The sequence below is a fragment of the Parasteatoda tepidariorum genome, chromosome 3 (assembly GCF_043381705.1).
Source record: "Parasteatoda tepidariorum isolate YZ-2023 chromosome 3, CAS_Ptep_4.0, whole genome shotgun sequence".
Taxonomy (NCBI): domain Eukaryota; kingdom Metazoa; phylum Arthropoda; class Arachnida; order Araneae; family Theridiidae; genus Parasteatoda; species Parasteatoda tepidariorum.
The window spans coordinates 94572650-94644738 of NC_092206.1; the positions used below are offsets into that span (position 1 = coordinate 94572650).

General features: G+C 30.2%; 1 long non-coding RNA gene across 1 annotated transcript; it reads right to left on the reverse strand.

Annotated features, from left to right (window-relative positions):
• Window positions 1-13298: 13298 nt before the first annotated feature.
• On the reverse strand, window positions 13299-53449 carry LOC139425186 (uncharacterized). The gene is made up of 2 exons (XR_011636467.1): window positions 53011-53449; window positions 13299-15011 (listed from the first exon to the last, which is right to left on the reverse strand). It is a non-coding gene; the product is annotated as an uncharacterized lncRNA (long non-coding RNA).
• Window positions 53450-72089: the final 18640 nt, after the last annotated feature.

Below are 72089 nucleotides of genomic sequence, written 5' to 3' on the forward strand. Positions count from 1 at the left end.
TATTGTTTTCAGTTCATGTGCTGAAAATAGTTTTTGAAAAAAAAATTAGAACCTAATATTTATATCCACATTTCAGTTTAGTAATAATTATTTAGAAAACATTTGAATCATAAATGTACTTAAATAATTTAGAGTTTTAATTTTACACTAACTGAAAGAATAGTTTTTTTAACGTGTTTAATTTTTCATTCAGTACATTTTCTTTCATTGGTTTACTATAAGCCGGGGATACAACTTACCTTTAAGAAAAAACTCCACGATAGGTTAAAAGGGAAACTAAATTAATATTATTTTTAACATTATAGGTTAAATGCAAGCTGAAATCAAAAGAAATTATGAAGATACAGTGCGTATTATGATTTTCCACTACAAATATTTACTATTTTTGGCCCTGTTAACGTTAAAACCAACATGCAAGCAACAGTGAAAGAAAAGATAATCAAAGAATATAAAGGATAAAATGGATATGCATAAAAAGAAAATTGGTTTATAAACATTTCAAAAATAGCTTTATTAATTAAAATATTTTATTTCATTGATAAAAATTCTTTCAAAACAATGATTAAGTAAATAACAGTGGGATTAAGAACACAAAATTTATAATAATAAAACAATAATATATATTTATTTAAAGAAAAAACAGAATTTAAAAAAAAAAATATATTATACGCTTCTCTTGAGTTGTTTATCGGATATTCTTAAATAGAAAAGTGTAATATAAGTTCAAAAATTTCACTTTATTTTTTTAAAGGAAAGTAAAAGAATCTTACATGAAGAAAAACGAAGTAAAAGTAATATCCTATTGACCATGTAAAGACAATAATATTGGATATCTTTAGAAAAAACTCATATATTTTACCTGTTAAAAATGTCACTAACAATTCATTCATTAAAATAAACTATTTAATTTATAAAAAAAAAATATTAAGAAATAACATTAGGAAACGATAAACGACATATGAAGAGCATAATCTGGTCCGTCACTCAAGAACCTAAAACCAGTCAGTCTGAGTTTTCACAATTTGTAGACCGTCCCTTAATGGTACATCTACGCCAGAGAAAGGAGAAGGGATGCGGGAGGAAGATATTGTTGGAGTGAAGTGTCCTCGCGTGCTACAAACTGGAATCGACCCTTCCTCTCCCTCAACCTCCTCCTGCCAGAGAGAGAACTCCGCTCGGCGAAAGAGTTTAGAAGAACTGGTCTAGACGATGACGAGACGCAACTGAGCACGCCCGAAAGATTGGGGGAGAGATTTCTGAATGTTCATGCTTGACACTTTTAATTTTTTTTTCTTTTTCCTTTCTATTGCATGTTTTTTTTCTTCTTTTTTTCCCCCCTTCACCCGTTTTAAGTGTTCTCTTTTCTGAGGAATATATGGAACGAATGAAAACTCATTAAGAATGTTTGAGATTATTCGGTTTTTATTGATGAATGACCTGAAATGAAATCGTTTTGACGAAATGTGTTTACGTTCCAGGTGTGGTGTGTGTTTGTCTAGTTAGTTAATTTACCGCTTAAAGTGGATTTCGCTACAGTTGCACAAACGCGTTTTTGTTTTACGTCAACTTGGTAAATGATATTTTGTTTACTTAATATTTCAAAACATGTTAAGTGTTGTGGTTAAACTAAGCCATTTCGCAAAATATTTTCATCTTTGATGGATGCTTAAAAAAAATGTAATTACAAAAATTTACATAAATATGATTGGGTGTTTTGTGTTTCAGATCAGCGATTTTTAAATTTAATTGAAATTCACTTTGGCGATTTTTAAACTAATCGAAGAACTGAGATCAGGAAATTTTGAGCTTAGGGAGAAATTTGAATCCAGCAATTTTTTATTATAAAACGAATTTTAATCAGCGATGTTTCGCTTTTTTGGAGGAATTAATATTAGTTATTTTTCACTTTTGGAAGAAATTTAAACCACCCAGCAGTTGTTTAAAAAAACACTTTTAGAGGAATTTAGATCAGCAATCATTTGTTTTAAGGTGAATTCTAATCAGAAAAAAAGGGATGTATGTGGTTGAAATAATAAATTAGCTCATAAATGTACTCCATATTTTTAGGATACAGTTTAAACTTTTTGCCGAAAAAGTCAGTTTTACGATAATTCTCAATAAACGGATACACAAATTTGTATTTACAAAAACAATATCAACAGATTAAAATTCTCGTAATATGCCATGCTCGTTACATCGAGTTTTTACTGCATTTTGAGTTTTGTCGTTTAGAAGCCAATAATATTATTAAATCTTGAGGTGATGAGATTCAGGCTAACAAAAAATGCACGCAAGGAGAACCATGATTTTACACCTAGAATTATAATTAGACATAAAATTCTTTTTTTTAGCTATGACGGAAAAATGGAAGTAAATTTATATTAATTTTTGAGGGGTGGGGTGGAGGGAAGTAATCAAATAGTTGAGTGCACCAGTCATATTATGAAGTTTAGATAAGTCGTCTGCCTTCTTGAAAATGTCAGAGCTCATAAGTATTGAGTTTTGAAGAGAACGGTTTTTTTTCTAATAACTTATAAAAAAAAATAAGAAGATTTTTTTTAATTATTGAATTGTTGGCATTTTCGAGGGGAAGGATAGGTTAATACCCGCAATATAGTAATAATCTGTTTTGGTCTATTTCACATGCTTATAAATTTCTGTTGTAGTTTTTGACGCCATTTGCCAACATCAGCTAGCCTGCTTGGGAAAACCAAGCGAATTTAAGGCAGAGAGAGTGTTTCGTGTTTTTCAATGGCGCCACCTATAGCCAAGAATACGACTACAACCACACACACGTCACAGCCCGTTTATAGGGTGGATTCATTCATACATCCATCCATATATCGTAAATTTGACGAACCAGAGAACGATCAATCTTCAATTCAGTACCCCCAAGAGGAATTGATTTATTATGGTAACGCGGAGGACTTTGTGACTCCACAGATTAAGCGTTCATTAATCACCATTTATTACACGGAGAGTTTTCGGCTGGCGGTGATCGAACCCAAGGATATGGACCCAACGCCTTACCAATTTACAAATTTCTATGAATTAACTACAAACACCATTGAATATAAGCAGCAAAAACAAAATTACATATATATATATACATTAAAAAATTCGCAACTACTACAATAACTTCAATATCTAATAATTTTTTCACTAAAAGTATTTAAATTATTATTTCTAGAAATAATCGCTTTGAGACAACGATTTTATAAACTTTTAACTTTAAAAGAGAACGACGGAATAAAACGATTTTACAAATTTTTATCTCAAAAGGTAATCGCAGAAATAAAACGATTTCAGTGAATTCAAAAAGTAAAGGAACTTAAGATGTCTTAAATATATCTGCTTCTAAATATATACATATAAATATTGCAAATATTTCTGCATATTTTTTCACGCCACATTCCAGCAAGGCGACGAATATGAAGAAAAAAGACTCCGCCGAAAAGAGAAATAACTATTCCTTGCCTACAAAGCGCAAACGATGAACAAAATGCGAAGGGTTAATGGACATTCTTTTCCCGCGTTCCAAATATGGAAGGTATTTTACGTTCTTCCTCACCCACATACCATCAAATTTCTTGCCCGCTAGTTCCAGCGAAACAAAAGAATTATTCCAGGCCGTGAGAATATTCGGTGACAATTTAACGTTTGCTAATTCGGTAAAGAATATTGATTGACTTACTTCTTAGAATTCAATAATAACAATTGATGAACATTTGAAGCAACCGAAAGCGATAATCGAAAACATAAAATTAAATTAAATTAAGTTTTTTTTTGTGGGTGATTTTCAGTAAAATAATAATCAAAAGAACTTGGAATTTAAAATACGAGGTGACCGAATACAACTTTAATGCCTGAGTTTCGAGTATTTTATTTTATAACTGGGGTTGAACAGCCAACCCAATTTTGAGTTAACGGCTACCAATATCAACCCCGTAGCCTTGTAATTTTGAGCCCAATCCAGAAATCAAGGAAATTCCTGTATTAAGTAATGGGAGAAAAGTCCATTTCTGGAGAACTTTTTGATGAAACTCACCCGCATTTGCAAGGTATTTATCTTAGAAATTGCTGACTTATGTCTTAATTTAGTTCTTCTGCTCTCTCTCAAAATACTTACGAACCAGGATCTAAAATTTGACATTGTAAGCTCTCATTTACAACAGTTACACTCGACAACCTTGTTACGTCAAAAAAATATTTTTCCTCTTGGCATTATATATTTACCTAATGTTAGTTTGAAATCCTATGAATTCTTCGCAAAACCTTGTTATGTCGAATTTGTTTGAAATAGAAAATGAATTTTTTCGGAAAAATCACAATGTAAGTTTGTTTTAAACCAATTCCTTTCTAGTTAAAGCATTATTATTCTATTCTTCTTATTTTTAAAAATAAAATTATCATTGTTATATTTAGACTTAATTATCAACTATCATTACATACACATTTATTAGTAGTTATGCTTACGTTTCATGACTAATTTTTAGAGTAATATTTTGTAATATATTTTTTACTTTTTAGTTCTAACTTTTTATCTCGAAGACACGAAATTTTTTTAGCGTCCCTTCAACTTTGAGCTATCGAGAATATACTATAAAACGGATAATTATGTAGCCAAATTAAATTTACATTCACTACAAAAAAATAATAGATATTAAACAAGAGAAAATGCAAGTGCAACGCCCAAAAGTGAAAAGTTCTGGGGCACATTCAGAGGATAAAGCTGCAACAGTATCGTAGAGGAAAAGAAAAAAAAAAGAACGATGGAAGCTATTGTTTCAATAAACGTTCGATTGTGCATAACACAGCCTTATGATATTATCGGACTCGAAACACTTGGCATTATTCAATCATCTTAGACTCATAACTTAGACGAGGAACCGAAGAACAAAATGAATAGTTCGGAATCAGAACGCATCAAAACTGCGCAGAATATTGTCATTAAAACTTTCGAACAAAAAAAAAAAAAAGCAAACTATTTCCGAGAACAATCCACGGATATCTGTTTTATAACGGAGAGAAAAAAAAATTAATAAATACATCACTGTAATTCAAACGCCATTTTTGTTGAATTGCCTTGGATTAGGAAGGAATTTTAATAGAAAATTTTCACTGTTTGATTAGCGTCTTAAAAAAAACAACTTTTAACTCCTACACGTCTAAGTCAGCTCTCGGATTTTTTTCCCTTATGGAGATTATTTTATGACGATTTATTTTTAAATGAATTTACAAAAATTTAAAATATCAATTTTAATAAATAAAATTATTAATAAATAATAATTTTTATAAAAAAGCTAAGCCTAATATTCATTTTTCTTTGATGATGAGGGGACGGGCGAAATTGATGATTCTCTGCAATCCAGGAGAATTATAAAATTTTTGAACGACTATCGTTTGGTTAATTTGGAGCATATCAAGAACTTTGATGGCAGCGTGAGGTTTTTTGTTCGCCAAAGATGCGCATACACACTGACTAACTTTGTGAATCAATTTCCTCTACACGCGAACAGTGAAGCTCACAATGTGTGAGAAAATGGGATGTGAAAGTGGACTTCAGGTCGAACAATGATGGCATTTCCCACGCTCAATAATTCTACATTTTATCTCGTTTACAACGGATACTCATCACTGTTACAGGAATTAGAGGTGGGGGTTGTGGCCTAATTCTTTTTTTTAATTAGTCAACAGAAAACGACATTAATAAGTTAGGTAAAAATTTTCTTCTAAGATGAAAAATAATAAAAAATTAACGTAAATCCAAACATTGAAAAAAAACTTCTAAATTATGCCATAAATTAAAAAAATTACATGCATTCTTTAAATCAATATACTATTAAGATCTATAAACATCTTAAAATATGCCCATTTAGCTATCTTAACAATAAAGTTGCCAATAAATAAAATTTAAAAAAAATTACAAAAAAAAAGGAAAAAAACGATTCTGTTTACTTAAGTATTTTAAAGAATAACATCAGTGATGTTTGCCAACTTATAGCTCTCAATAATAAAAAGAAAGGAGTATTTTTGCACGTTCTTTAATATTTAATTATTTTTTTTATTCGTTTTGTCTGATAAACTCAATGATCCATGTGAACAAGGTGCTTGACTACGTCAGAAAATTAGTAATATTGAAGTTATTTCAAAACATGAGTTCATATTGTTTATAGTTATGGCTCTAAATCGCATTTACATAAGATTAAATAATTTAAAAACAACGGTTATTGAAATAAAAAAAAGTTATGTACTAAAAGAAAATCGATGAAGAAATAGTACTAAATAGAAATGTAAAAAATTGCCATACTATTATTGACATCAATGATGCTTATTTAATTTTGGTAGTACGTACTATTTGAAAGAAGAAAAAAAATAAGCTATGTACTATGTAAAAATCAAATTTAATGGAGAAAAAGTACTTATTCTTTTAGGGTATTCGAAAAAAATCACCTAACTGTTATTGATGCTTATGATACTTAATTAATTTTGATTATTATTAATTTTACTTACTAAAAAAAAGAACTAAATAGCAAAATGAATGGAGAGATAATACAGAGTTATTTAGAAGAAAGATGAAAAATCGCTAAGCTATTATTGACGCCAATGAATCCTAATTAATTTTGGAAATGGGCACTACTGGTATAATGGTAATTAGTTCAGTTTTAATAGGTATCAAATAAACCAATATAGGTAAAATTAGTATGTTTGGTACCTATCAAAATTTCGCCAATACTGTAAAGTTTTTACATAGATGCTGTGAAAAGATTTTTTCCACGGGTTCTTGAAAAGGGATAAGTTTAAGAGAAAATTGTCATATAATGAATTGGCCTCGAGCAATAGCATCATGCTAAATGATACTGAATAGAATTTATATTGATGGGATGAACTACTAAAGATGGTTTTTTGATTAATCTAACAACGCAAGTCACGGTGGCTCAGCGGATAGAGAGTTTACCTCCCAAAGAGGTGAAATAGGTTCGAATCTCAGCGGTGACTGGTTGATACGAATTCTGCTCCCGGATCGCACCGACCACAGTGCTGACATAAAATATCCTCAGTGGCAAACGGATCAGTGGTTAGAATCCCCTTGCCGGCGAGCTAACAGTTGGAGGTTTTCTTCTCCGCGTAACGCAAATGAGGGTTATTTCATCAAAAAGTTCTCCATGAAGGCTAGTTGGTCCTGATGCTTGATCCAAGAGTTTTCCTGTCTTCTGGGTAGGATTCAAAATTACAAGGTTAAGGAGATGAACATTGATAGTCGTGAACTCAGAATTGGGTCAGCTGTTCAACGCCGGTTATAAAATAAAATAATCTAATAATATAAAGTCACCGAGAAAGGCAAAAAATATTAATAAAAAAGGGGAATATTTTTAGCTAGATTGATTGTGTTGGTTTTTATCTTTCAGTTTTGTGCATGATTTCGGAGCGTGTATTGTTTTATTCATTGCTCTCCCCCCCCCTTTACGAATAACAATTAATCAGCTAGTGATGAATAAATTAATTGATTAAAAAATAATATTTAAATAAAAATTTAAAATAACTTAATAAATTAAGGTGAGTAACTTCCAAGTTTTACATCTTAAGTTTGATATAAAGGAGAAGAAATCTTGCATTGTCATTAATTTAAATAAACGATTCTTCACTCTAAATATGCACTGTCTGGTTATCATGTTCAGCAAGCTGATTACACGTGCATATTGTATTTTAACAAAAAAGGAAGATATGACTTACAAGCCGAAACAGCATTTATTACATTCAAAAACAAGACTTATTGTTAGTTAACATGATCAGGTAAAAGAGGATGGGAAAAAAATGATAATATGGTTAAAGAGCTCTCTGAACCGAGACAGTTTCTGGACGGCATTGTTCCGAAATTGGCGTCGGAGGAGGAAAATGAAGCAGCCGCTGCAAGAGAGTTACTTAAAATCCGGGAAGGGTTGGCTAATCTAATTGAAGACGTCACGCGATCAGCAACATCCGACTCGGACCATCAAGAATAAGCGGAAGAATATGCAAATTTGGCGAGGGCACTCGTTATTTGGCGTAGAATTTTCCAAATGTACAATAAGACGTCAAGCCCCGAATATTTTTTTTTCTTCCTCCGTTACGCTACCCTCTAAAAGTGTATCACGCGATGAAGCCGGATGCCGATCACTTAATGAACTAAACATTTGACGAAAAGGCACTCGCGTCCAGGTAAGGACGTCAGGATTAATAGTGTTTCTACACGTGATGAACGAAATTGCAGAAATAAACCAACGTTGAATGTGATGCCCAGTTTGATCGTTAATTACTACACGGTTCATTCATAAAACTCAAAAAGAGTTTATGAACTCAGGTTGAATGAACTGCATCATTTGAGTTTACTCAGATGTTAAATAATAACTCTGTAATATTATACTTCGTTATTTTATTTCATGGGGCTCATTTATTATTAAAGATAACAATGATAATAGGGTTGTGGTGTTCATCCAATAAAAAGTAAGCGAATTAAAAATATATTACAATATTGTCGTAAAACGAAATGGCATCCGCTAGTCGTAAATATATTGCCATTATCTAGCTAATTACAATTATGTATCTTCAGTAACTAATGACCTAAATGACAATATGACCATGAATGAACAGTACCGAATTTGTGTATTGCTTTTGTGAAAAACCTACTCATAATTTTCTATTAGCCAAGATTCTAAACTGGTGAAAACAATTGAATTGTTATTTTTTGAAGTATAAAAAAACTAACAAAGCAGACACAGTGAAACCTCCAGGTAGCGACCACCTCGATTTACGACCACTTTGGCATGCAATTTTTTCCACAGACTTTTGAGTTGAAGAAAACCTTTAAGAAAAACCATTAAAACATTTTTTAAACAGATGAAAGAAACGAATGAAAATGTGAAGCTACAAAAATTCACCTTACAAGGTTTGTAAGCGTACATAAGCGTATGGTTCTTGAATTCATCACCTTAAAATAAGATAATGTTTGATAGAATTTCTTAGTGAAATTAGTTAAATTATGTTTAGTTCATTATTGTTGAAGTGTAACGAAACTTCGTATTTCCAAAAGGCTTTTAATTCATACCTTATTGTCATAATTAATTAGAATATTTCGCTAGTATTCAGCTTTAATATTAATAATTATACGAACGTATTTACATAGTTTTTGAAAAATGAATTGATACACGGAGTTTAATTTTAAGTTAACGAAAGGAACTTTTAATATTTCATTTATATTTTTAATGAAAAATAAAATATAATAAAAGTATTATAAATAAATGTACCAATTAATAGTCACTCAGTGGCTTAATCTTTTGACTAGTTGAAAAATATTAACAAAAACTTATTGCTTGGATTTAAAACAATTTTTAAGTAAATCATTAGTTGAAAAAGTATTATTTGTAAATTACAATTAAATTACTTAAATTACAATTATTGATATTAAAAAGTGCTTATGAGTCTTTAATCTATTTGGTTAACAGTATGAAGTAGGAAAAGTTCATTTTCGGAAACTTTAAATTAATTCTAAAGCATTAATATTTTTTTGTAAATATCTAATTACATTCGAACAAACATTTAACTACAGTAAATTTTGGCTCTACAGCCCGAATAGGGTTAATCATACATTAATTATAATTAATCATATTTTAAACCATATAATTAATAAAGGGGAATTTTTTCCGGTAGTTTTATTCAGGGGCTTTTTTTTCGTCCACCATAATATCAACTAAAAATATTGCATAAATATTAATTTATCTCCATTAACTTAACCAACGGCTTCTTCGTAGATTTGATTTGTACGGGGTCGCATTCCATGTAGGTTTGACCAAGACAACCTTTCTAATTTTTATTTATTTATTTTTGTAATCGGTTCTGACTATTTTAGATTTGTGACAAACAAATTTCAAATCTTTCGCTTTGTAATTTCGGATTCAGTTCAATAGGCAAGGCAATTCCTGAAGAAAGCATTTGGAGTAAATTATTTTTGTGGGAAACTGCTTTGAGTGAAGCTAACCTGCATCTGCATTACATAGCGAGGAAGATCTCGAAAACCTTCCACGTTTAGCCCGACGGCAAATGGAATGCGACTCTTTTAACTCAGGATCCATCTACCTATACAGATATGTTTGCGTCATTAGGCTGTGTACAAATCATCCAGCTATCGCCTGTTTTAGAACCTGTATCACCTAATTGGGCAGTAAGCGCTCTAGCCTCTTGATTCATTATGGCTTTCAAAATACCCTTTGTCAAAAAACAGAAATTAACAATGACTTGCTTTTATATGGATAGCGATTTATTGGAAGTATTCCAGCTTTCAAATCAGTCAAAAAAGTAAAGCATTCGAACAACAGCCCATTGTGGGCCAGGGGGTGTCATGGAGGCCGAGAAATTTCGAGATTAACAGCATGATGATAGCAATGCACAAACCACCTTTATTTACCACGTAAGCTGGTACCCATTGATCCGAAACCGGGTGGTCTTCCATGTATAGCCGGGAACCGAACCCTTGTCCTTACAATGACAGCTCAGAGACATTAACTACTGAGCCATCACGGCTCAATCCAGTAATCACGACAAATTAGTTCACTGTATTATTATATTGTATTAAAACATATTTTGCATTTTTTATAGTGGAGAAATTAAATCTTTTTTCCCTTTCTAACGCAAGAAAGACGCTCAAAAGAAATTACGTCTTCTCCAAGTTAACGTTTCTTTGAGATCAAACCGCAATAATTTACCAAACAATGTAATCCGCAAAATATTTTTTGTTAAAAAAATTAAAATAGTATTAATGAATTCTCTCATACGTTTCGCAATTTCCTTCAGAGGGAGGGAAAAAAAAAATTGACGAAGAAGAAAAAATTCGATCCATTACAAGAGCGTTCCATTCAAGAGGCATCAGTGCCGAAGAATGCGTGACGTCACTGGTTGAAAAGAAGAAGAAAAAAAAAAGGCATCTCATCCAAATCCATTCACAGCACAAAGTAACTCAAGATGAGGCAGAGGGGGTGGTGTGAGGCCTAGGGCTAATTTTCTTCTTCTTCTTCAGCCACTCATCAGAGTGCAATTACCTCACTAACAATTTTAGCTCCCGCAATATGTCAACGTTCCCCATCTCCTGGGACTTATCTCAAAACCGATTGAGGAGGAGGTGTGGGGGGAGGAAGGAAACAATGCAGATTTCCCTTTCGCTGCCGCATCCTTTTGATCCGGTGCCGACAACACCGGAAATGCGAAACACAAAGGGGATGGCAGCATTTTCGGGATGCCCTGGAGGCAATTTTTTCCCCCTGAATTTCACAAGAGGGTTTTATCTTATGTAAAGTTAATAGCATCACATTATGTTACAATAATTCTTCCTCATCAATAAGTAACAGGTTAAAATAGCTCATTTTAAAAATAAGGCACTTAATAAACGTTCCTTTATAGCTTTAATATTACACTGAAGTCTCTGTGTATTACGAAATCGATGGTTCAAGTTGAATAATTCGTTATACAAAAAAAAAAAAAAAAAAAAAAAAAAACTTTGTTACAGATTGCGTAGCCAAATCATTCAACAAAAAATATGCACCTTTCAAGCACTCAAAAAATATTTTTAAGCACTTTAAGAAAATATCATAATTAGGCAGGGTAGGAAAGTTTTTGACAATTGACGGTTTTAACCGTCATGTCAAAAAACAACTTTTGACATTGTTTTTGACAATTGTAAAAAATCATGAAATTTTGAATCATGTAAAACGAATGGCGTTTTCATACGCTACGGACTGACTATACGACGAAATAGATTGGGGTTAAATGAATTGTGAAACCGTTGAAGAGAACAATGTGAACTGTGTCTTTTTGCATAATTTGTAGCGAAAATCAACATGGTAAAGGAAAAACCTCATATTGAAAAGGGGAAAATTAAGCACTTTTTAAAAACACCTAATGACCTTTAAGCAAGCATTTTCTAAAAACGCTACGCACCCTGATAAACATCAAAAATATTTCAAAATGGTTGGAAATCGAAGAAACAAACATCTGAAAAATTCGGAGGAAGACGACGGATTTGTTAAATGAAGTATGTTTTCATTGTTTTTTAACGATCCGATAAAAAGTTTTGTTGCAGGGGGACTCAATTGTATTTATTGACTGTACATGATAACTAAATGCTATTTGTAGAGACTTCCCAGAGATTTGGAGAATGTAATAAGTATATTTATTACATTGTTTTGTCATGTTAATATACAAATAAGTTCATTGGTAAATAAAATAAATTAAGGTTTGCCTATATGGATTATCAAAGTAAATGTAACAGAAAATGTGCGCCATAAATAGAAACATTTTATTTTTCTGTAGATTTTTAAGATTCTCCGAGGGTTATTTGATGTGAGATTTAGGATATGTGAACGAACTCTTCACAAAACATCTAAAATGAACCAAGACCATACCTCATAAACACACCCTTCACAACGTATTTTTACCCACAAAAACAGGGCTCATCGCTAAGTATTTTACCACAAGAACGAGCTTTTCACAAAGTATTTTACCACAAGAACCGGCCCTTCACAAAGTATTTTACCACAAGAAAGGGGCCCTTTACTACAAAGTATTTTATCATGGAAATGGGCTCTTCACAAAGTATTTTACCACAAGAACAGGCCCTTCACAAAATATTTTTATCACGAATATGGGCTCACCACGAAGTATTTTATCACGAAAATGGGCACATCACAAAGCATTTTACCACAAGAACGGGCTCTTCACTAAGTATTTTATCACAAAAATGGACCATTCACAGTATGTTTTCTTTTAAATTTGTCTCTTAAGTTAACAAAATTCTCTTGAATGAGAGTCGACGATGTCCTTAATTTACAATTTTATAACTAAAACTTTTCACAAGAAAAGTCTCACCCACGAAAAATTTCGTGTTTTCTTGTATTTATTTATTAATTTATTATATATATATATATATATATATTACTCTAATCCATGATCCNAATATTATATATATATATATATAAAAGCTAAAAATATAGAAAATAATATAATAAAGATTAATGAAAAGAAAAATTTTTAAAATAGAATATTTTTTAAAAATAATTTTTAAAAAATTCTTTAAAAAAATTAAAAATACGGAAAACAAAATAAGGAAAATATATAATCTCGTGATCAGCTGACACGAATATATCTGCAAATATATATGCTTTCTAATATTGCATTAATATAGCCAAAGCAAAATATAATATCAATACAATAGTGTGAGGAGCACCCGAAAAAATCTACAGCTTATGAACAGTACATAAAACTTATTATTATTTTTCTTAATTTTCTTTGTTTTTCTCTGTTTTCTTTTCATCCTTTTAGTCTTTATATATATATGCACCTAATAAAAAAAATACAGTTCCAAGTATGTTTACTTTATAATTTTAGTACTAAAAATCAATATCATGTAAACACTTTAACTTAATAAAAATTATTGTTAGAACTTTCCTGCATTTTTTGTAGTACCATTTCATGACATCTTTTTATTTATTCAGAAATTTTTCACGATTTATTTCATAAACAACTGATGACATAAAATCGGTCAACAAAATACATGATGAGATCATATTTCCAATAAAGACGAAGCTAGCAATAATGTAAAACTAATGCCAAAAAAACGAACACAATACTGAAATAAAAAAATAAATATTAAATGCCGCTTCAAAAATAATCATTACGTTAACAAAATCTATTAATTTAATATGCTAAAATCTTTTCGAACGCGTTAAAAATTGTTACATTAACAAATGATGACGACTAAAGTAAAATAACAAATCGATAAAACAACAGAGGAAGCGAAGGATAAAAAAAAATATATTTCTATGTGCAAAATGAATAAAATATTAAATTTTTAACCGAAAACCTGTTGACAGAAATAAAAACAAAAAAGGGTGCACCAGCGAAATCGAACTAATGGAGGGGAATAAAATATGCGAGGGGGGAGGGCGTTGTAAAAATTTTATGCTTTCTAGGTTGCTAGGGCGCCGCACTTCCCTGTGACGGAATGTTACAGACAACAATAAAAGCAGTAGGTTTCATCTTGCAACATTGTATTATCTTCTGTGCACGTGATCGTGTTACGTCAGTGAAACGTCACGGCGGGAGACGTTATGACGTCTTGTTACCATGGCAGCCATGCTCCGCCTCCATTACGAAGTAAACGAAAAGGTCACGCCGTAAGAATCGTATAGTAATCGTAGATGTCGTGTCAGCTCCCATGTTGTTGTTCAAAGAAAGGGGAAAGAAATTATATTCTAAGTAGTAAATTTTTCTTCCGAAGAAGATTTTATTTATTTTACGTTAACTACTTCATTAAGGCTAAGAAACAGCAGTAAAAAAGTAATTGTTATTTTTATGCAATTATAGATATTTCTTTCTGTCATTCGCATTTTTTTAACAGTCAATTAAACTTTAAATCTTAAGAATTTGTTTTGATTGAAACACAATAAAAGGTTATATAAGTTTAAAGTCAGAAGATTATTATTATTATCGTTATTTGTAAGATATAGAAAATTTAATATTTTACTATTTTAATTTAAGAACCAAATAATTTAGTAATATTTAAATTCAAATCCGCCTGCATATAATCGCTTTGAAATTTTTTTGGGAATATTCCCTACCAACTTCCCTTCAGTTAATAACAATATTGAACCTTGCTCAACAAATTAATTGCAATGAACCTTAATTTTAAAAGATAAGAAGACTACTATGACCAAAGGAATTCCTTTACGCAGAGCTGCTAGCCCCCATTTTTTTTTTTTTTTTTTTTTTTTTTTTTAAGGACCAGCAGGCTTGTAATTGCAAAGTTGCAAACATTAAGAGCGCAATTACCTGTTCGATTTTTTCCAGACCGCTGGGAAAAAAATATTTCGATAATGACCAAAAATATAATACCTGTATATAATGTTATCCATTAAACAACTTTGTTATATTGATTTGGCTACAAGTTTAATCCGGCAGTTCAATTCCAATAACTCATTCTTTCACTAAGAAGAAGAAAAAAAAATTATTAGGATTACAATTTCACTGTAAAAAAAATAAATAATAATAAATAACTTTCACGATTTCTAAAAAGAAACACGCACTATGTTTAAATGTAAACACACAACAATATATCTTGATACAATTTTTTAATAAAGTATAAGTATCAAAAGGTTCAATTTATATTACAATAACAGGAAAAATAAGAAGAAAAATAACGTTATATCGATTTATTCATTATTTAAACCTGTATAATAAATGAAAACATACAAAGTCGGTTACTGAAGCTGGTTGATTCGTTAACTGATTCAAGCTCACACCGACCGAAATAAGTAAGCATAATCCCCTTGGTAAGGATACTATACCACAGGAAAAACTTTTCATGGCTAATTCTCTTTCAACTTAGGATTACGCGAGGGGGAAGTTCTCTTCAAATAATTCGTTTGCATTTATGTTAGGGATGTAACGAATAGTGATTTGACCCGAATACCGAAAATTCGAGTAAAAAAAAATCAGCCTTTTTTTTCCTAAAAATAAATAAATAAATAAAATTAAAAAAAAGAAACGATGCAGAATTAATAATTACTGCGTCATCATAAAAACGTTTATAAAAAAACAAATGTTTTCAAAAAAGAAAAAGCCAGATAGAAACAGCAACAAAAATCGTTCTTAATTTTTAATCAAAAGTAAAATTTAAACGTTAAAAATCTCAATTTGACTTTTTTTCACATAGCCGCATTTTTAGAGAAAAGTTTAAAGAATAACGTTCATTAGAAACGCTCTCTAAAAAATGCTGTGTCATAATAGAAACGCGGATAAAAAGAAAGTTAATAAATAAAAAAAAGAGAGAAAACGAAAAAAAAAATAAAAGAATAAGTCTATAAAGAAACGCTAAAACGCTCCGTTAAAAGTTTTTAATTCTAAAAGAAACTTAGTATTTCCAGAAAAGGTTTAAATCAAACCTTATTGTCATAGTTAGTCAGTTAAACAAACTGAATTTAAAGAACTCTATTTAATAATATTTATGGGGGCAAAATAATTTAAATTGGTGGTTGTTGACTTTTACCGGTGAATGTTGACAATCACATAGTCTCTTTGGTAAATGTCCGAAATATATACTAGGTCTCGTTAAGTGCCACTGCCCGGTATGCCCTACATCAATATTTTTTTCAGGTCAAGTGCCCAGTATGCATTTAACCGGTACTTCTAACATTGATGTTTTTCCTAATCCATCCTCAACAGATATTAATATATCGAATAAATCTAATAATATCAACGAATAAATTAATATCAAATCGGATATATCAAATATTTCGGGCATTCACCAAAGCGACTATGTGATTGATTGTCGACATTCACCGGTGAATGTCGTCATTCTCTTGATTTCGGTCATTCAAGGTAACATATACTTTAGAATTTTAAAATATGTGAATTGTTAAAGAACTCTTTTTTTTCACCAAGAATTGATAGATTCTCAAGGATCAAAATTTTGAACAAAATTGAGACATTTTGATAAAAATTCTGTTTTCAAGAAAAGTCTTTCTGCGTTGAATTGCTTTTAGCATAAAACAATTTAAAAAAAAAACAATGATGGGAAAAGGTAACCGGTTGTTCATTTAATTTAAATCGCCATTTCTTTTTTCTTTTTTTTTACTTGACTCGCCATGTGTCGAGTGGTTATTTTCAGGTCTAGCATCAATAAACAGCATTTCTGAATTCGAATCATTAAATTTTCAGAATTAAAACTGCAAACGGAAATGAGCTAGCTTATTTCATTCATTGGATATTCCATTCAGAAAGAAAAAAAAATATCACTTTTCACATTTTAACCTTTTCTAGAACAAACAGAATGGATACACCTGCCGTAGTGCACATACCGCCCACATGGGTTGCTCCATCATTCATTCTAAAATAATAAGGAGAGATTGGATATCAGATAACATGATCAAAAAGATATTTTAATTTTTTCCCCCTTCATTTCCCCCCGACAGCTCGATATATTTGTCTGGTTCTATTATAATTATGAATACCAATGGCCTTGGTTATAATTTTATACATTTTTAACCTAAGAAACACGGATTTTTCTCTAAAAATGAAATGAGATTCTTTTTTATTTTTTTCACATAAAAATCAGCAGAAGTTCCCGTAGAATAAGGCTCTTTTTTTTCCCACATTCAGGTAGTTTCGAATGTTTGTTTTTTTTTGTTTTTGTTTTTTGAAGACTTATCCTCAAAATAAAAGAGAATTTTTTTTTTTCCAAATAAAAACATCAACCTGTTTTTGTGGTAATCAAGTCGAGACATTTTTGTGTATTTGTACAAAATCTACTCACACTTTTTTTAAAAAAAAAAAAATCTAAGCGGGTAAAATCGGATTCTTTTTGTCATCACGACGTTAAGTAAAAGTAAAATCTTGCTATTGAAAAAAAATATTTTTTTCTCTCGCAGTTTCAAAATTTTTAAGACGTTATTGACTACATTTTTCGAAAGAATAATTTTGTAATGAGTTCATTTGTGAAGGTTCCGTTTTTACGGTAAAATAATCTGTGAAAAGTTTGTTTGCGGTAAAAAAAAATTTAGTGTTTAGCAGCTATTAACTTCCAAAAAGGGACTTCGGGACTTCACATTTTGAAACAAGGGACTATTTCAAGAAAAGGGAAAAAATTTTTAAAAGCAGTTTTTTTTTCAGAAGAAAAATATTTGTAATGCATACCTGCCAACTTGTAGTCTATCTGATGATGATTTTCCCCAGTGGTAGTAAAATAAAAATTGAATTATGATTATAAACTAAAATGTCTGTTTTATTTGGCTCAGAGTTCAAAAACAACATCAGGGGTCTGTCCAGATATTTTGTGAAAGGTCCGTTTTTCGTGAAATTGTGAAAAAATTACTCACATTCTTTCAACCAGGGTCCGCTTTTATGAATTTGTGCAAATAGGGTCCGTTATTGCAAAAAAAAACTTTTTCAAGGAGTTTTTAAATTGTAAAGACATACAAGATTATGCTCAACACTGTAAAATTATAATTAAAAAACTTAAATTTTAAAAAATAAACAACAATTGCTGCTTCTAAATTAGAGATGCAACATACAAATATTTGGTATTTAGCTTATACTGCTGAACGCAGAATATTAATTTCGGACGAATAATGGAAGAATCGTCTGCCGAAGACAAAACTTATTTCGTTTACATCCATCATTCTTGTTTTCTGCCCTGGAAAGGGTTTATTCGATTAACAAAATAATAATGAAGATTAACAAATTTGTGACGGATCCGATTAAAAGAAAAATCATTTTGTGAAGGGTCCGTTTTTAAGTTAAAATATTTTGTGAAGGGTCCGTTAATGGACCCAAATTTCTTCTAAACAGACCCCTGAGCATTGTTATTTTAAATGCCTGCATGCCTGCGATGAAACCAAGCGAATTTATGGGAAATGGAGTATTTCTTGTTTTTCAGTGGCGCCATCTATGGCCAAGAATACTAGTTCAGCCACAGACGCGTCACATCCCGTTTATAAAACGGATCCATTCAAACACCCATTTATTTATCCACAGATCGTAATTTTGACATGAATCAGGGAACGATCCATCTCCAATTCAGTACCCCCAGAGGTTTGATTTGCAATGGGAACATGGTGGACTTTGTGATCCAACAAATTTAATGTACACTAGTCATCATTAACTACTTCGGCAGGTGGCGATTGAACTCACGACTTCTTGGACATAAAATAACATTGTATAATTATCATTCGCTTTCATAAATATTTATATGGAGCGATATTTTCAAATTTATTTTAAATTAAATTTAGAAATCCAAGAATGAAATAAGAAGTATACATTTTACTACCAATTTAAAAGTAAAGTTGTACGCAAGTTTTGTAAAAGCTGGCAGCTTATTCAATATTCACTATACATAGATACCCCTAATAAAAGTAATGTATGAACAGCAGAAATTTGATGCTTAATACCAAAAAACCATCTTTTGTATTATTAAAGTGATTCAAATTTTTACGAAAATAAACATAAAAAAGCGCATAAAAATTAGCTTAATTATTAAACATATAAGATAATTTTCAAATTTGACTTTAAATGATTATAGACTAAACCCACACATTTTTTTTTTTTTTTAAATGGACATTAAACTATGAATCACATGCATTAGTTCTGAGTTTATTAGTTTAAAAACTTGTTCGAAATATTTCAAGACTAGAGCAAGTTCTTTTAATTTTATCATATTTATCCTTTTCTTTCATTTCATCGGTTTGCTTTAAATTGAGTTCTTGTAGCTTTAGTGAACATTAGTTGCTAACAAAATTAATTTCTTTATAATAAAGTACGATTTATTGTCAAATTCATGGTAGTTTTGTCGGATGTCAAAACTAAGTGGAGAATCTTCCTTCAATTGCAGCACTGCCATGTAACAAGCAGATTTAGATAAAAACTTTCTGATATCACAAAATTTCAATTAATGTTCGCATTGATTAACATTTGTTAATAGTTTCCATCTTTTCGCCGTCAACCCCATTTGTTTGAAATCGACGGATTTTTCTGAAAACTTTTAATTTTTATGGAATTCTAGATTGATTCATTCCACAAGGATGTGAGTTTGGTAAATAACGAAAAAGCTAAAAATAGAAATACAAAAATGTTATATGCATCATACTTTTTTTAAATAATAGAGTTTTGAGCAAGAAAAAAGTGTATGTAGGAAACATTTATCCATAGAATGTTATTTTATTTTACATTATAAGCGTCGTTGAACAGCCGACACTATTTCGGGTTATGTTCAACTTAGTAATCTCGTTAATTTTATACACAATCCAGAAGACAAGGGAACTCCTGGATCAAGTATTAGGCAAAATTTGCTTTCGAGGAGGACTTTTTGATAGAACTAACCCGCATTTGCGTTACGTGGAGAGGAAAACCACGAAAACATTCCAAGGTTAGTCTGACGGCAAGGGGACTCTAACCCATGATCTGTCTACTACTGAGGATATTTTACGTCAGCATTATGGCCGGTGCAAGCCGGGTGCGGAATTCATGTTGTTCACCAGTCATTGCTGCGATTCGAACTCGGTTCACCTCTTCGGAGGGCGAACGCTTTATCTCATGAGGCTCCACTGCTCATAGAATGATATCAATATTTTCGATGAGAGAACTTAATTTATACTTAATTTTAAAATTGCATGAATGCGAATCTCGATATTTTGTTTGATTTTAAAATTGTGCGAATACGAATCTTGATGTTTGATTTAATATCGCGTGAGTACGAATCTCGATGTTTGATTTAATATCGCGTGAATACGAATCTCGATGTTTGATATTAAAATAGCGGGAATAAGAATATCACTGTTTCATTTTAAAATCGCGTGTATACGAATTCCGATGTATAATTTTTTAGTCACTTGAACATGAACATTAGTAGTGGCTTTTAAATCCCGTGAATACGAAACGCGAAAACTAATATAAAATCGTGAAAATAAGAAATACAATGAGGGATCTTATAAATCGCGTTTGCATCGGTAGCAAAAAGAGTAAAAATAAGTCCCCCCCCCCCTTCCCATGGGGAAATCGAAAAAGGCAAACGTTTTTTAAAGAGGCGGATTTTTTTAGTTAATATGTAGTGAAACATTTTATGCGAAAGTTGTTCATGCATATTAAACAGGCTTGGTGACAAGGCTAACATGGTCTTCACCACTATACAACAACCGTAAATTTAACTTCATTAGTTGTGCTTACGACAGAATTTCTGAACTGGTCTATAGAACTTCTTTTTTTTTTTCTCTCTCTAAATTCCGTCCAAAAGGCGGTAAATGACCACTGTTCATATTTGTATAAAACGGCCTTTTTACAATTGTATAAAAATACAATTGTAATGATTTTTATAAATTAAAATAATAAATTAATAGTTTCTTAATATAATTTCTAAGAATTTATTTTAATTATTCATTACAATTCTAAACTTAAAGCGTGTATTAATCTTACGGCCATATTATATTAAAAATACCAGTTCCCGTCCAATCACCGATGCGATTCTTCAAAATTATTTAAGAAAAAAATGTTTTCCTTTTTAAACTTTATTAAGAATGAAATAAATATGTCGAACATAATTGGTGTCGCAATTTGAAAGCAAATTAAAGTTTAAAGAGAAAAATGAATTTCGACATTCTACAAACTCGCATTTATAATTTCTCCAACTGTTTTAAATATATTTAGTGTAACTGCTCATGCGTAGAAAATTTTAATTGGAAACACAAAGAAGTTTAGTCACATGATTAAATAAACATAATTGAGTCTCGAATAAACTAGAGGAAAACTTTATATAATGAATAGTTTCAAGTATTCGCAAATATATTAGACTTACTTTTTACAATTATTACACTAACTTTATTTCTCGTTTAATTAATGTTCAGTGTTAATTCCCATTAAACATATAGATGGCGCTGTAAGCGTAAATTGAATTTAATTGTAGAACTGAGTGCTGGAAGCAGCAGTGTATGTGTAATGTGTAACGGGCTCACGAGCGAGTCCGTAATGCTGGTACAAAATAAATGAGTAAAAAATAAATACAGTCCAATTATTGTGTGTGAGCTATTGATCTGACCAAACTGGTCATTCAGAAAGAAGCACCCAGCGCAATATTTTATCTAATGATCGAATTTAGATGAACTAATGAATATTACGACAATTATTTAAATTATTACACCTCACAAATCTAATTCCTCACATTTGAATGGTTTTTTTAGACTATGTTTGGCTTAACTATTTGAAAAGAACACAGAAAATTATTGAAACTATTTCAAAATGGGTATCAATTAATGAATTATAAATACGTTATCTTTTAATTTATAAAGATAATTAATATAATAAATTATTAAAAATCATTTAAAATATATTTTCGCTCCTCAGATAGCGTTTTAAACAACACACAAAATGAGGATTTATTATACTGATTAATAACATAAACTTTACATACAAATTATCGATTTTAACATGATGATATTTATAACCAATATTCGTTGTTTTCCCCCAAGGGAAAAAAATCAGATTACAATGAGGATCACCTTTTACAATCATGTTTTGATTGCGAACTTACGTAAACGTAATTCAACTTACATATGATTATAAATAAAATGACCACTATGTAAAGACATTTTTTTTTAATTAAGAAGATAATCTATTCCTCAATTTGTTCTCATGAATTAAACACTAGGCTACTGGAAAAAAAAAGCCATTTACACAAAAACAATCAATATTTTGATGTCAAATAACATGAAAGTCAATATTGCATAACAGTCAATATTTATGATAGTTAAAACATAATTTATTTATTGATAAGTAATATGCTTGAGGAAAAAATGCATTTGTACACCAAACTAATTTTTAGAATAATGATGTAGTTGATGTTTGCCTTTACTTGAATTTTATACTAAGCTATTATATTATCATACTTAAGAATGATAATATACACATATGACATATGAAATAGTAACACAATATTTGTCTAAGCAAGATAAATTTACATGACTTTTATTTTGATTAATGTTAAGATTCATTTTTAAACAGCAAGACATGCGTGATATTATTCATGTGAATGTTTAAAATATTAACGTTTCTACGACATGACGTGAAGAAAAAAACTTAACTATAATTGCTTTTATTCTTTTTTTAGTGGAAAAATAATTTTTTCAATACAAAATATAAAATGGGATAATGGTTGTTCTTGGTGCGATAAGAACTGCTCATTTACAGCCAATATTTTGGATTTCTTTGGAAGAAGTTGATCGGCCATTAAAAAGGAAAATATTTTCTTTTCCAACTTGCAGTTGAAATTCTGAATATACGAAATAAATATAAAGAAACAAGGTTTATACTTGGTTCACTCCGCCAATTCTGTGCTTACAGCTTCCATAGTGTTGCTACAGTCTTAAGCCATGGGGAGCGATATTTTTAAACATATAGACTTCTAGGCTTTTTCTTACCTTAAAATATTTTGCAAGTTAATTTATTGCAATAAATAATGCTCCAAATTTCAACGAAAACGTCTTTCCACTCTGCCATGATTGAGCGCGTTCGTTCCCTAAGATAATGTGTTTTTGAATGGAGTAAAATGCAGTTTTAAAAAAAAGAAGATAAAAATAAATAAATAAAAAACTATATTCTGCTTATTGGCCATACTCGAAAATAGACAAAGCATTGCCACAACTCTTATATTTGCACAGTGACATAAATATGTTTTCTTACATAACACAAACGGACCCTTCACAAAATATATTTTCATAAAAACGGACCCTTCACAAAATATTTTAATTTATAAACGAACCCTTCACAAAATAATTTATCTTTTAATCGGACCCCTCACAAATTGGTTTTTCTTCTTACTGTTTTGTTAATCGAATAAACCCTTCCTAGGGAAGGGGGGAGGGAGGGAAGAAAGACAGATATAAAAGAGCGAAGTTTTGTCTTCGGCAGTCGCTTCTTCCTTTATACATACGAAATTAATATTCTGCGTTCAGCAGTATAGGCTAAATACAAAATATTTGTATGTTGCATCTCTAATTTAGTAGCAGCAATTGCTGTTTATTTTTCAAAGTTTAATTTTTTTTAATTATAATTTTACAGTGTTAAGCATAATCTTGTATGTTCTAACAATTTAAAAATTCATTGAAAAAGTTTCTTGCAATAACAGGACCCTAATTGCTAAAATTCCCAAAAGCATTGGTTGAAAGATTGTGACTTAACGTTTATTTTATATTCACAAATTACGAGTAATTTTTTCACAATTTCACAAAAACGAACCTTTCACAAAATGTCTGGACAGACCCCTGGATTTACCATACTGGTCTCTAAAGTTGTTTTTTAAGCATTTCCACTAGAATGACTAAATATGGATTTTAGGGAATCCCATGATAGCAGAGTTTCTGCCAAGTCAGAACAATCATAAGGCATCCAGTCAAGGAGAAATCGAACAGTTTTGCAATAGGTTCTATTGTCAGTCTCTGAATTTTTTAATCGTCTGATTCGGGAACGAAATTGCGTTACTACGAAGGTGTGCGTTACCATTTATAGAGTCTGATGAGATGACAAAATAAATTTTTTCCCGCACACGCGGATATTTTGAAACTGAAAATCCTGATGAAGAGTGAATCTCCGGTTCAAAGGTTGCAATATTTAAGGATTTGGAATCAGAAGGAACCGGATACACATCTCAGAATGAAGAAATTTACAGCGTTTCCTTCTCACCGGTTCTAGAAGATAAGAACATTCGTAAGAAAAACTTCAATGAAAGCCAGATATACCCCTAGCCACTGAAAATGTTTCAGCGAAAAAAGACAACGTCATTCCTTATCCCCCTCCCTCTAATTTGAACAACAATGACACTGCCGTCACGCGTGTGATGGACGCCGAGTTGCGCAACACCCATCTGAAACAATTTACGACCCCTGTTAACAGTCGTAGAGCAGAAATCATACATCCTACCATGAGAACAACATGGCCTAAATATGAATGGGCCTTATCATTCATAAGAAATTCCTGCCACTAAACAAACAAGATAATTTTTTTAGCCCCTCCCACTTTCCACGTACGTGTATTTTGGATGACATTAAATCTTGTTTCTGAGGGAAAGATTTTTTTTTTTCTCTCCACATTCTTACAAAGTCTACTAACCTTGAGGAAATGTAGTTTGACAAATAGGAAGACAAAATAAGAACACTAAATTTCATTTTTCAGGTCGCGATTCGGAACTTTTTATGTTTTTTTAAAGGTATATTGCTCAAAAAAAAAATTTTACGTTTTAACAAAATTATATTAGACAATACTATAGTACAAATTTGTGGTAAATGTCATCGATGAACTAGTATCGTTCAATGAGTTGCCGAATCATTCAAAGTTGTTGAAATATTTGCGGTTGTATCATCTAAAGTAGATGTTGAATCATTCAAACCCGTTTGAAATATTTGTGGCTGAATTGTTTAAATTGGCTGCTGAAAATTTCAAGAATGTTGAAATTTTAGTGATTGATTTGTTTAAATGAGCTGCACAGAATCCTTCAAAATTGCGGAAATCTTTGTGGCTGAATTCTTAAAATTTTATGCTGAATCAAATTAGTTCAATCAAACAATACCCTCAGACATTCAATTTTGTTTAATATTCAATCGTTTAAATGAGCTGTCAATTTTATAACCAGAATTGTCAAAATATGTTTAGAACCTTTACTCATCGAATTTCTTGTCATGGTTGCCATTTTCACAGGCCTGTGATTCCTCTAGACTTAGGAAACAACACATCTTTAAGATCCAAGTCATTCAAACTTTCCGATTCTTATTTTGCAAATAGTTGGTCCCTACTTAAATAATATAAATCTCCCATTTATATTCTTCAACGACTTAATATTCTCCCGTGACTGTCTGAACTTAAATCACCATAATTGTTTTAAATTTGTTTTTCTGTTTCTTGTATTTAGTATTCATCTTTCCTGTTTATATTTTTCCAAATATCTAAGATTTTTTTTTTTCAAACTTTAATTTTGTCTGCTTAAATCTGCTGATCATACTTCCTTTTTTTTTTTTATCGCGATGGAGAATTATGCGTAAAAACAGCATGCGTCATAACTTTTTTTTTCGCGTCCTCTCCGCGATTTTGGGCATATATGCATATACGCTCTTCAATATAGCTAGGTGTGGAAGGATTCTGTAAATATATTAAACTACAATACTTAGAAATCTACAAATCTTGGACATCCACGGCGCCTAAAAAATCGTAGCTGGTGCTTAATATTTTAGGGGAAGAAAAAAAAAATCTGTCACGTGACTTTCTTTTTCATAACAAGCTGGTTCCTAGAAATTATGCTTTTTCGTAGACCAATTAAACGATGCAACCATTTAGACAGAATCGTGGGAAAGTAGTATTTGCCATTCGCAAATAAAATACCCATTTTTCCGCAGTTGCAGAAATTCGTCAAGATAAAGGGATAAAACTATGGGGTGATGAGTTTTTATTTTTTGTATCATAAGTTTAATGAGTTGAGATTGTTTTCTTATTTCCTGGAATTGCTAGATTAATATTAAATGTAATTATAAAACAATATCGGACCCAATTGTTTTTGATACTAAAGAATAAACACTAAATCGACAATAATTTCTCTCTTGTGTAAATTAATAACGCGAATAGTTTTAATCAAAAATGACTAATCATCACCGACTTGGCGTAAAATCCTGTCGAGTTGAAATTAAAATTATTTACATTTTTTTTTCTTCCAAGCTGAGTTCTCATATTGTTTGCCATCTTTACAGATCTATCGTTCAAGCTTAATTAATTACAATCGTTACATCTAAAATCGCTGCGTGGTCTAGCTTAAATATATTAAAGCATAGATTTTGAAATTTAACTGAATCATAAAAAAATTTTCAGCGTTTATTTCATGGCATAAGTCATTAATTAAATGATCGTACTAAAAAAAGGCCAAATTAAACTGGGAATACGAGAGAAGTTGCAGGTCAATTTTACTTCTCTTACTGAAGGCTAAATTGACCACCCATAAATTATTGAGTTCTCAGAAGAACACTGTGAAAAATTTCAAATCAAATTACGACAAAAAGTACTGTCACATTGAGCTGTGTTCGTAAAATTCATTTTTACCGTAAAATTTTATACCTTAATTTTTACAATAATATTTATTTAATTACAGTGATTTTACAGTAAATATTACTGAAAAAATTACGGTACATCAAATTTTTGGTTCCTTAAAATTTTAGGGTGAAAACTACTTTTCTTCCAAGTACCGGTACTTTTCCCCGTAAGATCCAGAATTTTTTCCAGTGTACCCGTCCTGGCCAGACCCAATGTCCTGGTATTGTTACAATAATAGACATACTTAGAAAATTGACATAATATTGAAGCAGTTTTAGCTTCAAGCCTCTATTATTCAACGATCCTAATAGGCTATTTGTATATAATAGTAATTTGCATATTGTCATTTGTTTGTCATCTATATAGGCTCAATCCTACATATTTGCTAACTTTATGTTTAATTATAATCAACACGATCTATTTTAATGTAATCTACAAGCTCAATTGTTCACATTTGCAATCCAGACTCAATTTTTTATATTTGTTTTTACTCTTCGGGCGAAATTATTTATGTAAAATACATTTATTATATATCGATCAATTAGGTTCATCGAATTGAGCAGGTGATTACCAATTGGAATTTAAACCACACACGATCATTAGAATCCTGGAATAATCAGAATTTCCTCGAATAATTGAACCATAACTATTTTTTTTTCTTCTTAATAGTATGCGGAAGACAATTGAAACATTCTTCGAATTCCTGAAAAATCAATGAACGTGACGGCTGAAAAAAAAAAAGAATTTAATCTTCTCTAAACAAAATTAAGTCAAGTTTATTAAAGAGTTACTCATAAAACTTTTAATTTAACCGAAAATCTTGCAACTAGAAACGAAAAAACTAATTAAAAGTGAAGAGAAATATTTAATTTTGCGAAACCCCGCTTTTTTTTTCTTCTTTTTTGCTTTTTCTCTTAAATAAAGGAATGGAGCTACACATACTTAATAATGCGGGACACTTGCTCGAGACAGATAGAAAAGAGAACGCAGGTGTTATATCAAATTAAATAGCAAATAAAAATAACCTAAATATAGGTTGAAAATTTTTCAGATCACGTATTAAGACTTCGTCGAATTTTTAATTTAGTCTGATTTACTAGTTTTTTACATATTGAATGATGTGTTTAAATTCAAATAAATATATAAATAAAACAGAAAGAAAGAAAAGAAAATTCTAATATAAACCTACTAGTCTATCGACATCAGTCTATATAAAACAACAATAAAAATTTTTACAGTTAATTCAAGTGAAAGAGCATAAGTTTTTTTCACCCCAGTTTCCGGTTTTAGTAAAAAAGATTTCCGATGGATGGCGTTGCAAGTTCCCTTTACCGTTTTATTCCTTCGCATTTTAAGCATAAAAATTTCGTTTTTCTGCAATGTTTTAGATCATTGCTTCACAACCACTGGTCCGAGGTATAATATTTGTATTTGAATCACTATAAACCCTTATTTATATTCAAATAGGTTTAGACTCAAAATATTGTTTATTTTGGAAAGTCTGCGAAAAAATTTGAGAAACAATTGTACGTTTGCCATAATTTTGTATATACAAAAATTATGTCACTAGTTCAAAATAATAACCTTACCATTCTGCAATACAACACTGAAATATTTAATCGACCACTTGAGTAAATTGGGTTCAGAAACACTATTTTAGATAATTCAAAAGAGAATGTCTAGTTCGACTGGAATCTATAGTTTGTCTAAGGTAAGAACTTCCCCCGCCACAAAGTCTGAGGCGGTCTGCTGTAATTCAAACAAGAATGGCGCATTTCAGGGAGGGTAGCTTCTCTTCACTCTAGGGCTAACACAATAGACCGAAGAAAAAGATTCCCTTTCTCTCGTTGACATGTCCTGAACAGTGACCTCACACCCCTACTTGAAATAGTTATACCTCGTTACCATAGTCACCGCCACAGGTCCAGACGATTGGCTAGGGGAGTTCTTACTTTAGACAAACTATATGTTCCGTTTCTTTGTTCGAGTAAATTAATGTTTATTTCTGACACCTCCTTCCTTTGACTTTCAATTAAGTTTTTAAGGTCACAAAGTTGAGTATGGAGAAAGTGCCATAACTGGAGAAAAAAAAACGCTCGCAATTGGGTTGCCAAGTTTAAAAATAGAAATTTTAATCACAAAAGCATACTCAACGTAGTAACTATTAAAGAATTTAAAAAAAAAATTCATGAGAACTTAGTTGCTAACTCAATAAAACTCGGAATATGTACTAGAAGCTAGCGTTTTGCTATAAAAACGTATTTTTAATTTTGTTTCTGGGTATCTTTTAATTAAGATTTATTTTGTAAAACCAAATTAGCTTTGAAATGATTAAATGTTACACTTTTTCATTTATCGATTCAAAATAAATGTATAACAACGAAAAAAAAAAAAAAAAAACGCCAATAAATAAATCACAGAATGCATCGCACCAACCAAAACAATAAACTATTTATAGAAACAACGAACTATTTCATTTGAAATATATCTTCTATTCACGCTTTGCACAAAAATGTACACGATTGTAAAAACTCATGAACAAAAACGTTCAAAATATTTAATTAATAGCTTTGAGAAACAAGTTAAAAGGGCTTAAACCTAAAAAAAATTATTCCTCTAAATGGCGAGTTTTTAAAGTCCCCCCCACCAAATATTCACACATTTTCCGTGATTCCCAGCCATTTCAGAAAATTTATTGTTTAAAAGAAATTGCTTTCTTTCGTGTTTACAAGCAGTTAAAAAAGTTTGTTACAACGAAACTGAATGAAAACCCAGTGCGAATATGCAAATAGCGAACAGAAAAAGTTTTAAAAAACTGAGAAATTACGAATGGGCAGGGAGGAAAGAAAAAAAAAATACATAAAGTTGATTAATTGCACGAAAATGTTTTATTGAAAAACATACACGGGCAATTAAGGCGGGTATTACTTTCTGTTTATTGTAATGATAGTGCGCTTAATTACTTTATTTTTAGTAAGCGATATTTTGAAAACTTTTAAGCTAAATTTATTTTCAAAATACCAGTTATAGAGATCTTAAAAATGCATAAATAGTTTTCTTGTCTTCGAAATCTGTTAATAATTTTCATTATTGCGAAGTAGTTGAACATGTCGGAGCGTGTCTATCTTTGTTATGTATGGATGTTACTGTGAATGACCGAAATCAAGATTATGTCGACTTTCACCAGTGAATGTCCAAAATATTAGTTGTATCCAATTTGATATTAATTTATTCGTTGGTATTATTATATTTATTCGATATTTTAATATCTGCTGAGGATAGATTAGGAGAAACATCAGTGATGGGAGTATCAGTTATATGCATACTGGGCAGTGGCACTTGACCTTAAAAAAACATTGATGTAGGGCAGGGGTGTCAAACTCGCGGCCCGCATGCGGTCCGAGATGAACATTTTTGTGGCCCAGTCAATATATCAGAAGCAAAGTAAAAATAAAATAGAAATGTGAATTAGAAACGAAACCAGCAAATAAAATTATAGTATACTTTATTTATAAACTATACGGATCATTTTAAATTGTCCGCTCGAAAATGTAAAATTCTAATTGGCTGAAATGGAGTCCGTTTCACACTAAGCTATAACATAACGTACATGATCAGGTTTATCCTACTATAGCGAGGTAAGTTGGTTATCTTGCTCCAAGGTTCTCAATCAATTCTGGGATTTGAAAGAAAAAATATGTAAGTTTTTACAAACTATAAATCAAGAGCTTGTTCTCCGATCAAATATGGTTGCAAGATTTATCTTTTATGGTTTATCCGATTTAAATTTATTGTTACAAGGCAAGGATCAGATCATTACGAGCGTGTTTGACGTAATTAAAAGAGCATTCAAATGTAAACTATTTCTTTGGGAAAGGCAACTGAAAAATAAAGATTTAACGCATTTCCCAACGTGCAACAAGAACAAATCTAGTTTAGATGATACAGGGTGTTCCAAAATTATCTTTACAACTTCAAAAATTCATAACTTCGAACATAAACAAGATATTTATATTCTGTCTTTTGCATGTATTACTGCAACTAATAAAGTTTTTTTTTTCAATATGCTGAAAAGTTATAAGTGAGGATGTGAACACCACAACAGAAAGCTCAATGCGTCTCATGGTTCATAGAGACGAAATCAGATACACAGGTTCAATGGAACTTCAGGACAAATTTCCAAAGAGACCCAATATCCAGACCCTCCATCCGTGCATGGCACACAAGCTTCATGAGCACCGGATCAGTATTGCATAAAAGTGGAGCCGGACGACCCAGCACAAGTCCAGAAAATGTGGAGCGAATGCGGCCATGAGACGCATTGAGCTTTCTGTTGTGGTGTCCACATCCTCACTTAAAACTATTCAGCCTATTGAAAAAAAAACTTTATTAGTTTCAGTAATACATGCAAAAGACAGAATATAAATATCTTGTTTACTTTCGAAGTTATGAATTTTTGAAGCTGTAAAGATAATTTTGGAACACCCTGTACTGCATCGTATCAAAAATATGCAGAAAAAAATTTCAATTCTTAGAACAGAATTTGGAACAAGGTTTAAAGATTTTAATTCTTTGTAAGACAAATTTTGTTTGTTTTCTTCGATTTTCTCAATAAATATAGACTCAGTACCCAGTTATATGCAAATGGAAGTGATTGAGATTCAGTGCGACTCAAATTTGAAGGCAAAATTCATTGAAGTGGGTGTGCCTGAATTTCACGAATATTTACCAGCAAGGTTTGAAAATACTCGAAAATTCGCGTATGAAATTATTTCCATGTTTGGAAGTACTTATCAGTGAGAGCAATTATTTTCTGTTATGAATGGAAATAAATCTCCTGTCCGAAACCGTATTAATAACGCTCAGGTTGGGTCAATTTTGAAAGTAGTCTCGGCCAATAAAATTTCTCCCGAAATCGAAAAGATAATAGCAGAGAAGAGATGTCAAGTATCAGGACGTAAACAATAATTTAACTTTATGTATGTTTATTACAATTCAAAATAAAAATATTTGTTTCCATGAACATTGATTTCTTTTTTTTGCGGCCCACATAAAGTTAAGCATTGTTTATTTGGCCCAAGTTAGCTTTTGAGTTTGACACCCCTGACGTAGGGCATACCGGGCAGTGTCACTTAACTAGATCTAGTATATATTTCAGACATTTACCAAAGCGACTGTCAACATTCACCGGTGGAAGTCCCACCCATTTCGACCATTCCCAGTAATATATATAGATATTATAATATGCTAGATTTTCGTGAAACGTTCAGGTTGTGGTTAAAAATATAATTATCTCAATAACAAATAAACATCTCATAATAACGTGAATCAGCAAAAAGAGGCTCCTGATTATGTGAAAAATGACAAAAGCAGTCGTTAGTAATTTTGTAAAAAAATCACAAATACAGGGAATAATTTTTTATTATTTTGTGAAAACTAATGGTCTCTAAAAAGTATTTTATTCTAAATTTGTAAAAAAAAATAATTAATCTTATTCTGTCTAGTGTGAAAAAATAACTTACGAGGTGTCGTTCAAAAAATCTTCCATAGAGTTCCTCAGAGAATCATCCATAGAGTTATAGTTACAAATAATGCAGAACTGACTCCTTATTTTAAAGGAAGAAATTTGTGAAGCACCCCTTTAAAAAAATGAAAAACATTAGGATGGGTCTGTTTTTATGATAATATATTTTGTGATATATGGCGTTTCTACGATAATACATTTCCAGGACCCGCTCTAAGGATTTCAAATTATTAGCAAGTAAATTAGCGAAGTATCAAAAGTCTTCGCCAAGACAAATATTAACAATTTTTTTATGATTAATTTTTTTTCTCCCCATTGAAAACTATTTTACGGTAGTTTGTAGGTTTATATTATTTGGACGCAATTCTAATTGGTTGAGCGGCGCATCTACAGAAAATTACTGAAATCGAATAAAAAGATATATTGATTTATTTAAAAAAAATCGTTTTGACGTAATTTTGAGGATCGAGTTTAACATATATTTTCCTTTACAGTGGAAAAAAAAATCATTCAGCAAATTTACGATTTTATAGTATTTGGCGAGGAAGGGGAAAGCCCTGCATTTTGTAATAGGTCCGTTTTTATTATACTAAGTGACAGATCTGTTTTTTTCGATAGGTTCATTTTAACGGTAAAATAGAGGATCAGTTATTGTTATGGAACACAAATTTCTCGTCTACAGATCTCTGGGAGTCCATATAAAATTGAGTAAAATAATAACAAAAACCGTATCTTAAATTTTTGAAATAAAATTTTTTGAAAAATTTCTTTCCCTAGGTGTGTTCGTCGGCAGTCGGAAGTTTTTATTGATTCAGAAAGGGGGTGGAAATTAGAAAAAAAAAATAGTCATAATTTCCAAAAAGGTACTTCTGTGAAGTTCTTTTCACGGAACAGCCATAAAGTGCTGTTATCGGCCAATATTTATACAGCCCACCGCACATTATAACTAAAAGGTGACATTAGAAGGGGGGGGGGTCTTTTATCCCTGTGAGGAATTTACCTTAAAGTAGACAAGGGGAGGGGGGACATAAAAGCCTATCTCTGGTTTTTACGACCACGGTTACAGTGAGAAAGAAAGAACTTGTACCTTCAGGTGACGCAAGAAAAGTGCTCCGACGTAATGTGCTTGTTGTGGAATATTTTATTTCATAAAATGACACTTTACTTGCGTCGAATAATAATAGCTCCCTGTCATCAGATAAGAACATTTTTAAAAAGAAGTTCCACGTTCGGATTTTTTTCTTTTTTTTTTCTTTTCTTAAATTTTAGTACATGCAGTTTCCAAAAGTTTTGAGCACGCGTGGTTGTTAGAGAACATTCATTGAGAAGAACAAAGAATTTTTAAGTATTTTTTTTTAATAAAGGTAATGACTTCCTAGGCTTTATGATGGGGTTTGAGAAGTTGGGAAATCACAGCAACAGGGTTAGCACTTCGTCCGGAAGAAAGACGTTTCTTTCAGATAATGAAAGAAACTGGAAGGAAAAAAAAACCCGGAAGAAACTAAAAACGACCCATACAAACATTTAGTATTATACGAATAGCTTAAAATTTAAATGAAAACAAATTAAATTTCATAAATTACCATTTTTACATCTATTTTTTTTTAAAGAAAAAAACTCTTTTAATACAGAATTATAAAGATCTATATATCATTTTATTTAAGAGTTGGTTTCAATATTCATACTTAACAATATTTTTTAATAAAAATTTGTACTCAATTTGTAATTGAGTTATGAGTCTAATATGTTTTTATGAGAGTATAGGTTTAGTATGTGATTTAATTTAGAAGCATTAATATAATTTGATTATGTTATGTTATTTTAACAATTATTTATATAATTAAAAATGAGATTTTAACATAGTCATTTGCATAAAATATTGTAAAATTGCAGCTTTTTCAATTTCTCAAAAAATTCGTTAAATTTTTTTTTATTTAAATTGTTGCTCTTCTGTTTTCGATTATTAAAAAAATGATATTTTTAAAAATGAGGAGGAATGAATTATATAAAGAGGGTAAAATGGTCTTATGTCCATTGAAAATAATTATGAGTAAAAACTAATATCAAGGCGGACAAGTGCGGTTTTTCTTCAGAGCGGCCCACCTTTAAGGTATAATAACTCTCGGAGAGAAGCGATTTTCTACTTTATTTTTATTATTTTCTATTAGTCAAATTGATTATTGATGGTAACAATCCTTCAATTTGAGCCGCGATGGTTCAGGGAATAGAGCGTCCGCCTTCCAATGAGGCAAACCGGGTTCGAATCCCAGTCAATACGAATTCCGCATCTGACTTGCACCGATCACAGTGCTGAAGTAAAATATTTCAGTGGTAGACGGATCATGGGTTAGAGTCCCCTTGCTATCAGGCTAACCGTGGGAGGTTCTCACGGTCTTCCTCTCCATGTAACGCAGCTCCATCAAAGAGTTCTCCACGAAGGCAAATTTCTCCCAATACTCGATCTAGGAGTTCTCTTGTCTTCTGAATTGGGTTCAAAATTATAAGACTACGCAGTTAAACATTAGTAGTCGTAAACCAATAAAATTGGGTCGGCTGCTCAACGACGGTTATAAAATCTTTCAATTTGGAACCGTCGTGGCTCAGGATATAGGGTGTTCGCTCTCCAATGTGGTGAACTGGGTTCGAATCCCAGAGATGGTTGGTTGATTCGAATTCCACACCCGACTCGCACCAACCACAGTGCAAACGTAAAATATCCTCAGTGGTAGACGAATCATGGGATAGAGTTCCCTTCCCGTCAGGCTAACCGTAGGAGTTCTTCCTCTTCATATGACGCAAATGCTGGTTAGTTCCATCAAAATGTCCTCCACGAAAGCAAATTTCTCTCATTACTTGAACCTTTGTCTTCCGGATTGGGTTCGAAATTACAAGGCAACGGAGTTGAACATTAGTAGTCGTAAACCCAAAATTGTGTCCGCTATTCAACTACGGTTATAAAATAAAATAAAAAAATCTTCCAATTTGCAACTAATCGAGATCAAGTCGACATTTTTCTGGAAAATGGACATAAACCCTTCTTCCCCTTTAATCTTTGCATTAAATAGCTTAAAAATTAAAACTATAATTTAAAGTAGATTTCGATTCTCTAATAATTGATATTTCTTTTTGAAAAAGTGTTCCTCACAATTGGGTTGAAAGAAACCTATTTCTTTTGGGGTGCTTTTTTCCACCGTAAAAGAAACTTGCCCCATGTTTATTTTTAATAAAGATAATAAACATAATGACTTCATAGCTTTCATACTTTTTTGAGAAATTGAGAAGATATGATACGTTAATAAGGAATGCAACAATCGAGAATGAGCGAAACAATGAGAGCAATTTTAGGCTTCTAGATTTAATGAATATTATTCTTACTTTATTAAATATTAAAATAACATATAAAATAAAATGAATAAAAAGGGGTGCAATTTAGTTTCACAACAAAAATATAAAAATTCTAATAAACAACATTCATATACCAGTCAATAAGTCTTTTGCTAAAATCTGAAAATAACAAATTTAGTAAGTAAACAAGTAACAAAATAACAGTAGCTCGACCAGGAGAAAAAAAAATATCGATATTAAGACATGAAATAAGGGGAGGGGTGTTGAGAATAAGGGAAAGGAAGAGAGAAATTCAGACGCTACCAATACCAATCAATCATTTTCCGACATTTACCAGACACAATCTTTTCAATATACCCTCTAATCTTCCCACAATACAAGAGAGTACATGTTTACTTTGCAGGGGAAAAAAACATTCAAAATCTAACGTTAGGGGTGAAAGCTTTATCTAAATTAATATAATATTTTCTGGAAGCATAAAATTCAAAAATTGATTTTCAGAACTTATTTTTAAACTGAACTCCATAAGCATATCAACCGTACACAGTCGATTGATTTAAAATGGGTAAAAAATTATCCTATACTCTTCCCACCAAACAAGCGAGTGCTTTGCAGGAAAAACAATCATTCAAAATCTAAGGAAGTAGGTGAAAGCTTTATTTAAATTAATATAATATTTTCTGCAGGTAGGTATTTTATTTACGTCGCACTAGAGCTGCACAATGGGCTATTGGCGACGGTCTGGGAAACATCGCTGGAGATAATCCGAAGACATACCGTCGCAAATTTGATCCTCTGCAGAGGGCATGGCTCCCCTGATTTTGGTAGTCCGACGACCTGAGTTTTCTAATTTTGGACGCATAAAATTTTCAAAAAATATTTAACTGATTAAAAATAAAATTCAAAAATTGATTTTCAGAACTAATTTTTAAAAACACTGTTTAAGGTGATCTGAACTTCATAAGCATATCAACGGTATACAGCTGCATAATTTTTAAATGGGCAACAAATTAATTAAAATAAAATATTAATTTAAAAAGTAAATTGGATAACAAACTTTAAGAGGACGCCACATCGCGGTTGAAATTCTTCATGGCAAATTGTTTTTCACCTACATAAGTAATTTAAAATATGAAAGTATATTTAAATATAAAATATATTAAAATATAGAAAATTGTGTTAATTTAAACACAATGTTAACATTGATTAGGTTTTAAATGTTGAAAAAACGCTTTCAAAATATGAAAATGCGAATACAAAATATCGATATGTAATATTACATAGGATTACGCAGTATTTATTTTGAAAACATCTTTTCATTAGTCCCGTATAATAAACACGAAAGCGAGAGCGTCGTTCGCGGAAATTTTTTTTTACAAAAAAAAAAAAAAAAAAAAAAAAAAAAACGCCTTGTCAAGGAAAGTTTAGTATTTTTCGTATTCCCCAGAAAAATAATTCATTTTTATGCTTTTTCCTACTAATACCGACACGAGTTAAAATCGTATTCACACGATTTAAAATCACACATAGCGATTCCTGTTTACGCGATTTCAGATCGCGCATCGTGATTCGTATTATCCACTATTTTATATCAAATATAGCGTTTCATTTACATGCAATTTAAAAGCCATTATTTGAACTCGCGTTTAAGTCACTTAAAAATTATACATCGATAGACGTATTCACGCGATTTCAAATTAAAACATCGACATTCGTATTCACGCGATTTTAAAATCAAAGATCGAGATTCGTATTCACGTGGTTTTAAAATCACGCATTGAGATTCACATTCACATAATTTAAGTAACTAAATAAGATCTCGCATCCATACTTTTATTAAAACATTGATAACAGGCTGTGGATAAATGCTTCCTACATACACTTCTTTCTTGTTCAAATTTCAGGAATTTTTCAATTATTTAAAAAGAGTTCTATAAAAATTAAACATTTTTTAAAAAAATTGGGATTTTTCAAACAAATTTTATCAAAATGAGGTGGCAACGAATGGGTTGAAACTTGCTACAAGAGTTAATCAATGCGAATAGAATAGAAAGTATAGAATAGAATAGAATAGAATAGAATAGAATAGAATAGAAAGTTTTTTAATTGAGATTTTGTGCTCGCAGAATATTTTTCATTTTATCTAAGTCTGCAGTTAGCGTCCGCTTAAGACACCGTGAGATTTCGAAAGAAATCTTACTGAGTTCGAAAACTTTATAGAGCATATATTTTTTTCAGAAGAATATTTCTGTGACACGTGTTCTCAAAGCATACGACAAAAATCATGTGAACGTCGACTTTTTGTGACATAATCAGTATATAATTCACCTTATTTATTATTAGGATGAAAAGAGGAAGTAATAAAAAAAAATTTCCAGCCGTATGATACTAAAAGGAACTTAAATCATTCTATTTTACAATTATTTTACATATTACTATGAATATTTATCTGAAATTCGTAAATAATAATAAACTCGAAAAAATATTTAAGGAGTTATAGATGACACACAGTGAGCAAAATAAAAAACAGTGAGACACTTAGTTTGATCAGGCGAGCTGTTAAAAGTTTGGATCCAATAATTTTAACTTTATTTTTTGCGTATTTCGCCATTCACAAGAACTTTTTAAGCGAATTTTAAAATTTTTTTAGCACAATTATAATATTTGTTTATCCAAAGATAATTCCATGCAAAATATAACTTTCAATAAATATTTAAAAATTATATCATTTCATTAATTATGATTAAAAAAAATTATAATTGCAAAGCATCTAATTTTTTCATCATTTTAAAGAATGTAATTTTACAAGTCAAAGTACGAAATTTGAGCAAAATCGGTCGAATAGTAAAAATACGGTCTTCTTTCGAGTTCGATTTCTCAGAAACTATTCGACTGCTATTTTATGAGCAAACTTTGTATTTTATCATGTAAAAATACATTATGTAAAAAATTACATAATTTACAATTCAAAATTTTTTCGATTATTAAATAAAAAAATAATAAATATTTATTAAAAGCTATTTTTCGCATAGAATTATATTGGGGTAAGTTAATTTTATAATTGTATGCAAAAATATTTCAATTTGGTTAAAAAGCTTTCCAGGGATGGAGAAATACGAGAAATGTGAAATTAACATCCAAACTTTGTATTGCATTGCTGACCAAACTATGGGGACCATATTTTGCAGAATTACTCTCCTATATTTTTGGGGTGAGAAATCCGAATCCGTTGAAAAAAGGTATGTTTATTCAGAGAAAGTACGTTTTTGTGTCTGATTTCGCAAGTTCAGTAAACGAAATTAAAATTTTTAATTTTGGAAAATAATTAAAAACTATTCGGGGAAGCAGTAGTCCGATGTTTCCCGTATAGTTTCCCATAGTGCTCGATGGAGTAAAATATAAAATGCAAAATACACTTCAAAACACTTCATCTACTTTTTCATATGTTCTACAAAACAGATTTTTCTTCCAAACAAAAAGTTTCCATATAACTTAATTGTACAAAAATTAAAAATCCAAAATGATAAAAGTATCAGAAAAATTGTTTGAAACATACTTTTCGAACTAAAGACGTTAACGGACCCTTCACAAAATATCTTTTCATAAAAACGGACCCTTCACGAAATATTTTAACTTAAAAACGGACCCTTCACAAATTTGCTTATCTTCATTATTGTTTTGTTAATTGAATTAACCCTTTCCAGGTCAGAAAACAAGAAAGATGGATGTAAACGAATTAAGTTTTATTTTCGGCAGACGATTCTTCCATTATTCGTCCGAAATAAATATTCTGCGTTCAGCAGTATAGGCTAAATACCAAGTATTTGTATGTTGCATCTCTAATTTAGAAGCAGCAATTGCTGTTTATTTTTGAAATTGTAATTTTTTTTAATTATAATTTAACAGTGCTGAGCATTATCTTGTAACTATTTACAATTAAAAAACTCCTTGAAAAAGTTTTTTTGCAATAACCGGATCCTATTTGCACAAGTTCATAAAAGCAGGACCCTGGTTGAAAGAATGTGAGTAATTTTTTCACAATTTCACAAAAACCGGACCTTTCACAAAATGTCTGGACAGATCCTGTAAATACATAGGTAGCTAACCAATAATAACAAAAAAAAGGACGAACTTGATTAAGAGAAAAGAGTAAACGGCAGCTTAAAAAAATTCTATGTGTTTAAGAAACTAAACGAACTGTTTGTTGGAAAAGAGCTTCTGATAAACATAAACAAATAGAGAAAGCCTGGTGTTGGACTTTGGATAGCTAACATCATTCATTGGCATCATTCACACATCGTTAACTATAACTAGATCATACACGATACATCTTCATAAATTAAACTCAATCAATAAAAGACTTATACGATTACATAACTAAATAAATAATTGTGACTCATTGATAAGATAAAGAAATATTACACAGCAAAGCAATATAGAAGATCCGACAGATTTTTTTTTTATTAGATTAGTTTCATCGTGTGCGGTCCGAACTAAGTTTACGAGATGCAATCTAAATATTTATACTTCCTTGATATGTGTAATTTGAGAACTTTCAGTGTAGTAGCTTTGAATTTTAAAATTTTAACAATAATAAAAAAGTAGCTTTGGTAATACTGGATTTTTGAAACGGGTAAATAAGAATCGTGATGCATTATCGGGGTCTGTTTAGAAGAAATTTGGGTTCGTTAACGGACCCTACACAAAATATCTTCTCATGAAAACGGACCCTTCACAAAATATTTTAACTTAAAAACGGACCCTTCACAAAATAGTTTTTCTTTTAATCGGACCCTTCACAAATTTGTTTATCTTCATTATTGTTTTGTTAATCGAATAAACCCTTCCCAGGGCAGAAAACAAGAAAGATGGATGTAAACGAATTAAGTTTTGTCTTTGGCAAACGATTCTTCCATTATTCGTCCGAAATGAATATTCTGTGTTCAGCAGTATAGGTTAAATACCAAATTTTTGTATGTTACATCTCTAATTTAGAAGCAGCAATTGCTGTTTATTTTTTAAAATTTAATTTTTTTTATTATAATTTTACATTGCCGAGCATAATCTTGTATCTATTTACAATTTAAAAACTCATTGAAAAAGTTTTCCGCAATAACCGGACCCTATTTGCACAAATTCATAAAAGCAGGACCCTGGTTGAAAGAATGTGAGTAATTTTTTCACAATTTCACGAAAACCGGACCTTTCACAAAATGTCTGGACAGACCCCTGATTATTTTTAGATCCCGTGAATACGAATAAGCGACATTCGATTTTAAATTCGCATGAATACGAATCGCAATATTGGATTTTTAAAATTGTGAATACGATACGCGATGAACGATTTTTAAATCGCGTGAATACGATTCAAAATGAGTCACTTTTAAATCAGGTAAATACGAAAATCGATGTTTGATATTAAAACTGCGTGTATATGAATCGCAATACTAGCGGATTCCGGCACAGTTTCAAATATTTTACAGCAACGAAAATCCGATAAACCCAGGGAGGGGGGGAATCAAAATTGCGGAAGAGTCATGTGTATTAAAACGCCTCGTTAATGCGATTCAGCAATGGTTTTAAAATTTAAATTTTAGATTGTAGTACTTAATTCTTGATTTAATTTTAGATTGTGGTGAAAATTTCGTCGGATTATAATTTTTGATTCGCGGAATTCCACGAATCAATGGTCTCGGGATGAACGGAATTCCGCGAAGAGAATGAAATACCCTGTCTTAGTTCCTAAACCAGGATGGATGATACGAAAAACCCGGAATATGACCACTCCTGTTTATTATATGAATCAAGAGGACTTTGTATTCATGACAAAAATGACAAGAAATACTCTAAGTATTCACTACAATATACAAAAAAATGCTAAAATTTAAATTTATCTGTCTAATTCAATAACTAAAATAAGTGAAAAAAGTTAAATGGGTTAAATTACGTGATTTTTTTAAAAGAAAACTATCTTATTGTATTTATGAATTAAACTACATATTTCCAAGTAAAAATCGTATCATAGGAAGATATTTTCCTTCCACCATTTTCAGATAATGAGTCATTTATTTTCCTTTTATTGCCAATGAAATGTTGCGAATCATATTTAAATCAAATTAACCCTATATAAGGCCATGACAATTACACTTGCCACCAGATGTCGCAGTGAAGTTATTTTCATTCTCCACCTATTATTTGTGTGGTCATCTGCTGATAGGTTCAGAAAATACAATTTAAAAAATTACTAATTAAGGACTTTGTTTACATAAATGTGTGTAACAATTAAAGTTAGCGATGTGTCAAGGAGAGAGAGCTACAGAGAGAGAGATTTTCGCTTGCGCGTTATGCATTAGTTTATTGGATCGTTTCTCATCGAGTTCACTGTAGTTTATATTGTAGGTAAAAATTTTAAAATCGCATTCTTCTTTCCACGAAAAAGAAGGAAAAAAAATGTCTCGAATTTCAATTTAAAGGCATAAGCTAAATTAATTTCTTTTTATAAATCAATCTCAATAATATTTTACAACAATTGTGTACATAACTGGGGAAAAAGTATAAAGTAAACTACCATACAAAATATAGGCATGTTTAAAATGGAAAAAATAGCGCAGAATAAATTATAAGGCTTAGATTTTCCTCTCAAAATTTAAAAAGTTCTCTTGGAGTTGAATACACCTGACTCGGCCCACCCTAAAAATTTGATTGACCATTCTAGAATTTTTTTTTTATCAATTTCAGTTTCCTTTTCAAAATAGACAAATTTAAAAAAATTTGAAGAAACAAATGGGAAACATCACATTACGGAACTATGTTGATCCATTACTTAATTCTGTAAAAAAAAAAAATAATAAAAAAAAGGAACAATTTTGTATTAGAGAAGTTTTAAAAATTCGTATCGAATACTCTGTCCATTTTCTTAAACATGCATTTTGAACTACGTCCAGAATTAAAGAAACATTATTTATGTTTCTTCAACAGGACAAGGATAAACAATTGATGTTCCCATTTTCAACAGAATATTGGAATATTATGAAATATCTTCTTCTATCGGCTCTTTGTGGACCACAGCCTTCCTCCATTCTGTTCTTTTCTTTGCGATTGCTCTCCAGTTAGTAATTTTTAGGATTTTAAAATCCTCTTCCACATAGAGTCGAGTCATCTGATCTTAGGCAGACCTTTAACTCTCTCTTAAGAGGGCACCATACCGCGGAAGAAAATTTTCGTCGTAAATTCTTCATTACTAATTTAAAATTTAAAAGAAAGTAAAAGTAAGTTCAGGCAAATTTAGAGTAAGTTATAAAGTTTAAATTGCAGAAAAAAAATAACTTTAAAATATTAAAATGCAAAAAATTTATTAGAAAAGAACTTCTCCGTTGCGCAATCCCAATTTATCATCTCATAATTTATTTTCATTTGAATATATTTTAAAATTTCCCTTTCAGTATTTGAAATTTTTGTTTGTCTTTTAATTAATTTTAACTTCAGAAATGTTCTTAAGCTATGAAGCCATCGATTAGCAGCTATAATGTGACTCTTTATTTCTGTGCTTAAATCCCAAACTTATGACTTTGGTGTACCCTTTCTAACTTTTTCTTAACGCTGTGTACCACTAATAAAAAAAAAATTAATGTATTTTTTACCATAAAAAAATTGCTCAAAAGTTAAAAATCACAACTGGCTGTTGACACCACTCATTATTAACTGCTAACTCTGCAAAAAAAAGCCAATAGAAAAATACGTAATAGTAAATTTTCATGGCAAGCTTTGTTTTTAAATAAAATTTAGTGAAATTTTCGCTTGTTGCAAGATATTTTGCATAAGAATGCGTACCCCCGCTAAACTGTTCACGTACCCCTGGGGGTACGCGTACCACACTTTGGGAAACACTGATTTAAGACAATTGATATTCCAATTTTTACAGAATATTTGAATAGTATATGAGAAATCATAATATTCAATTCCTTATAAAAATATTTTAAATTTTTAACTTAAAAAAACACTCTTAGATCTGCTGAGTTTTCGAATGTGGGATAGTTTCACTCAAAAGAGCCTCACTAAGGCGAGATCGTTCCAATCCCTGGAGTTAATTTGTCTTTTGGGTTGGATTCAAAATGACAGGGATGAACATAGATATCCGCAAGTCCAATATAAATTATATGTACAAATTCCGTTATAAAATAAAATTGGATACTCGAATTGGAAATTTCCTTATCTTCTGAATCGTTTTCACAAGAGTAGAATCACAAGAGTGTAGAGACTGAATTTTTGTTATGTTGCCATCTCAAAATAGAAAATATAGTGCTGTGGTGTTGCCAAAAAAAAAAAATTTAAACCATGTAAATATCAATAGTCGTGTAGAAATTAAATTGTAAAGATGAAGATTATTACATAAAATAAAACTCATGGGCAGCAGGCGTTGATAACAAAATAATAAATCCATTTTTAAGAAGAAACAAAGTTTGAAAATTAATTAAAACACATCAAAATAATGTTAAAGTTCGCATATTATTGACGTTGGTGGGAAAACAGCCCTCAACTAAACCACTCGGAAATTCCATAAAACAATCACTTTTCCGAAACCAATCGATAAGACAAAAGCTTAATCAAATTTTCTCGCCAAGTGTTCTCCTTTGAAGCACGCCAAATGGCCGAAAGGAAAAGAGTGGGAAGACGACGACCGAGGTGCGCATTATTTGCGCAAGGGGAGCGCAAGATTCGGAGATTTGTCAGCGGGCGAGAGACGTCAGCTAGATTGCCGATCTGCCAAGACACCCGCCGCTTTTGAAGACGTTCTATTTACTAATTTGTGGCGTAAACATGATGAAATCGGCGCCTGTGTTCGGATGCGGCGATAACACATGTCTACTTTAACTGGGCTTATATAAAAAAGCAGCTGATTACGAAACATCAGCAACACTTCGGCTAATGCTAATTGACTGCCAGGAGAAAAGTTCTGTTTCTATGACAGAGAAATTAATTTCAAGAAATACAATTTTAGGAATTCAGAAATATCTTTTTAGTGCCCTTACAGTTTTCAAGAAAACAATAATTAATTTAGAGTAAATTAAGAAGATATAAGAATTGAAAAGTTAAAAAAGACGGACATAGCTGCCTCCATTTTGTTGTTTTATAAAACTATATCTGCCTTACACAGTCGACCCCTTTTTGAGTTTACGGCTTCAACTTTATTCTATTGAACCTCGTGCTGAATCATGACATCATAAATTAAAGAACACTTTGGTATCGACTCCGGTTAACCGAGGCATTAGGATAAAAGAGGTTTGCATAATCGAAGTATTATTATACTATATACAACTAACTATATTTAAACTAGGGACGGATGTAAGGAATAGTAATTTGGCCGAATATTCGCCCGAATACCGAATATTCAACGGCCGAAAAGCAAAAAAAAATTTTCAAATCATCAATAAATATAGAAATAAATTTAGTCACATTGAAAAATAATCAAAACTTAGCTGTATTATTGGTATGGGGTAAAGGAATAAAAACTGTAATTGTTATCTATTAGAAATATTTAAGATAAATAAAAAACTTACTAACCTTAAAATTCTCAATTAAACTTTTTCACAATACCGTATTTTTTAGAAGAAAAAAAACCGATAATAAAAGAATATCGTTCATAAGAAACGCTCTCTTAAATCTGCTATGGCAAGATAAAAACGCTGATAAAAAAAAAAGTTTAAAAAAAAAGTTTAAAAAAAAAAAGCAAAAGGGAAATGGAAAAAAAAAATGTTCTTTCTTAAAATATAACTTTAACGTTGAAAATCACAGTTTTCTACGTTACCGCTTATCTGCCATACAGAAAAAAAGTAACAATAAAACAATTAAGTCTATTAGAGACGCTCTGTTAAAAAGCTGAGCTATAATAAAAACAGCAAAAACAGAACACACACACACAAAAAAAAAAAAAACATGCTCAATCTTTAAAACAAAAAGTAGTGGTTCAAATCCAGTTTCAATTCTTAAAATTTCGCTTTTCCATTTGTCTGTCAGAACATACATTTACAAGTTCTAGAACTTAACATATATATGTGTAAAAACTATTTCTAATAATGTATTGTAAAAAATGCGATTTTAAGTTACTCATTATTAGAAATACTCATTATCCAAAAGAAATAAAACTGTAGAAAAATACTCTTTAAGAAATACTTTGCCGAATAATTGACCAAACATTCGGCCAACCGAATATTCGGCAAAAAAAGACTACCGAATAGTGGTCGAATATTCGTAACATCCCTGATTTTAACACTTCAACGAAGAAAAATAAGACATATTACTGATGTGGCTAAATTAGGTTTTCACGATTTAAAAAGAATAAATAGGATAAAGAAACTAAATTGTGAAACAATTAACGAGATAAAAAAAACTTACAAAACTTTCTATTCAGTAAAAATTATCAAAAAGAAGAAGAAAAAGCTTTTCTACACGATATGCTGTATGCATAAACGTAATATATTGAAATTTTTGAATAATAACAATGAAATACAGGAATGTTAACTTTAAAAATACGACATGGATTGTTTTTTAATGATAGGGAAATCTGGACGCCAGTTTTCAAAGAGCTAAAATCATATCTGCAGAGTTATTTCGATTGAAGAGCTAATCACATCTTTTATTTTGAAAACTTTTGAGTAATATCATTTCATTTAGTGTAACAATTGCGATAAGAATTGTAGAGAAACAAATGTTTTTTAAATTTATCACCCAGTCAGTAGAAACTAATTGTTAAAACTTCAACTATTCAAAAACGACACTATGCGGACTGATAAGAAAAATAAAGCAATAAAAACTTATTGCGCGTGGCTGCAGAATTTTAAAACAATTGCATGGCAACATGGGAGTTATTTCAAGGAATTTGAATTTTATTTATTTCATTTTTACAGATTCTCAATGCAAGAGAAATCATAATAAGGAGTTATGTTAACGGAATTGGAATCGTTGTCAATGTTATTAGACCAGAAGTTATTGCAGATTCAAAAGGGGGGGGGGCGCTTAATTGTAAACAAGAAAAATGTACCACATATGACAAAAAAATACTTGGGATTCCGGTTATCATCAGCCGCCAATTATAAAATATTTTACTGTAAAAATGGACACTCATAATTTATTTTATCGTAAAATTGAGCAGCTCACAAAATATTTTAGCTTAAAATCAAACACTTCACAATATTTTTCAATTTAAAACAGATCCCTTCACTCATACTAAATTCATAATTTTGAAACCACCCTTCCTTGAAAATATGATTATTGTATTTTGTACAAAAAAATGACCTTATTTTAACGAACTCACAAAAACATCAAATTAATTTCTTGACTTTTTTTTCCCTGAATCTTAATAACTTTATACTTTCAATTTTTTAAAATTTATTTTTATTTATTTATTTTCTTTAAAAGTTTATGTGTAATTAATTGCCCGGCATAAATTTCCTCAGAATTCACTATATTTTTAAAGTTAGGAGCTGATTAGCGGTGGATTTTCATATCAAATTCTGAGATGCGCATGCACATCGCAAAAGTATAAAAATATAGAGGAACAATTTACATGAGGAACAAAACTAATTACGTCCACATTCTTCACAAAACAATTTATGTCCAAATCAGGATAAAAAGTTTAAATTTTGTTTCATTTGCACATAATTTGGTTAATCTAGGTATTTTGGGTTTTTTATTTTACTCGCCATTTAAAAAAAAAAAGTGGATATTCACTTATGACAGTTCGTTTATTTTTTGACGATATACCAGCAGAATGCTAACCATCATCACAGAAAATTAGGATTGCGTTTGAAAATATTTTTTTTTAATTGATCCCGATTACAACTAAATAGTGACATCTTGGTGACTGTAAGTTGGCGCAGTCGGTTACTAATAAGCATTATCGGAATTTTTAGAATATTGTCTAAAAATATCAATATTTCACGTAATGTTGCGACTTTTTTTCTACACAACTAATTTAACTTTTTTTATAAATTGGAAAATGTTATTCGAATGAAGAAAAAAACAATTTCTTTCTAATCATAATTATTAATCATAACATTATTTCAAAAATAGAAAAAATAATTATCGATAAAAAAAAAACATTGTTATTGTGTACATACATAAATAAAATCATTGAGTCACAATATTATCGTTGGTAATTCACAATATTTAAATCATTCTCAATGTTAGTGTATTCTCAATATGATTGTCGCTGATAATTCTCAATATTTATCGCATTCACGATATATCGTTAAAATATATTTTAAACGCCATTTTTGCAACAATTAAAAAAATATTGCTATTTCACGATATATCGACCAGCTTTTGTCCCGATACGAGAATCTTCTAATATTTTTCCGCAGCTCATCAGATGCCATTTCACACGACGTTGTAATGAGAAAAAAACTGTTTAAAAAAACACAAATGCAAAAAATACGATTTAATTGGTACATTGCATACGTAATAAGATGACCAGACGTCCCACGTTTCAAACCTGTCTCACACTCTTTGTTTTGGGATTGCAAAATCAATGACAACATAGGCTAGTTATTAAAATATTCAAAATAAATAACAAATAAAGTGCCCCCAATACAGTTGAATGAAAATAAAAATAGGTCACGATAAATTTTATTTTCTATAGTTAAAAAAAAAACAATTAAAAAAGCGTTATTAAGAAATTGCTTATGACTTTTGAAAGATATTTCTCCTGATCTTATACTTTTTTTTGATAATAATAAGTATTTTAATTTTATTTTTTATACAAAATGGGAAATAATTTAACTTAAACTTAAAATTTTCTTTTCACGCACCTATTGTTTGATTCTTTTCGTTTCAAATCTGACATCACGTAGTTTTTTGCGCCATTTTAAGACGGAAAGTGTTTAAGTTTCATAATTTATTTACGATTGAATTAATTTTATTTCTATTATTTGGGCAAATACAACTCAGGGATGGTTAAATTTCTTCCAAAGTGGAGATAAATAAACCCACAAAAGAACCCACATGGGCTACCTAATTAATACAACACTTCTAAATAAGAGAAATCTAAAAAGTAACAATCGGGAATTAACAACCAATCATATAATTATATAAAGAGCTGTTAAAATAACATAATCAAATTTATTTAATACTACTAAATTAACAAATTACATACTAAATTTATACACGACTAAAAACACATATTTAATCCATATATATATATATATATATTGTTATTCACTGAAAAATAAGTATTAGACGTTCTGCTACATTTTTAAGCATAATAAAAAAAAGCGAGTAGATGAAAGAAGAATAAGTATAATTATTGAAAGATAATTATTGTTTTGTTTCTCTATAGCATGACTTATTTAAAATTTATATTAAAATTAGAAATTTTATTTCAATAGCTTAGCATTGACTAAATTTTAATTTTTTCAGGAGGAATTATTGTAGTTATGAAAGATTTTAATAATTGATTTTAAATTCTTTAGATTTTAAACTAGAACACATTTCATATGAATTTAACTTACAGGGGTCTGTCCAGACATTTTGTGAAAGGTCCGTTTTTCGTGAAATTGTGAAAAATTACTCACATTTTTTCAATCAGGGTCCGTTTTTATGAATTTGTGCAAATAGGGTCCGTTATTGCAAAAAAAAAACTTTTTCAATGAGTTTTTAAATTGTAAAGACATGCAAGATTATGCTCAACACTGTAAAATTATAATTAAAAAAATTAAATTTTAAAAAATGAACAACAATTGCTGCTTCTAAATTAGAGATGCAACATACAAATATTTGGTATTTAGCCTATACTGCTGAACGCAGAATATTCATTTCGGACGAATAATGGAAGAATCGTCTGCCGAAGACAAAACTTAATTCGTTTACATCCATCTTTCCTGTTTTCTGCCCTGGAAAGGGTTTATTCGATTGCCAAAATAATAATGAAGATAAACAAATTTTTGAAGGGTCCGTTTTAAAGTTAAAATATTTTGTGAAGGGTCCGTTTTTAAGTTAAAATATTTTGTGAAGGGTCCGTTTTTATGGAAAGATATTTTGTGAAGGGTCCGTTAACGGACTCAAATTTCTTCTAAACAGACTCCTGACTTACATGAATTAAAGTGTGCGAAGCGATCTTAGTCCGAAAAGCCAATTTTAATAATAATAACAATAAATTAATTATATAAATAACATTGCATAACAATTTTTGGGGTTAAGGAGCGTAATGGAATAGGAGATTGAGCCCACTAGTAGAATTATAAATTCTGTTTATTCAAAGATATTTCAATCGAAATAAAATAGGGTATTTTATTTCATTTAATAATGGTAGAAAAATTTTGAACTCAAAGATGTGCAATTTTTTACATTATTTTAAACTACGTAATTTCAAAAGTCAACATGCAAAATTTTGAACCAACAACCAAATAGTTTCTGAGTTTCAAAAATTCAAAAAAAAAAAAAAAAAGTATTTTTAAAATTTCTGTTCTTACGAAATAATATTTTAAATATTTCGTTCAAATTTCGTAATTTGTCATAAAATATATAGCTTAAAATTAAGCAAAAATTAATATATGATATACAGCAAACTAGGATAAACTTTTTTTTTTTGCATTCAATTATTTAAATAAATAATAACAAAAATATTAATTTTGGTAACTATTTATTACTATTTAGTTTAATGATAACAAAAAAAAAATTTAATTGTATATTCTTAACTTTTAAACATAAAATTATAAAATTTGATTAACTAATAGTTCTTAAGCAACGGCATTCCCAATAAAGTGGGAATGAACTTTTATTATAGTGTCAGATTCAATTAGAATGTTAGTGTGAATACAAAACATATAAATATTTAATTTTGGATGCTATTTATTATATTTAATTAATTTAATGATGATCCAATTACTTTATGATGATCCAATACATTCTCTAAAACTTTCGTATTTCAAACGATAAAATCTAAAATTTTAATTGAAATTAATTGAATAGTTTCTAAGCAATTCAATTTCAAATTGAGTAGTAATGAATGGATTTTTAAAACTGAAATGCTTATGTTGATTACTGGCTTTTTGACGTGCAATGATCACAGATAATAAAAAAATAGGGGAGAGATGCGTCATACATTCCAAAGTAAAAACGAAAGAGAAGAAAATGTAAATATTAATAAATAAAAAAATGGAGGAAGAGTCCCACGCCTGGCGCAATACTTCCGGCTTCCCAATCCCCTCTACTCCTGTAGGTCGCGTAGTGAGAATATTTAAATATCCTGCTTCATAACCTTGATTTACTGAACTATATATTCTATTGAGCAAAAATGGAAGTAAAAAAATTACAACATCTCATACTAGAAATCAATTACTTTGCCATAAAGATAGATAAATAAATTTCCAGCATTGAATTGAAATAATCAAGAAAAATAAGAAAAAAATTTCCAGCATTGAATTGAAATAATCAAAGAAAATAAGAAAAAATTTTCCAGCATTGAATTGAAATAATCAAGAAAAAGAAGAAAAAAATTTCCAGCATTAAATTGAAATAATCAAGAAAAAGAAGAAAAAATTTTTCAGCGACTTTTATTTCCTATTATAAAATTTAGAAATATTTTTCATTAACATTCTAGGATTTTTTTAATTGATTGCATAATCCTGATACTTCTTAATTGAAAACTTAAAAAAAATATTACAATATTAAAATTTTTTCTATGAATAATTTTCCATACTTTATTTATTTGAATCAATTCATGTAAACAATTTTATCCAACAAATAAATTTCAAAATAAATCTTTTTTCTTTCTTCCGATAAACAAAATTAATAATTGATACTACATTCAAATCGGCAAACGTTCGAACAATATTAATTTCAAGCATAGAGTAATTTAGTTTAATGTTCATTTAAATTTAAAAAAAAAATATTTTAAATAATTTGTAAATAAAATTTTATTAAAACTTTAAATAACTAAAAACTATAAAACTTAACTGCTAATAAAATGTCATAATACTCTAATATCCAAATTTTTTTACAAAAATTAGGTTTAAATAATTATTAATTAAACTGTTATTAACTAAAATAATTATTATAGTTGGCAATTTTCATTCCATTTAAAAAATAAAATACAATTATTACGTTTCAGAAATTATAGGATTCGTTTTCTAAAACTTATGAAAACTAAATTATTTATCAAATTTTTGTATTAAGTTAACCAAACTAGTAGCTTAAATTAAGCTATATTTATTAAAATGTCATTTATAAAATTATACATCCTGTATATTTAAATGTTAAAGAATTCTGCTAAATCAAATATTTTATTAAACAACCGGTTCAACATATAATTATTTTAATCTGATTACAAAATAAAATAATTGATAATATAGTAACCCTTTACTTATTTAAATGCCAAAAATTTTATGTTAAAATGATTATTAATTGAAATATCATAAAACGTTACTAAGATATAAAATTTATATTGGTTCCTAAATATTTTTCCTAATGAAATTTAGAATAAAAAATTATGCTAAAACGATTATGTGTTGAAATATAAAACATTATTAAAATAAAAAATATTTCGGTCTCTAGATTTTTATTTTTATGCTGTTGTTAGTTAGAATAAAAAATTGTGTTAGAACGATTAGTTATTGAAACATAAAACATTATTAAAATAAAAAATATTTTGGTCTCTAGATAATTTTTTTTATGCTGTAGCTATGTAGAAGAGAAAACGATTATTTAGTAAAACATCATGAAACTACTAAAATATAAAATCTATTATTATATTGATATAAATTCTATTATTATTATCATCTCTAAATATTTATATTTCTTGCTATAGAATAAAAATCGTTCAAATGATGATTAAGGAAAATATCACAAAACTTTAAAAAAATATATAATCTATTTTCCCTATTTTTTTTTCTGTCGCTATCTAGAATACAAAATGACGTTAATACCATTATTTATCAAAATATCATAAATCTTTAATAAAACATAATCTCTAATTTGTTCTTTAAATATATTTTTTCCTTGCCGATAACAAGGCAAGAGATGATTGAATATGAATATATATCTCTAGAAATTTGATAATAACCTGTCTATTTAAATTATAGAAAGATTACGTTGAAACCGACTATTTTAATAAATAATTGGTTTAATATAAAATTATTATTAACTGATTAAAAAATAAAATGCTAAAACTGATTATATTAGCTTCTTTAAATTTCGGAAACTTAATTAAGGCATTTATATATTAAAATATCGTAAAATTTTATTAAAATATAATCTGGTCCCTAACTATTATACATTTTCTGGTACTTATCTATTTCACTGGAGTAAGCGATAAAGTCAACAAAGAATAAACAGTTTATTTAACCAGGATTACTTATTTTTTCATTCATTAAAGTAAATAAAATAAAAAAATACTTCTAAATTAAAAATAAATACGTAAAATATTTGACTTTACTTGCACCGGCGAAATGGATAAGTACCTTTTTTTTCCCTGCAGCTAACAATGCAAGAGGAGAATGAAGATAAATAAGTACCTCCAGAGATTTCGGTACTCCACTCCGACAGACACACAGGAATTCCGCAAGTGCCGAAATTTAAGAGTTCACAGAGTTAATTCCACGAGGCACTTATAATACATACAACACCTCCCCCAAGCAACATCCGGGACTCAGCTTCCAGCGCCAAAATTTCAAACAGTCCCCCTTTCGCAAGTTCTCCTTTCTTCCAACATCGACTTCAAAAAAAAAAACTTTTTTCGATGATAATGCCAAAAATCAAATAATTCCGATTAATACTCATTTTTTGAAAAAGGATATTTTTTTTTTAATTTTCTTCCAAATATCCGTGAGATCCGCGGGAGAAAAAAAAAAGAAGAAAAAAAACAGCGGATTCAAGAGACAAACACAAATCCAACTCTTGAACATCCGTATAGATTTTCATCTACTACTTGCACACCCTGCCTCTAATTCAACTACCGAAAGGCCGAGACAGGTTTACTGTACGTCATCGCCAAAAGATATCGCCAACTTGCAGCCAAACGAAAGCTATTTTTCCAGCCCACTATTTCCGGTTTAATTTAGACTGACATTTAAATGGTTGATGCAGCAATTCCTATCTTAGTTTTTATTCCGTGCAAGGTGAATGACAATACTATTTATCAGGATTTCCGTTATGGAACAATTAAAACCGACTAATAACACCAGACGATTTTTTTTTCTTCCTTTCTTAGATAATTATCATAGTTTATAAGCTAAATATATCGATTACAACAATTTTCTAATTAATGTAAAAAAGAAAATAATTTATCTTAGAACATGCTACATGAAATTAAATTAATAACTTTCATATTTTTCCTTACATTATGAGAGTTTAAAATTTTTTAAACTAATCTGATTAAAATAGAGTGTTTTTAAAAATCTATCCTAACTTTGTAAAAAAAGCCTATATATGATTTTTCTAAGAAGAAATGTATACTTTAAGAATAAACTAATGAGACTGAAAATATTATAATTTTGGTCAACAGTAAAAAAATACATACTTATTAATTATTAATTATTGTTATTAAAGTTTAAATTAGGACTTATTTTAAGGTTATAACATTTCTTGTTTAAATTAAACGAAACGAAAAACAATTTAAATTTAAAAACATTTCTTGATCTTAAAGGCATACTTTTTAAAGGTTTTATTTTATTTTATTTTACCTATACACGTTAAAAAAAATTTCAGTTGTTTTCTGAAATATAAAAAAAAAAAACAATTATAAAAGTTTCAGTTGTTTTCTGAAATATAAAAAAAACAATTATAAATCGGAACATTTATTTTTTTAATAGCTCTTAAGATGATTTACAAAACTAATGATTACTATTCAAATTATTAAAAATTAAAAAAATAGAATTTATAAAAATGAGTAAACATTTACATACCTTGAAAAATAAAAATCTCGCAATCCTTTACGATTTAATCCAAATTAATAATAATTCTTCAATTCTTGCATCCACCTAAAAGAAAACGGACACACGTATTTATTTGTCCAGTTATAAAAATATATATATTAAGTAATATAAGTTACAAAAAATATATATGTTGGTGATAGCTTTATAAAACAGTAAATGATTAAAATTGAAATAATTTTGTTGATATATTAAATATACCTGATGAGAGGAAAAAAAGCGCCTTAAAGGCCTAACTTCGCCAAATGTTGGTTTCTGTCTAATATTTGACTGTCTCGTCGATTTTTAGCAGACTTCCGCTACGCGGCGCTGCATGTCAGTAGAAGGGGTCGTCGACTCGGCATTCCAGCCGACGGTTTTATCCTTCGCTTTTATTATTATTATTATTTATTTTTTATTCTCATTTTTTTATTTACTTTTTTCAATGGCGTCGCTGTACGAACGTCAGTAGGATGGGAGGCGTTTCTGTTGCACCTTTTTACACAACAATTGCTTCCCTTTAAGGAGAAGTAAATTTAAAAAAAGAAGCTTTTGCTTCGAAAATTCTGATTTACGTTCCGCAAAAGAATAGTTTTCCATATTTGTTCTGTATAGAAAATGCACATATATTTACCGAATGGTTAGGCGGTTCTCAAAAATCTTTTCCATAAAGAAATTTAAAAGTTTCCTTTTTTTTTTCTTTTAATAATTCAGAAAAATAAAATACTGTTTATAAAACATTAAATAATCGCATATTTAATATATTTTATTCATGATTTGAAACAATTAAAAAAAAATTTCAAACAATTAGAAATCTAATGAATTTTGAGAAACAATTCCCGATTTTCCGTGTTTCGCTCATATTTGTTAATAGTTTTACGAAACCAATAGAAAAAAATGTTATCCACGTATTAATTTATTTGACAATAGTAACAAATTTTGCACGTTATAATAACAGTTAACAACAAATGTTATTTGTTATTTCCTGACAAATTTCTCATTACATGGTTGAAAACTTCATTTGCTACGAAATTATACAAATGTGAACCATATACATTTTTGAAGCGAATGAAGTTGTAATCAGACAATATCTTACCTCAATTTTTGGCATTATTTACTCAAATATCAAATTATTTTCTGACAATTTTTTTTAAAAAACAAATGTTTCTAGTCGCTGGTGAATACAAAAAAAAATGTCCATCGTTATTGTCTGCTCCATTACTAAAAGATATTCCTCATGGTTTTCGGAGCAATAGCAAATATTATTTTCTGACAAATGGCAACATGCGTAAGTACCCCCTATATTCGACGACTACCCTCGTACGAGTAACAACAAATGTTTCTTGTTATTATTTATTTATTTTGACCAATAAAAATAAATCATTTTTCTTACTTCTAAGACGTAAAAAAATGTCCTCGTTTCTTTCTTTGTTTTTTTTCTTCCCCTTTTGGACAAATTTTCCTATGTGATTTTCTGAGCAATTACCAAAAAGTAGTCCTCTTTTTTTTGATGATTTGCAAATCGTCGAAAAGTGTTTTGTTATATAAGATGTGGAAGTCTGTTCTTTCAAAACAATTAGTAAGGTTAATATACTGAAATGTAACAGACGGAAAATGTCTGCTGAGTTCCATTTCTACTCGTGAGTTAGAAAAAGATGTTAACTGACTAATAACAACAAACGTTCCTAGTTTTTTTTTTACAACTTAACTAAATAGCAACTTAAAAAAAATTATAACTAAATGCTCCAAAAAATATAACGCTTTCCGCGTCCCTTTTTTGATGAATGTCAAAAAGTGTTTATTAACATGGATGTTGAATATGTGCCGGAATGTAACAGACGGAAAATGTTTGCTGCGTTCTATTTCTACTCCCCATGAGTGGGAAAAAAATGCTTAATCGCAGCAAACGTTCCTAATTTTTTTTTTTTTTTGACTAATTTGCAAAAGACAAAACTGGTTTTATTATTTTTCTGGCAAGCAACCAAGAAATTATCTCGTTAATTTTGACAAATAACGACTAAACGCTCCATAAAACTATAATGCTATTCGTGATCCTTTTTTGATAAATGTCAAAAAGTATTTATTAACATATATGTAGAATATGTACGTATATGCCGAAATGTAACAAACGGAACAGTCTGCTACGTTCCCCATGAGTAGGAAAAGAATGTTTTCGGACAAATGACAACAAACGTCCCTTGTTAATTTTTTGACCAATTGCAAAAAATGATTTATATTAATTTCTGACATGTAAAAAAGTAATTCTCTCCTTTTTTTTTTTGGACAAATTACGACAAATGTTCGAATTTATTTTCCAATTACAAAAAAAAAAAAAAAAAAAAAAAAAAAAAAAAAAAAAAAAACGTTTTTGCATCCCGTCTTTAATAAAAATGTGGCAAAACTTTTTTTTTAAGTGTTTTGGCACATGAATGTTGAGTATGGGTTTATGAACTGGAATGCAGCAGACGAAAATTTCTGTTACGTTCCATTTCTATTCGTGAGTGGGAAGATCTCTTAAGATACAGTGACACCCCCAGGAAAGACCACCTCTATTTGCGACCACTTTGGGGAGGCACGGAATTTCTTCCATCGATTGGGTGTTGAAGAAAACGTTTAGGAGCGACCATCAAAACCTCTCCCACCGACCGGGCAAACATCTGCACCAAATACGGAAAAGGTCAAAAAGGAAACACGAAAAAATGTCGAAACAAAACAAATAAGTAGATTAAAATGTGTTCAAAATATTTGAGTGAGGCTCTTATTTAGGGAGCTCTTTTTGACGATACAACCTCATGTTGCAGACTAAAGACGATGCTATCAATGATTTACTCTTAGTGTTGAAAGTTAAATACAAGCACCTCGCCCCCCCCCCAAAAAAAAAACCTCTTCTTATCTTTTAAAGCTAATAATTAATTTTTATGGAATAAAAATACAAACTTAAAGAAAAAACATAATTGTTTATTTAATATTGTAAAATAGTTCGATAATTTATAATCGGTAAATTCGTTATTGCACATAATTATATTAATAGGAATCATTTTTATAGACGCTAAATTTTATTCATCATCATTTCATGACGCTAACAGAAGTGGCTTTTCCGCACGAGGAAAATAAGACTGACTAAAATTTAAATTGTTTGCGGAAAAATCATGTAACTTCGATAACAATTTTGAAGTCAATGGTGGTAACCCCTAAGAACGACCCAACGCCGTCAACGACCATTTTACTGTGGAAGGTAGAGTGGTCGCTCCCGAGAGGTTTTACTGTACTCAAGTTATAAGAAAACAGATGAAAACTCACTGTTATGGTTTCCCCGAAAATCGTTGTTCCTCATAAAAATAAAAAGTTCTATAGAGGAAGAAAAAAAAAAAAAAGAATTAGTAGAAGAATGATTACGCAATGCATGACGTAAATGGGTTGAAGTGCAACCGAAGTAGTTACCGATTCCAGCCTTTTTATTTTTTCCCTTTTTTTTTAGAAAAGAATGAGTAAGTTAGTCAGATATTCTAAAATGTGGGCGGAAGGGGTGAAAAGCGATTGCTATTCTGATTTCGAATCCGGCCTTGAGGGGTGGGATGTTAAGGTTGGCGATTTTTTTTTTAACCACCTTTCTCTAATGCATTCGACATTTCTTGTCTTTAAACGTTCTTAATAAACATTCGTGTTAGTAGTGTGACGTTAACGTGGGCAACACGAAACAAAATTAATTTTGTTTTTGTGGGGCAACAGGAAGTTGTGGGCTAGAACCCAAAAATCGGCCCTCTTCGTCACTTGAAAAACACCTGTTTTTGTTATGAATAATATTTGTGAAACAGTTCAATAATACATGTTGTATAGAATACACGATTTTCTTTCTTATACCTCTCTATATTTAAAAATCGTAACAAACATCGCCACATCGGTTTCAGTTGCTTAACTTAACATGACATTTTGTATTACTGCGTAAAAACTATCAGACTTATAAATTTGCAATTAAAAAGATGAGTAGAAAAATATACAAGGAGTACGATGAATTAAAAAAAATTTATATTCTGCAAATAATTTTCACATTTTGCATTGCTGCGCAAAAACTATCTGAAACTTAGAAATTTGTAATTACGAAAATGTGTAGAAAAATATGCAAGGAGTACGATGAATTAAAAAAAAATTAACATTCTAGAAATGTTTTTACATTTTGCATTGTTGCGCAAAAAAATATCAGGCTTAGAAATTTGCAATTACGAAAATGTGTAGAAAAATATACAGGGAGTATGATGAAATATAAAAAAAAATTAACATTCTAGAATTATTTTTAAATTTTGCATTGCTCCGGAAAAACTATCAGACTTAGAAATTTACAATAACGAAGATGCTTAGGAAAATATAAGGGAGTACGATGAAATAAAGAAAATTAACATTCTAGAATTATTTTAACTGTAGAACTCGTAGTAAAAAATAACATGTTGATCACTCTGCAGTCCGCAAAAATGCAATTAAAGAAGTGCATTTATAAACTTGTGAGGCTTTTTTTTTTACTTTATTCATTGTTGTAAAAAAAACATCGCTTAACTTGATGTCTTAGATAAGAGAAACAAAATCTTCATTTTATTATTGTAAATAATAGTAATAACTGAATAGTTAAAAATCTTGGTTAAAAATCTTTGATGTGCCTGATACACCAAGACAGTCATGTATATCTTATGCGCCATACATAATATCGTTCCTTACATGAACGAGATTATGCATGGGGCTATTATGTATGGTGCTAACTCAGTGGACAGAGTACTCGCCTCTCTAGGAGGGGACCCGGTTTCGAATCCCAGCGATGGCTGATCCGCTTCCGGCTCGTACCGACCGCAATGTTGGTGTAAAATATCCTCAGTGGTAGACGAATCATGGATTAGAATCCCCTTTTCCGTAAGGCTAACCATGGCAGGTTTTCGTAGTTTACCTCTCCGAGTAACGCAAATGCAGGTTAGTTCCATAAAAAAATCCTACACGAAGGCAAATTTCTATAACTACTTGATCCAGGACCACTAATTGAGTTTATAATTACAAGGCTACGGATTTGGACATTGGTAGACGTAAACTAAAAATTGGCCAGCTCTTTAACGACTGTTCTAAAATGAAATAAAATAACTAGGTCCTTTGTAATCAGCCACCTTTATTTTAAAATACGTTAGGATAATTGAAAAGTCTGCTTTATTTTCTAATCAGCATGATATTTTTAAGGCATATTAAAGTAAAACCACATACTTTTAAGCTAATGAAAGAATTTATAATCGATTGTTCAAATAGTAAGATTTATTTAAGGCAGTTTGCAATAAGCGCAGTATATGCTATAATTAGCTTTAAAAAAAGTTTATTGGAAAACACCTAAATAAAATTCAGTATGATTGAATAATTCTTCTTAAATTTCTGAGTGAGCTATGAAACATACAACAATTAGCCTAGAGGTAATAAGCCTAAAAGTATTAAACTGATTAGAATATACTAAGACATTCAAATAGAAAGATTTTTTGTAAATTATTAAAAACAAATCACGTACTAAAATAAAACTGAAATAATTTTTAAAAAAAAAAATTTGACTCATAATCTTGAATAAACTCAAATTGTATCAATCATTAATTTTGCAAGTAAATTTAAAAATGAATGGTACTTTGTAAAATTTATTTTAATCTAAATGAAAAATGTTCTTTTTTTCATTACTTATAAGCATTTTAGAGTGTTTTTTTAAAAAAAAAAAAAACTTGCAAGATGATTTTCAGCTATACCAGCATAAAAATAATTATAAATAAACAAATAAAAAATTAAAATTTCTTCTTCCATAACGTCTTTACCTCCTTTGAAACGTCTTCTGAACGCTAAATTAAATCGTTCGGACGAAAGTCTAATTTATCAGCAAGGTAGATAAGAAATAGTGTGGGGGGGGGGATGTTTAAATATTTTTCCGGGTAACAATAAAAGAAGAAGAAAAAATTGCTAAAAATAATGTATTTTGGAGAAAGTTCTTGAAAAAATAGCCGCGTAACAACTGCATGACGGGAAAAATAAGTAAGCTAAAAGGGGAAAAAAAGACACTGAAAAGTAGAAGCAAGTTTTTCTAAATAAAAATAAATAATATATATACATATATGTATGTATAAAGAACATTTTTCTGTACAGCAATATGTGCATGAAATAATCTGCCATAAATTTACTTTCTCCTCTTCCAAGAAGTAAAAAAAAAGGAGGAAAAAAAAAGAAAACTTTCTAGAAATACCGAAGAAGTCCGAAAGAACTCGCATTTCTCTCATTCCTCATTTTATTCCTTCCTCTCTCTCCTCTTCCTCCCTCTCTGGACCGATTTTTAACCTCTCCCCCCCCCTTCTTTTCAATTCCTCTCATTTTCTCCCTCCCCTTCAAAAGAGATACTTGCATAATAAGAAACGTGCTTAGACTTCGACTTTTAGGTACTAAAAAAAATAAAATAAAATAAATAAATAAATAAAAAAGTGATTTCAGCCCCCCTTTTTTTGAAGAAAAAAGTATGTTTCTTATAAAGCATGTAGTTGCATGCAAGGAGGTAAAAGTCTTTGCGCTTTTTTTTAGACAAATGTTTTTTTTTTTGAAAAATAATAATAATCGTTTTTAATAAAAATTACTCATATTACACCAATCAAAAGCTTGACTCAGTACTAAAAGAACATTTCAGAAAATGTTTAGCTAGTTTCAGAATATCACTCACTAGGAGGAAGAAGATTTCTTTTCTTCCAACTTTTTGAGAAAATTGTTTATTTATACAGTTTAGAATGAGTTTATTAAACATATTGTTTCTCGCCGTGGTATAGCTCAAAAAAATGGGGGATACCCTGAATAATTTTTCATCTAATGATCGGATTTTCACATTCTCAATGTTAATGGTTCGCAGGCTTAGCTATAAAAATGTTAATTAATAATTAAACCTATAAAATAGATTTTTTTTAAAAAAGTTCGTTTTCAACAAATAAATAAATATCGATATTTTTCGACGTATTTAAATTCCTTATCCTCAAAATAAGGTGGGGGGAATTCGATCCAAATAGTTTAGGCAGAAAATTTATCGAAAATTATGACTTTTTAACGTCGAATTTACTTTCTGATAGTTCGTCATATTTCCAGGATATTTTAAGTGAGTTTTTGCACACAATCATAAAATTCGTTTATTCAAAGATAATTTCATATGAAAAAAAGAATTTTTAAAAATTACTTATTACTATTTTTAACACTAGTTATAAATACGTAATAACACTAGTTTTTAAGTCAAATAACCCGGTCTAACTCTACTAGCGGTGTAGAGCCGGGACCGCATAGACATGCTAACTGTATAGGAAATTTAAAAATATTTAAATTTCTCTGAAAGAGTAGAAGAGATTTTTATTTCATATGAGAATTTAAGAAAATTATGCGTGTAATTTACATGCGATGTAGTAAAAGGCCGTACTAAAATAAAAAAAATTACACAGATTTTTTTTTCTATCTTTACGAAAACTACGATTTCGTTTAAAGGGTCTTCATAAATTCTATAGAACATGAAAATAAGGTTGTTAGGGCTTTAAAGAAGGGCTCGCAATGAATGCGTCCCAAGTCCCGTTAAACCTTTGTTCAGCCAGCCAGTAGTTGTCTTCTTCCTCTGCTGCACTGCAGCTTTCTTGGGCTCCGCATAGACACACATCGGTAGGGTACGGTCTTACGCCGAGAGCAGAAACGAAACGGAACATTGCTAGTATAGGACGAAATCCTTATTGTTTGTTAGAGTATTAATCTTTTAATAAACGTATAGTAAGCTGAGCTAAAAATAATTTTTGTAATTCTAATGACCAATAAATAAAGATAGCTTGAAAACGAGAGAACATTAGAGACTCGACGTAGAAAACAAACTTATGTACACGAACAATGTGAATTAATCAACAACACGCTAGTATGATAGGTCCTTCTTCTTGACTAGGGAAGCGTAATTCAGAGTTTGTCAGCAAGAAAACCGAACTAATTTCCAAAAAAAATATATATATATATATTCAGAAGTAAGATTTTTGAAATGTTTTATCTCAGGAACTATTCAACCAATTTCATTCAATTTTTAGATTTTTAATTAAAATTAATAAATAGATAAACAAAACAAAATTTTCTGAAGATGTAAAAATTTTTATATTTTACACCCTAATGCTTTCTTATCATGAAAAAACAAAATAATAAATAATTATTAAAAAATAGTTTTTGTACAGAATTATATTTGAATGAAAAAGATAGACTTAAAATAGTTCCTACAGGTAGAACGAATTATAATGTAAAGCATTTTCAGAACAGGCTGTAGTAGGTTAGGGAGTCATGTAGCTTAAGGCTCCACAATTTTGTGACCAACGATGTGTTTTCAGATGAAATTAGTTTTTTTTCTGCAATTTTAACTTGATTCATGGGTTAAACTTGAACTTCAGTGCAGAAAAATTCGATGATTTGAAACAATGAAGTTTTTGAAATTGACATCTTTTTTTTCTTTTCCTGATTGTCGGCCTTTATGAATGGGATAGCGATAGCAATTTAACGCAGAATCCATTTTGAGTATTTTTCTGCTAAGAATTTTTGTAAAATCATCGCCACTTTTACGACAATTCAGAACAGACATCTAACTCAAAATTAGGATACGAACCTGGGTCATCTGTGTGGTCATCAGTGTTAAAACTTCTGAGTTACTTGCCACAATTCAGCTGTACATCGTAAACTGACATTGGGAATCGAAATCAAAGATGTCTATTCAGGCAGACGATGGAGTCTAAACAATTTTTCGGAAGATTTTTAGGCGCAAAAAAAAGAGGGAAACAAAACCGCTTTAGAATACCCAAACACGTACCAGACTCGGCTTTTCCGCTATTTTTCTCAAGTCTTTAAAATAAAAAATGAAAAAAATGAGGGGGATAAACAATGCCGACAAATGCGAGGCGACACAATACGAGTCGATCCTCTTTCGTTCGTGGTTTCCGACTTCCACAGAAACATTTCTTTTTTTTTTAAAAAAAAAGAAAGATATAAAATAAAGAAAGGTACTCTCGTTTCTTTTCATCCTTTTATTGAGTCGCGTAAGTTCGAAGGAAAAAATACTTATAAAAAAAAGGGAAAAACTGGGAAGGATAGGTTGTATATATCTCTTGCGAGAGAGGATAAAATACCTTTTGATAGTTTTTTCTAGACAGTGAGGCGCAAGCGCAGTGGGAAACCACAAAGATAGTCCCAGGGTTTTCAACGGCGTTTTTCCTTATCCGTAGAGATGCTTATATGTTCAGCTAGTTCAAAAGAACAAGATAAAAAAAAAAATTCGCCATTTTTTCCTGTTTCTTACATCCATTTGGGAAATGGGGTTTTTGGAGAATCTTGGCACGTCCCTGAGGTGTGGGTGAGTATGGCGAGGGATGGTTGGAGTGTTCCTTCAATCACAAGACGGAGTTTTCCGGCACTAATTCCCTTTTTCCTTACACAGAATAGGAGAAGGCACATGAAATAATCAAAAAGGAGATTCCCCGCGAATAATTCCGACAAAATCTTTAGGTTAGATAATGAATCAGAAGAAACAATCTGAACTACATTATTTTCGGAAGCTAATGTGAATTGTGGTCAAACGATAATAAAATATCATTAACAAGCAAACTGAAAGTAGGGATGCGAATTCTATAAGTCTACAATTATTATTATCTCGATTGAAAGTAGACTCTTTATTTTTCGATCCTCTCGTTAGCATGAAAGAAATGAAGTTATAATTTTACATTATATATACCATTATGTGTGCCGTGAAGAATAGCCAGTACAAAATCTAACCAAACATACAGGAATTACTATTACAAAAATGAACATACCATGAATTGTTGCATGAATTACCATATGTGATTTACGATATTCTACCTCCAGGAACACATGTTGTTCCTAAGAATAACTTCTTTCTACATGTTTCATCTTAGGAACACATGGTGTTCCATACGATTTCCTTCAGCATGTTTCATCTTAAGAACATACGTTGCTCTATAGAATACGTGACTTTTTCGGCATCTTTCATGTCAGGAACACATGTTGTTCTCTAGAATACACGATTTTCCTTCGGCATATCTTATGCAAGAACGCCTGTTGTTCCATAAAATACAGGATTACTTTCAACTTTCTCGAGTTTTAATGGCAGAACTGATAGTACTGAACTTCGAAACATTCTTTGTAAGGATTCTTGAGAACGATGAATCTGTTGGCTGCTTTTATGGCTACTAGAATCTGTTGGCAACTTTTGTAGTTAATTGAACCTTCTGACAACTTTCGTAACGAACTGATTTCTAAGCAACTTTTACAACTAATTGAATTTATTGAGAACGTTTGTAACTAATAGAATTTGTTGATTGTTGTAATTAATCACACCCTTTGTAAACTTTTGTTACAAATTGAATCTGTTGACAACTTATGTAGATACTAATTGAATCTCTTGACAGCTTTTGTAATCAATTGAATATGTTGTAAATTTTTGTAGGTAATTGAATTTGTTGGAAACGTTTGTAACTTTTTGTATTTTTTGTCAACTTTTCTAACTAGTTGAATCTGCTGCATTTTTTGTAGTTAATTGAATTTCTTGCTAACTTTTGTAGCTAATTGATTTCAAGCGAACTTTTGTAACTAATTGAATTTGTTTGTCAACTTTTATTACTATTTTATAAAATTGAGGGAGGCAGAAAGACCTTCCCTACTTGCGAAAAAAAAAAAATGCTGGGTTCAACCAGTTTCGCCGGAACATATTCTGGTTTGCCTTGGACCTTTTAAGGTGGATCTTACACCAAATCCTCTTTCTGTTGCGGATTTTCTTGCGGTCAGAGGCATCTTGGAGCTTATCTGATGTATGTCAGATTAAGAGGATAAGTAACAATAACATTTATAAAATTACGTTTGACATGTATATAAACATACCGTTTGTTTCATCATTTCATTTTTTAACGCTAATAGTTTCAAGATTATTAAACTTTAAATTTATTAATCAACGTTAAGCTCGTACTTTAAAGGATCGTTCAAACTTAACTTAAATAATTACGGCGAATTGCATGCAATACTCATGTTTACAATTTTAAACTTCATTATACGAACTGTCTCATTCATAAAGTTGAGCCATTATTTTTGAAAGTGTAATAAGTCTATTTGGAGCAAACATTCGCTCGTTTCTTCGTACGATTTTAATAACCATTATGGCATTTTAGAGTTTAATCAAACTATGTATAATATTAAGGCAGTCTTTCGAAGGCTCCGCCGTTCTATGAAATAATGCTTTGTTTTGCGAATAATATGCTATTTTTATAACCGCTGTGAATTTACAACAGTTACGCATGATAGTTAGGTCAAGTTTAGCCTATCTAGAGTCAGCGATATCTATGCTTATTCTAAAAATGATTCAAAACGTCATTAAGGGGAAAAAGCCGCAGTTTTGCAAAAATGAAAAGAGTTTGTGGTCTGATTTCTTGGCATTTAAAAAATTACTCCAATGTTGCATTATATGGGCTCATAAAAATTTTCACAAGAAAGTTTAAGGCCGTGATTTTGATCATTTTCATCTAGTTGAAAAAATATGACCTAATTGGCGATTTTTAAAAGTCAAATAACTTTTAAAATATTTAAGTTATTTGTCCGTTCTAAAATCCAGATAATTTTTCACGGCAAGATGATATAGATAATTTAAAATCATCATTTTGCTTCAAGTGTCAGGAACTTGTGCAAAGTGCCTGAGGCTTTTTTATTTTCCTTGGCGACAGAGCTTCAAAAAATTATGTTAAAAACAAAGACCCAGATTGATTAACCTTTGCCAATATTCTTAAATACATACAAAAGCTAAACCTTTAAAATCTCGATCTAGAAAAAAAAAAAAAAAAAAAAAAAAAAAAAAAAAAAAAAAAAAAAAANAAAAAAAAAAAAAAAAAACGACACATTTATTGAAAAGCCAAAACAGTTTTCCAAGCAGTGAATTAATTTATAATCAAAGTGCTTCTTTAGGTTGAACTAAGTCGCCACTCAACAGTATTAAAAAAAAAAAAAAAAATGTCAAAGTATAATTGAGATGTTTTAATTCCGCAAGTATTTTATATTCCTTGCACAAAATTCTTTTTATCACTTTTCTGATTTCAAATGATTCTGTAACTCTATAAATAAATCAATTAGATATCGAAAAGAGGCCAGCTCTTCGTAAGTCAATATAGTGTCTTTTTTTTTCTTTTTCTTTTTTTTTTCTTTTAATCATCATCAGCACTTAGCCACTTAAGTAGTAATTGCTTTAATATCATACTATTAGCAAAGATCTAATTTTTTCTAAAAATTTTTTTTTTCTCTTAGGAAATGAAACAGAAACTTAATTTTTCTTTTTAATACATATATTAAAGGAGAAAAAAAGAAATCTCTGGAATAATGCACCGTTTTTCTTTTAACGCTGCCGAGAAATCCGACAGGTTTTTAACACCATCGAAATAATAACACATAAATAAATAAATAATATGAAACTACCCCGTCTTATTCTTAAGAGAAAAGCACCACCCGGGACGACTTCACGTTTGTCGCAATTCGTTGCTTGGTTCATAGTGAAGAGATAAAAACGTGCCCGGGTTCACAAATGGGTTAGTTTTCGTGGAAAAAGAGATCATCTGAAAGCATGTGACACACTATAAAGTCCGTGTCTCGTCAAACAAAAATCTTTTTTTTTTTTTTTGATCCAGCTTTAACGGCCTTTTTATCTTCCAACACCTCTCTAAATATTTACTTTTCTTTTATCGCAGCCATGTCTAGGGAAATTCCACGAAAAAAAAATGTTCCATTCAAAATCGTTTTATTTTTCCATTTTTGTGCAATCAACAGAAAGGTACAGGCAGGTTATTTGAAAAGGGTGGGAAAGAAACATTCGAAGAAGGTTTTCTTCGTAGTGAACTTAAAAATGGTAAATACTCGAACCACGATAAAATAAATGTTTCGATACGGCGAGGAATCTTCGGAAGTTAAACAGAATATTATTCGAGTTAATAAAAAATACTTAGTTTGTTTATGTTCCACATGACTTTCGTGCCTGTCTTTGTGCTATGTCTCTGCGTAAACATATAGTGAAATAATTGAAATATTTGAGAAAGATTGTTTGTGAGAGAATTTAAAATGAGCCACTTAAAAGAATGGATACTTGACGGGCTTGGCTTACTCGAAATAGAATGGAAAGAAAGGTTGCTAACGTAAACCAATCAGGATCGAGGCACCCACACTACGTCACTTGCGGGTATCCCATTATATACCTTAAAATTGTTTTAGTGTAGCAACCAAAGTAGTACAGTGAAACACCACAGATAACTCCAGCAACAAGCCAAGAATAGTTCCTCGTGTAGTCACCAAGAAAGCTCGTTTATTGCTGTAAGTACAGATCGTATTATTTTTGTCTTTCACTTACACTAAAATTTATTATTGCAGTAAGATATGATAAACATAAGACTATATAAAGATATTTTTACTGTAAAGTAAGAATCATTAAATTAGGATACATGAGTAAACTAATTCTTAAAATAAAATTAGCTTGTGAATCAAACATGCGAGCTATACAGAGAGTAAAAGACGAGTTCGAATTAGGTTTAAAAGAGCGGATACGGGTTGAAATTATATCCTAAAAAATTATTTAATACAATTGACAGATATTTAAAAATGAAATATGAGTATTTTTATTACGCAACTAGAAGCATACATTGTGTAATGACGAACTTTTGCTTCCGTCGTCGTATAGCAACAGAAGGTGCATCGACAAAATCAATCACGTCATTTCGTTCTCGATTGATAATACTGACGATATCCAAATTACAGTATACTCTCGATATCACTAAGTTGAAGGGACGCTAAAAAAATTCGAGATAGCGAGTTTTCGAGATAACAAGTTCAGAGATAAATATGCTCTAAAAAGTCGAAAAATTTATTCTAATATAGTGCTCTAAAAAATACAGTCATGAAACATAAGAATAATTGCTAATAGTATGTAATGATAGTAAATTATAAGTCAAATACAGTGCTGATAATTTTTGATCAGTCAAATGAAAATTTTTAAAAGTAAGAAATAAATAATTATGCATTAAATAGAAAAGAATTGACTTCCAATAAAGGTACATAGCGATTTTTTCGAAAAAATTAATTTTCTATTTCGAAAAATATTCGACATAACGAGGCTTTGAGAAGAACATAGGAATTCAAATTAACATTAGGTAGATATGTAATGACGTAACAAGGTTTTCGTGATACAGAAATTCGAAGTGTGAATGTGCGTGAGTTTGGTGTAAGAATTTTTAATTATCGGTGTTTAGAAAGAACTACATCTTTTAATCGAGCATTCATGTAGGTATATCAACCTTCGATTAGATGTTAACTTAAAATGAAGTGTTCCTTTATATATATTTTTTGGGTTGTTGAATACTAAATTTGGAGAGGCATATCATCACAGTTGTTACAGATTAGTTCATTCAAACTTTTAACCGCTCTTCGACTTGTTAGAACATTCAAAACTCTTAATAAGAGCTCTAAGCTTGATAAAAATACAAGTTTTAATCGTTTCCATATTATTAAAAGCTGGGTTTATCTTAAAGTGAATTATTAATAATTGAATTTCCGAACACTTTCAGAATAGTTGCAGCACTAAAAATTTAATTTAAGTTTCGTGCTGGATTACAATATAATCGTGTGGATTATCTTGTGGATCATCTTGTGGAAAATATGGATGCAACAATATCGCAGAAAGATATTTAGGGTCGATGGAAATTTTTGGACCATATTTTATGCATAATTCAAAGCAGTTTTAACGGCAACAACTAATAATGAAGCGCAATCGGTCGAATAGTTTCTGTACCATCGAATTTTGAAAGAGTCGTCATTGCAGAGTTTGCGTCGTCATTGCATGCGTTGCTACGGCGACCGCTGCTGTTTGATAATTTTGTTAGAATTCTTTTTATTTTCACCAGCAGGCATTTTTAATGTATTTAAATAATATTAATATAAAGTATTTTTATATTCTTTTTATTATTAATTTATAATTGCTATCTTGACTGTGATTTCAATATAAATATGAATGCTGACGAAGGAGAAGTATTTTGTGACGTCTTGAATCACGTGCATAGGCAGGATTTGAAAACCAATCCTACGACAAGAAGACTATCATCAATTGAGACAGTTCTTACAGCCCAAGATTTGAAATGTTGTGGCGTTAATCGGAGTCAATCCAGAAAAGAAAAAGAAAAGCATTTGACCAATTGGTAACCAGCGATCTTAATAAAGCGATCACAATTTTTTTTACAGTGTTAATTTGACTTATTTATTAATTTTTTGCGCAATATACAGTAATTTGTGAGCATCTGGCCAAAAATAAAAATAAATAACAACACTCATATAAATAATAATAATAAATATGCATTGGTATTGAAATGAATGAGTAACTAGAACGGAATGTTGAAAGGCGTGCTTAAGATTTTCTACATATTTGCAGCTAAGTGTTTTATAAATAAATAAATGGCAACAGCGAAATGCCTCAACTCACATAAGCTCCCATGTAAACAAACCGACGAGTTACAAATTTCCCTCTCTAAAGCATCTTCCAGGATGATTGGAAGAGATAAAGAGCATCCTTCCACATCCCTTTTCGAAGAATTTTCTGAATGAAATCATCTTCATTCGAACGAAGACATGATGACTTTTGAACAAGCAGAAGAAAAAAAGGGGGGTGGGGTTGAATCGATCTTTAACAAATTCCGGTTCATTCAACTTATATAAACTGTTTTTTGAACGACTTCTTCCCTTCGTCCATTCACTAAAACTGATGCCTCTTTAAAAGACCATTTTATTCGATATCTCTCTCTCTCAACAGCCCTCCCCCCAGTCACCTCAGAAAACCAGATGGCGATTAAGACGATAATCTTTGTTAGGTGGAGGGTTTATTAAGTCTAAGAAGGAGTAAAACATTCCGGGAATGGGGTTTATTATTTTTATGCTAGAATTGAGCACTGAATCGGTGATTCAAATCGTCAAAGTGTTTTAGACACGAATAATCGCTTCGATAATGATATACGTAAGCGATTCTATTAGATAAGTTTGAATCAGTCATAGAAATCATTCGAATTTGATAATCTGGATGGCGATTAATCCAATATTTTTTTTTAGTTTACACAATTAGGCAGAGTGTTTAAGTTAACGGAAAAAAAACGAGGTCTATTACTTTTACACTAGAATAGAGAATTGAATCGATAATTCAAATCACCGAAGTATTCAAGGCATGAATCATCGCTTTGATATTGATTTAAGTGAGTGATTCTATTGGGTTAGTTTGAATCAGTGGTAGAATCAGATTGAATCATTGATTCGAATCTTGTGACTAAAACTATAATCTTTTTGGTACGGTAAGTTCCCATTTTTAAGGAATAAAACTCTTTGGAAAAGGATTCATTTTGATAATGATATGCATAAGGGACTTATTCTATTACGTTTATTTAGTGACATGAATCATTAATTAGTATTTGATATTTCGAGCCAAATGAACATCTAATTTAAAATAATTGCAAAGAAAAAGAATAATTTTTTAATAATCATTATTTCATTTATAATTAATTGAGTATACAATTCATTATTATTAATTTTTCTGATTTATAATTAATTATTAATATTATAATTTATAATTAGTTATTAATATTATGATTTATAATTAATTATTAATTTTTATGAATGCTAAATTAAATAATAAATGCCAAAAAAATAATTATGAAAAACTTTTTTGCTGGTAATAATCTTGAATACACTAGTTTTATTTATGTGTTCTTGATATTTTTGATGCATATAGTTCAAGAAATAAGGCGAAAGACGCTAAAATTACAATTAACACTAAGCAGCTAAATCTTTCATTAACCAGCAATTTTAACACTAAGCAGCTAAGCTTTTCTGTACATACATTGAATATCAGTAATGCCATGTCACCCTAAGTTCTACAATGTATTTATTATGTGTGAAAATAGTGTTCAAAAATCTTTCCACAACTGAGTATCATGCATTAATGAAGTCGCATAAATGTTTGCAGAAACGATTCATACAATGACTTATTATAGCACTGCGTTAATCAATGTTTACTTAATCAAAGCAATATTAGTAGTTTACTGTAATAGTGTCGCCTAACTATTTAAAGCTACAGAATCTCGCAAATATTTGCTGTGAATAATGCTTCGTAAATATTTTTAATAACGCGATAAAACTCTTATTTGAGATATTGGGATATTATAAGTCTGAATCTCAAAATTATTGACGTATAACGACGAATTTCATTTTTAAAACCATACCTTTTGAAGATAATTATTGTATTAACTAAGCGTAATGATAATTAGTAATTATTGCATGACACTTTTTTTGGGTATTTTTTCGAAGGTCTTTCTCCAAGAAACATAAAAAAAGTCACAGTTTAAGTAGATAAATCAATCATCTTGCTGTCAGGGATAATCTAGGCATTAGAACGGACAAATAACATAAATATTTTAGCACTTAATAATTTCTTTTTTAAAAAAATTGCCAATTTGGCGAGATTTTTCCAAATAGGAGAAAATTATCAAAATCAATAAATATTTCTCAATTTTTGCAAATTTTTATGAGCCTGGATAGTGCAGAATTGGAGTAAGTTATTATATGTTAAAAATAAGATCACA